This window comes from Dermacentor albipictus, chromosome 2 (genome assembly GCF_038994185.2).
Source record: "Dermacentor albipictus isolate Rhodes 1998 colony chromosome 2, USDA_Dalb.pri_finalv2, whole genome shotgun sequence".
NCBI classification, from domain to species: Eukaryota; Metazoa; Arthropoda; class Arachnida; order Ixodida; family Ixodidae; genus Dermacentor; species Dermacentor albipictus.
Window position 1 is genome coordinate 76,109,944 of NC_091822.1, and position 72,089 is coordinate 76,182,032.

Below are 72,089 nucleotides of genomic sequence, written 5' to 3' on the forward strand. Positions count from 1 at the left end.
GAAATCAAACATTCAGCTGGCAGACTCGTGTGTACGCGCAAGAGGAGGAAAGTGCTCACGTAACACAAGTACTACCGTAGGGGTAGCAGGCATACCGCTCTTTCCTTCGCGCATGTTCCGACTCAGCAGTCCATGACAAACGTCAGCGTCACACAAGTGCTTTGTTATCCGGAATAATTGTGGCGCGGACGGGATATAAGCGCATAGCACTCTTCGTCTTCTAACATCTTAACAAAAATGGGTCTAATTAGAGCGCTACTGCAAACACACTCGTGCTAAGTGCAGACCCCACGGACAACGCGCAGCAGGAGACCACAAAAATATGCAAAATGCGGACCAAGGAAACGTACGAAAAAAAAACAATGTTGGCTGTTTCATTTTTAGAAATATACGGTGTAACACTTTCTAAAGTAACTTCCCTGATTGAAATCCAGCTACCTGTTGCAAAGCTGTAAGCTTTGCACAAAGGTTGAAACAATAAAATACGTTGCTGCGCGAATGAATGCTGGATGCCATGACACAATGCTTAAATATCCAGGGGAATGTAGAGGGTTGGCCTCGCAGATTGCTACGGGTTGTCGGCGCGCCATTTTAATTTCAGAGGCCACAACTAAAGCATGGTGAATGACGAGCATGCGGGCGCTCACATCGGTGACATCGCATGGTACTACAAAGAAAGAAGACGAAAATATAAAAAAAAAACACGCAAATCTCTGACGCTTTTTCCCCACTTTATTTCTTTTCTTTCCCCCTTTTTACGTTCTTTCTTGTCGGGTCTTTTCTTGATTGCTTTGGCCTCTATTTTCGTCTCACGAACTATGAACCACCTGGCTCAGCAGCAAGATGTAACGTATTTATAAATTTCCTGAACTGCTAATTGGTCGTCCTTGTCTTCCTCTTACTATATCATATTATAAAAAGCCAACAAACACTGACACCAAGGACAGCATAGGGGAAATTACTTGTGCTTAATAAATTAAACAAAGAAACGACACATAATGGAAATTAGAGTGGATGAAAAAACAACTTGCCGTAGGTGGGAACCGAACCCACAACCTTCGCATTTCGCGTGCGATGCTCTACCAATTGAGCTACCGCGGTGCTGTTTCCCCATCCACTTTCTTGGGTATTTATGTGTCCTAGTAGAACCCTGGGAGTGTTAGCCAGCGCCACCACTCACAGACCTTGTCGGCGGACGTGGAACGATCTTTTTGCCGCAGGCTTCACGAGAACGTGATCTTTTTGGGTGAAGGCAACTGGTCAATAAACCCACATATGTTACCTGAAGGCGTCAATGTACCCGGATTCGAGACCCTCGTTATGTAATGAACGAGAAGAAAGGGGATTAACCGAGGGGCCCGATTTTTATTAGTCATATCATAAGAAGCCAACGACACTGACGCCAAGGACAACATAGGGAAATTACTTGTGCCTAATAAATGAAATAAAGAAACGATAAATTAATGGAAACTAAAGTGGACGAAAAAAACAACTCGGTTTTTCATTTTCATTTCGTTTATTAAGCACAAGTAATTTCCCCTATGTTGTCCTCGGTGTCAGTGTTTGTTGGCTTCTTATGATATGACTAATAAAAATCGGGCCCCTCGGTTAACCCCCTTTCTTCTCGTTCTTACTATATCAGTCACTGCCCGATGACGCCACATCCAGCACCATGTAGAGAAACAACTGGGCAAGCCCGTATTTTATTTAGGTGGCCTCATTATCCCTAGAACGCTACTTCTTTATTAGCCTGCTGCATCTATTCTACTGCAACATTTTACACAGACTGTCTTGATGCACTGAAGAAACTGAAAGCCACCAAGACATTAAAAAACTGCGAGAAATGGGTAGACTAAAATAGGTCATCACACTTCAGCGCTACATTGTAATGAGTTCAGGGATGCAGTCCAAATCCGTTAATCATCTTGACCGACGAAATGGCTCACTAGTCTCTCTTCCTTATGACCGCCGAGATGTCCTCGAAGTCCATAAGTACGGCATCCAATAGTGAACTTGTGAAGGTATGGTACCGTGCGCCTGGTTCCATCGAATCAAAAAGTAAGTTTGTCTTTGAACGCTCCCGGCTGGCGTGGCCCTGACAAAAGCTGTCATCTGGGCATGCTGACTTGTGACAACCCTTGAACGTAGCGGAACACAAGGGCACGGCTGCTGTTCCTTCGACGGCCATCCATCACCTGTTGTTTTGCACTGGTACTGAGAGTATTGGACGCAAGATCCTCATGGAGGCGAAACTAAACCCTAATGCCACGGGCGACCATAGCCGATCGATAACGGACAAAAAATGTGCTAACTCATTGTTGTATTGCGTCACACAGGGCTGCACGCATTTGTGCGATGGTCCTTTTTATTAATTTTTTTACTACGTATGCCTGGCTGCAAGCAACCCTCCCACGCCCCCCCTTCCACACACAAAAAAATAAAATAAAGAAACAGCCTTTTCCTAAACATCTCAATTCGAACGTCCAACTCAACGGCTCTAGTAGAATATGCGCAACACTACAGAGGCCGGGCTGCATTCTCACGGTGATTACTCATAAATAAGAGTCTGAAAAAATAACAACTAAATTTTCATTCTGTCTCTCCCCTACTGCAAAACTTCCCACGATCATCGCAGAAGCTCTGAATATAACACGAACTAAGGACTGCGCAAAGGCTGCAGGGAATCATTAAGCACAGGTAGAAGTTTGATGCCTATGCAGGATGTTTTAAATTTTTTGTGAGAAATATGCTATGAGCGCAGCGAAAATGGTGCTTTTGCAGCAGATGAGTGCCAAGACGAAGTGGAGAAATTTTGCGTTTAATCACGTGAGTTCCTGGATACCAACAACAATAACTCCTTAACGTTAATTCAGAGCACTGTGGGTAGTGGCCTATATATATATATATATATATATATATATATATATATATATATATATATATATATATATATATATATATATGTATATATATGTATATATATATATATATATATATATATATATATATATATATATATATATATATATATATATATATATATATATATATATATATATATAAATATATAAATATATATATATATATATATATATATATATATATATATATATATATATATATACATATATATATATATATATATATATATAAGTGAATTTTCTTTACCTTCTCTTGTTACTTTCGTAGCACAGAGTGCCTCCAAGCTGGCGTAACCAGCTTACTTGGTAGAGAAAACTTTGCTTCAGCTGTCGCCGTTTCTCCTCTTCCATCAGAGATGGGACGCCATAGACGTTGAACTTGGAGAATAGACTTTATGTACACATTATATACATTGACAGCTATTTACAGTGGGTCCGACGTATCAACTCGACATAGCCGATAGTACATAGCACCGTTCGTACGTCAAGACCCTTGGGTTACACTGGGACCGGCGCCTTAACTCGGCAGAGCCGAAAGTGCAGAGCACCTTTCTTGCGCCCGGAACCCTTGTGAGAGGTCGGGAGCCAGGTTTTAAGCCTTCGGTTACCCCTCCCGAATCCCCTCACGGCAAATCACGACACCCCAGTGACCTGATTGGGTCAACTGGGCTGTCACTCATTGGGTACTCTCTCTCTCACCCTCTCCCTGCGTTCCTCGGAACATTCAGAGAGATAGAGGGAGAGAAAGTAACCACCAAATAACAAATAAACGAATAACATCCCAACCGTTTCGCCTCCGCGACATATATGGAAAAGTCTCCCGACACATTGAAAAACACTTACGGGGAACGGCCATCTGCGTCGCTCCGTCCTCGCGCCTTAACTAATCCCATCGAGCACTGCGTGCCGCAAAGGACACGCCTGCCGACGAGCGCCCACCGATTCGCAATGCCGTCTTGTGCATTGTTCGTCTCGTCCGGCGGGCCCGTAAAGCTAAGTGCACCGATGGATTTGTCTCGGTGGCGCCAGCCTAACCTTCAAGAGACTGCGCGTCGGGTCACCGATCCCTCAGGTTTTAAGCTGCCGCTTTGTACCCCCCCCCCCCCGGCATGACCATTGACGCCCTAACGACGCTTTGCCCGCACGCGTGACAGGTTAAAATGTCCCGACGCGTCGGCGCGGGCTATCTGCCGTCGAAGAGCGTCTCCCGACTCATTACCAAAGCGCCCGGCTGGCTTTACTCTCGGCTAAGCCCGAAAACGGCGACCTCCCCCAATTCTAGGAAGGGAAATGACCTCTCAGCGTCCATGCCGTTTTGCAACATCCTTTACACGTCCTCCCTAAGATTCATGTACGCGCTCAAATGCGGGTACCTGAATACTAACAAAACAAAAAGGATGGTGCAAAGAAAGTAAAGCAAATGTAACACTTTCGGCACTAGGATTTATATGTCCCTGCCCGCGCGGCCTGAACCAGCATCGCTCCCTAACAACCGAGCCCCTCTGCGCTAACACTGAATGCAAGCGCACAATGGTCATACAATAACTCTGCCTGAACGAAAGGCCGTACAGGCATATAAAATGCACAAGCACTAACTAATGAAAAAGAACCAAACAATAACAAACACCGAACATGGTTCATGCCCAGCATCGCGAGTCACGGTGTCACTATAATGACCGCACACACAAAACAAAAAAAAAGACACACAACAGAACAACCAGAACTCCTTGAACGCATGCAATAATGCGACAGGAAAACGCTTATTTCACTGAAGAACACACTTCTTCGCACAGTTCTGTTCCATAGTTCAATAGTTCCGCACGTCACTCTTTTCCGCGCGAGTGTTCACTGCATAATCCTCCCGTATCTTAACTGCCTCGGAAGCACAGCTGCCTTTACCCAAGCATGCCTTCAACTATACATAGCATAAGCATCCTACACCTTAAACTAAGATGAAACATAGGTGGAGTGAAACCCCCCCACAGCTCCTACTTAGCCGCCGGGGTCGAAGGGGTGATCCCCGCAGCGTGTACGGGTTACCTCACAGCGTGCTCTGCGACAAACCGTCTGTCCCGAAACGACGTTTCCATCGCGCCACGACCGCTTCGAAAAACTCATGCTCCCCATCGGCCTGAGTGCACCTGGATTCAATGCTACGATAGAAACCGCCTGACCAGCCCTGCACGCTCGCCCTTTCGGACGCATCGAGAATCGAGCCGACACCTCGGGTGGTTCGCACATGGTGCCCTCGTCTGCTTTTCTCAACACCGCAGCTGTCGCCACGTGAACACTGACGGCGGCGCTTAACTTCAGCACGGCCGTCACTTGTGTCTCGCGAATGGGAGCACAACCCTCGCTTGGTTCCGTTATAAATTCAGGATCTTCGAGCGGGACCACGTTTAGCTCTACACGCCGAGAGCTCGCAGAGATCCCACCGCGTTTCTGGCCACCACGCACCTCACAACGACGCTCCATAACGCCGCCATCAGCGAAAGCCACGTCACCCGTAGTCTTCTCTTCTTTTGGTACATCTGGAACTTTCACCAGAGTGACATCGGCCATTGCCAGAACCTGATCGACCACCGATGAGCCCACGGACGCTGTAGCTGCCGGCTGCTGCTTTTCTGCAACCTCAGTGCATGCTTGCATCGCAACCGCAGCGCCGCTGCACTCTCTGTCAACACAGCTATCAGCCCCGAATTCGGAGACACTCGAACCACCTGGCTCTACCTCCACGATCTCCTGACCGGATTTCTTGTCATCGGCCTGGCCGCTTAGCGACACTTCGGGATTAACCCCGTCACCCTCTCTCGACAACTCAGCCGCACCCGACTGTCGCCGCTGCGCCTCCGCAAGCAAAGCAGAAACGGTAGTCTGCGCGGCTGCGCCGCACTCTTCAGAAAGGCATGCCATTGGCATCTCGCGGTCTACGTCGGAAGCGCACTTCTCGTTTGCCCTCACAGCTCCTGTGTCCGACGGAATGCCCTCAAGTTCTGGCTGGGCGCCGTCTGCCTTTTGCTCTCTGATTTTCACTACCCCCTCGAAACCACGCTCGTCCTTAAGTAACTGCCATGCTTCCTGTGACAGCAGGCAATCGGTCCGTTCCGTGAGCTTGTCCGTTAACGCACACAACACCGGCACCGCCTCTTTTACGTTTGCGAAAACGCCACAATCGCGGGACAATGTTAACGGGACCTCCGCGAGCTTTGCCCTCACCTTATCTCCGAAGGCGGAGGTTAGGCTGATCGTTCCGTGCGCCTGTACGATCGCTTGCGGAACTACGCTCTCGCGCAACACTGTAATTTCTGCTCTCGTGTCCAAAATTGCGTCGATATGCCTATCCTTACATTCTAGAACCACGGGAATGAGGTCGCTGTGCCCGGCTGCGGGCTCTCCTATCGCCACGTACGCCGACAAATTATCGCCCTTAGTACTCGGAACGTTCGATGTTTGCTGCCCCTGACCCAGGGGGCAATTCCATTTCATATGCCCACTAGAGCCGCACGCGAAGCAACCTCTAAACTTTGGTTTTGTCTCCGCGCCTTGACCTGTCCCACCGCCGCAACTACTTTGCGGTGCGCCAGGCTTAACACTCGGGCTTTGCGACTCTGCCGTCTTTTGTTTCAGCTGCTTCCCAGCACTGTTCATGCCTTGCGCCTCCTCGAATGTCCGCAGTAGCGCGGCTAGTTCTGGTGCTTTTAGCCACGTTTTTCCTTCCTGCAGCGTGACGTACCGAAGTGCGTCATCTGACAGGTTTTTCTTCAATTGGTCAGCAACCAGCAGTTTAACGAGCTCCTCGAACGTCGACACACCTCTCGAGTCAAGGTAGAAGTGCAGGTAGCTTTGAAGGCGAGTTGCATAAGGTCTCCATCCTTCATTCCTGCGCTTTCCTGACCCCAAGAACCTTTGAGGTATTCCCCTGCGGAAAGTTTGAGCTCGTCAAGTACTGTTTCCTTGACTTTCCCATACTCCTTATGTTCCGCCGGGCTAAGTCTTGTGGACAAAAACGGAACCTTCTCCGCCACCAACGGGAAAACAATCTGTCCCCAAAACTCCCCGGCACTTCATACGCCGTCAGGGCGCTCTCAACCGACTCAAACCACACCGGAGCCTCGGCCTCTGACAGAAATTTCGGAAGCACCCCAGTGAGACATTTAGCATAGCGTCTGAGCTCACTGCAGCGATCCTGCACACCGAACGCGTGCCCGCTTTCCCGTGAGCTCCCACTTCCGTTCTGCCTAAGTCGCGCAAGCTCCACCTCCAACTCAAGCACCCGGCGCCGATCCGCGAGACTTTTTAGGTCCATTTCCCTCTGGCTCTCTGATGCGACAGACCCCTCTGAGTGGTCCTCGACATTCTCGGCTCCCGATTCACTCATCGTGGGCTGATTTCTCCTGTCGGGGTTCAAGTGAGCAAACCTCGTATTCATAGGCTACAGTACGACCAGGCAGCGGTACCCCCGAGGTGTAAGAACGAGAGGACTCACCACTTGCTGAGATGCTGCTGGTCGCCGCTGCCAAGCCTTGCCCGTTGCGGACTAGGCACCGTCGGTCGCACCAAAGTTCCAATGTCCTCACGGGACCTTGCCCGAAGTGGAGACGGCCAGGAACCGTCGACGCCCTTGGATTGACTGCTTGCTTCGCCTCAGCTGCGGGTTTTCTTGCCCAGGCCGAAGTTCGATGTCGTTGCCGAGTTGCTTCTTGTAGTCTCTGGCGAACTTCCTCGCTGTCTGCGACGCTTCAGTCGGAATGCAGAGCGTTCCTTGTCGTCGACTGTTTCGGTCCTGTCCAGACTGCGCCAGTGAATTTTCTTTACCTTCTCTTGTTACTTTCGTGGCACAGAGTGCCTCCAAGCTGGCGTAACCAGCTTACTTGGTAGAGAAAACTTTGCTTCAGCTGTCGCCGTTTCTCCTCTTCCATCAGAGATGGGACGCCATAGACGTTGAACTTGGAGAATAGACTTTATGTACACATTATATATATTGACAGCTATTTACAGTGGGTCCGACGTATCAACTCGACATAGCCGATAGTACATAGCACCGTTCGTACGTCAAGACCCTTGGGTTACACTGGGACCGGCGCCTTAACTCGGCAGAGCCGAAAGTGCAGAGCACCTTTCTTGCGCCCGGAACCCTTGTGAGAGGTCGGGAGCCAGGTTTTAAACCATCGGTTACCCCTCCCGAATCCCCTCACGGCAAATCACGACACCCCAGTGACCTGATTGGGTCAACTGGGCTGTCACTCATTGGGCACTCTCTCTCTCACCCTCTCCCTGCGTTCCTCGGAACATTCAGAGAGATAGAGGGAGAGAAAGTAACCACCAAACAACAAATAAACGAATAACATCCCAACCGTTTCGCCTCCGCGACATATATGGAAAAGTCTCCCGACACATTGAAAAACACTTACGGGGAACGGCCATCTGCGTCGCTCCGTCCTCGCGCCTTAACTAATCCCATCGAGCACTGCGTGCCGCAAAGGACACGCCTGCCGACGAGCGCCCACCGATTCGCAATGCCGTCTTGTGCATTGTTCGTCTCGTCCGGCGGGCCCGTAAAGCTAAGTGCACCGATGGATTTGTCTCGGTGGCGCCAGCCTACCCTTCAAGAGACTGCGCGTCGGGTCACCGATCCCTCAGGTTTTAAGCTGCCGCTTTGTTACTATCTATCTATCTCTCTATTACTATCTATCTATCTCTCTATTACTATCTATTACTATCTATCTCTCTGCCCGTGCCGATCACGACGTTTGGCTGGCGTAGATCGTTTCCCCTCCGAGACACCGAGTTCTTTGGTTCGTTTCTTTCGCTCAGGCGCACGTTTCGTTGCCGCGGCGAACGCTGCGTTGCTCGACGCTCACCGCGTGATAGGTGGGCGATAAGTCCGATGCGGGGCGCATCGTAAGTGATCGCTGTGCCGTAGCGCATTGTCTTATACCCCTTGGCGGGTCGACGGGAACGCTGTCGCGTCCCACTCTTGAAGGCGAAGCTTAAGCGTCCTCCAATTTTTTCATTTTCAGTGCGCTATCCCGTGCTTCGGGAATACAACGAAGGCTAAACTGTTACTTCTGAAGTTGTGGAAGTGCATTAAGGTCCCTTTGACCTCTGCTCTTTCACATTCCACTCCTGGAGGACGGGACGCCACCAGCCCCGTTCTAATACCTGCCACGCCACCCTCCTGGACTGTAAGCAGCCGCCAGCGCGATCCTAAGATGTTCGTTGGCCTAGGCGGAGATGACGTCGAATGTTGGCTGAAAAAAAAATCTATGGGCACTTTGCTGAGCTAAACTGCAATAAGCGGAAGCCTACCTATGACTGCCTCTGTTGATGTTGTCTGAACTGTTCTGCGAACGGACGAAGCCGTGGTGCTGAGCATGGGTGCAATCACATCAATATGGCTTCAAGGTCTGTCGCCATAGTGCGCGCACCCCCACGCGCATGCCCACGCTCTCCCACGCCCCCACTCGCACAGCGCTACTTGCATGGCGCCTCCTCTCCTTGCTTCCTCGCTGGTGGCGCCTGCTCTCCATGCTGCCCTCGCCGGGGGCCCCTCCTCTCCTTGCTCCCCCTGCCGGTGATCACCGCTTTCCTGCGCTCACCAGGGACTTAGCCCGAACACTCATGAGCCACTAAAGGCTTACGCCTTAATATGCTCGAGTAAATTTCTTCAACCACTGAGGCGAGACATCTAAATTACGGAACGTGCCTTCTACGTCACTGAGGTACCCAAGACATGGTTTACCAGTCACGATCGGCATTTCTGTGATTTGTTATCTTTCAGAGAGCATCTTCGGCGGAGTTGGGACACACTCATGGTTCACTCTGAAGTTTCGAGGAAGCTGTCTGAGCGCGTGCACGCTAATGGCGACTCCTACAAGTCGTATATTGAAAATTTTCTCGACCTTTGTCATCGCGTGGACAACGCGATGCCTGAAACTTACGCAGTAAGTTTCTGGCATTTCTAAGTACACTTACTTACTAAACCATGAAGAGTGAAGAAGCGGTCTTTTGTTTTTTTTTACGTGTTGCGCACTGGAATCTTAAAAAATAGCTCCAACGAAGATTTATGCTGGAGAAGTATTGCGCCCTTGGCAAAAAATGAAGTGCGACATCGATAGGCGGCATCGCATAAATTACCTGGTGGTAATCAAAGCAAAAGAGTACCGATCCGTCATTTTACATCGAAGCTGCATACTTCTACCCTCCAAGGAAATTTTCGTGTCGTTGTAAGCAAAAAACTCCCATGCATGGGCCGATCCCGGAGGTTGTGCAATGCCGGGCCGACCCGCGGGGGAGGTAAAGTAGGGATTAATCACTCCCCATACGTTGGCCGATACCGAAGATAGTGCAATGCAGGGCCGACCCGCCGTGGAGGTGAAGCAGGCGTCAAGCACTCCCCATACGTTGGCCGATCCCGAAGATACTGCAATGCCGGGCCGACCCGCGGCGGAGATGCAGTTCGTCATTAAGGGGCCCACATACACAGCTTCGCTGGTCATCCTTCGTCACAGAGTGGATGAAGACTGAGTTTTTGTTCTGCTAAAATGATGAGATATGACGAAGAACTCGCAGACTGGTGTATGATGTTCTTTTTTTAGCCTGTCGGCGAGGTTCTCCTAAATGTCTTAGCGCTAAGCTAAAGAGACCGGTTAGAGACTACGGCGCACAATAGTTTCGCCATCGCTGTCGATTAGATAGGATATGACGCAAGTCCATCCGAGTAAAAATGGATTGGCGTAAAATGATGATTGGTGCTTCATCAGCGAATCTAGCAATGCCTGAGTCTGCGAGTTAGTAAGTTTATGGCTTATTGCAGAAGCACGGGCGGATGGAGAACAAGATTCATCCAGCCGAGAGAACCAGAGAGAGAGAGCTGGAGAAGCATCAAGGGGGAAATAGAGACTGGTTCAGCTTTCTCACACCAAGTGACACCTTGCCTTGAGGCAGAAGATTAGCATCTGGGGTTGTGTGGAAAGCGGTGATGAACGTACAGCCATCTTTGAAACGCACCAAGCTAGAAGTGAAGACAACGCCACGGGAAAGAAGACGGCCGTAGGCAGTGAGAAACACGTTGCCTCAATAGATAGCGATAGTCTAGAGGGCAATACGTTGGTCGTGACCAGGAGGGAGCAAAGAATCAGCAGCTATTAACAAATGCAATCATCCTTAGTCGACAGCATGCTGTAGAGTGGTCGGTCTCGGTTGATGCCATGAACTTAAAGCGGACGTCGGACGAGAGAAAGCCCAACCTAAAGTGAGTTAGTGGGCGCACGAAATAAAATCTCAAACTGAATGTGGTGACGGATACAGTCAGTTATGGCACTCGCAAAACATTCTGCGTGGGATCAAATATTTGCATCAGCGCCCCGCAGAAAATTTCGAATGTAGGGGTTTTCACTTCTTTCATCCGAGAGCGCAATTCTGCACGCATACGAAAAAGAGTAGCTCCCGTGTCAGCCAAACCCCATAACCGCACACTTTCCACAGACACCAATAACATGTTTGACTGGCGCTCAGGAGGAACTATAACAGTTCGCAAACCTGCAGCTTTACCTCCAAACACTACAGTGGTTAGTTTTCTGGGAGCTGTGAAGCCGGGCGTAGCGGAGCAATGGAGCGTCGGAATGGCTATGGGGAGTGGCTTCTCAAGGAACGTGAACTTGGGGTCATGTTGAAGAAGCCTGCCGGAGATGGAGGTCGGAAACTGGAACGATTATTGGAATATCGGCTGTATGATCAAGGAGAGAGTACATCGCTCTGAAAGACAGCGCAGCCACGTCGTTCGTCTTATTTGCGACGTCTGCAAAACCGGGAAATGTGCCATCGTCTGCCGCAGTAGCATCACATCGGGCGCAATTGAAGCCAGGAAGAGAAGTCAGGCAGATTGGGTGCTCGTGCATGTAAAGGTGCTAGCTGACCTTGAACTGGCTCAGGCGACGTGGGGCATGGAGACACACCTGACTTTTCAGCAATATGGGCGCACGAAGGCGGTGGCAGGCAAGGAGAAATGGCTGGATGATTGGCGGTGTCCAGGGAGGCCAACACCTCTTTAATCGTCCTGCGTATGACGGTGACAGCGGAATGAAAGTAACAGCTTTAGGAAGTTTACAAATCGTGTGCTTGAAGTTTTCACGAACGAGAATTCGGAGCTCAACACTGCTTGTCGGGGGGTTGTTGGACGAGTAGGCTTTGCAAATGGATTTGCTGCCAAGCATCGAGGTACTGACACACAGGGATGACGTCGTGTGCACTCGAGGGATCTTGTGGCGCAAGGGTGTTAAACGCAAAAGATCTGATTGGCTTAAGAAGTTGGCGCGCGCGCAGGTTATGATCAAGGATCCCGTCAATTGCAATGAGTTGTGTTTGAATGTGCAAACTGATGCCTGAATTTGAAGATTGTCTTTACTAGAAGAAGATGCACTATCGCCCTGGCATAAGAGCCGGAGAATCCGTCTAAGGGAGCAAAATACTCACTATCTTCAGCCGTTTCACCAAAGGTAAACCAGAGGTTATACCCTACGCGCACAAGGTGTCACACAACCTTAAAAAGGTTGCCAACCATCATAGTATTCCTCCAGTTTTTTTCAGCGCCCAACAAGCTTTGGAAGCTGTGCCTTCGAATTTGCTGTGAGAGCAGGCGGGGCTGCCGTACGAGGAAAGAAGAGCCCTTTGTTGTGTGCTCCAGAGGGGTTGTATACGCAATTCCCTTGCACCCTTGTGGGAAGCTCTACGTTGGACAAACCGAACGTTGCGTGAATGACCAATTACGGGAATATGCGCAAAAACTAAAGAAAAAGGAAGATAAGGGCGCACATTTGGTCGCTCATGTTAGCACGTGTGGCTGTGATGCTCGATTTTCTGCGACTGCTATTCTCGGCAGGAGCGGCAACGCCTCTTCCAGGTTCTCTCTTGAGGCCTTGTTTAACAAGAAGAATACAGATAGGTGTATAAATGAGCCATCTACCTCATTAATAGATGCCGAGTTTAAATTCTTGCGCAACCGCCTTTGATGTGCATGAGCCTGTTCTCTTCTGCTTGGTACGCGCATACGTGAAAAGAGCATATATATGTACTATCCTTCCTACCATCAAACAGTTGTAAAGTAGCACTTGTCCTTATCCACCTTTCTTGTTTCCGTGCTTTTGTCGCGCTAAGTTACCACTTCAATTATGGATGCCCAAGAATCAACTCAGCGAGAGCTTGGTCATGGTCCAGGCCGCCTTCTCTGAGCTTTGCACGGGAGCGGGAGGCTTGGAGCCGTCGTCGCCGAGCGGTGTCTGAACACCCCGCGGATATCGCCCGGCGAGGTGCTTCACTGACAGGCGTCGCACAGCCGATATCAATGTAGCTGGAGCATTCGTGCCCTGTCGGTTTGTGCTTCGACGCTGCGCATGTTCGCGGCGTCTCATTGCATGTCTAGCACATGCGCCTTCCCTGAGGCACAACAGGCATCGCACCGTCAAACGATGCGTGTCATGTCTCGCCACCGATCAAGGCACAGCCGTCATACCTGGCTTAATGAGGATTGTACACCTAAGTATAATAATTACAGCTAAATCAAAGGTTAGCCAAGTAAAATTTAACCAATACTCAACAAGGCTAAACCAAGTTTTCGTTTTGCATATCCAGGGTTACCTGAGCTTTTTTTTTAACCTCGTTTGTGCTGTCTGAGAAATGGCCATACCGAAGTAAAAAGGAAAATTTTTGCGTGCTTTCAGACAGTCATATTCTGTCGGCAGGCTATATTGTGCAGAAGCTACCGTGCAGTAAATCTGTCTGCTCGGCGGTAAGAAGCTGTTGTGACATTGAGGTGAGCCTGAGGACATTTAAGGAGGTCGTTGTTATCAAGTGTTAGCAATATTGAGCTGCAGCGACCTAAGTTGGATGCTGTGTTCAGTTTACAGCCATTCGGTAAAGAAGCAACAGGCTAATTTGATGTTGCATAAGCTATTCTTAACTAAGGGAAAATTAGACAAGCAACCAATCTAAGCATTTGCTACAAAAGAAACCCAAAGGGTTTCTTTTGTTGCAGTTGCTACGATTGGGCGGATGTCTGATTTTCCCTTAATTAATTACTTCTCTCTACCTTGTGGGCTTCCGCAAAACTATGACGTCTTATTTTTACCTTGTCATATATATGCGCCGAAAACGTGATGATGTTCTGATTACAGATCTATATGTCAGCGCCCAATAACTCACGGAATTCTTGTACTTACCTCTTCTCCTGTGTTTCACGTAGTCACTGAGCGGTAGGGCTTTTCGACAACAGAACCTTATATTCCTGCCTAAATTGAACGCAGTACGTCGCCGCGACCGGTGACTCTGTCAAGAAATTCCGTATTAGTATTCTATTTGAAAACTGTCTAATCCAGAATAATAAAACTTTCTGACATTCCAAAACTTCATTATAGATGATTTTAAAATCGCGTTTGCAGCCAAACGTAAAAGCATTACGTACGAAAAAAATTAGAGTTGCCCTCCCTGCACATGCTCCGAACGATATTAGGTTTCTGTGGTTCAGGTGCGCTATGATAACGTACGGTATTTGGCGAGTTTAGTGTTTGTAATGTTTACGCACGCTAATGGCGCTGCACTACATGGCGGCGCCGTTGCTCTAGCTTCAGCATGAATTGTCGTCATGGCTACGCTCTCACCCTCGTTGATTGCCAATAAGTGTTGAAATAAGATTTCCTTTTATCGAAAATGACCCCTAATGGTTGCGATGAGCGCCACTTATGCTCGAACCCACCCAGACTCTGGCTTCAGACCAGCAGCACCTCATTAAAACTCATATTACTGATGCCCTGCCAACTGTTCCCCAACGTTCACTCATTTCAGCGTCGTTTTCCTACAGTGCCGTCACTGTTCGGCCGGCATCGCTGTTTCTCTGCTATACCCGACATGTGGTGCCACTAAATTTTATGCCGTCGCTCTTGAGTCTAGCTGCGCTTTGCGTCGCTATGTCTTCGGCCCCATTCTCCCACCGCCCAGACGCTGGCGGACACTGGAGAATAATTCGAATCTCTTTGTCTGTGGCATATCGCTGGACACGCTACCTGCCACTGTCGCCGACGCCCACAATCAGCCTTTGACTCCGTCAGGTCGTCTGTTTCCTTGACGTCGCACTCTGCTGCATGTTGAATCGCTGTGTGCCACTTCGTTATCCGTCACTCACCGTCTCTTCGACGGCGCTGCCTGTCGTCATTGCATCGCCGGCCTCCTGCAGAAGAAGAAAACTGATTACGGCTGTTCCGGAGGCAAGAACCGCTTGCGAATAAAAGTTCAAGGCATCTCTCTTCCGCTCAAGACGCTATCAAAGTTACTGTCGAAGGTGCCGCCGTACTGGCGTTTCTATACACAGCGGCCGCTCTATACACAGCTTCTATACACAGCTTCATGAGACGTTCCTACTCTTCCGATTGCACCCAACCATATTTCGGTCGTACGACCATCGTTGCACACTACCCAGGCACCGCTGCCCATGCTCCCTTACGCCAACGAGCACATCGCGTTTCCGCTGCAGAACGGCGCATTATCAACGAGCAAGTGGATGAGATGGTTCAGCGCGGTGTCATTCAACATTTCCAGAGTTCTTGGTCGTTCGTGATCGGCCACGTCCTGTACGGTGGCGACTTCTGTCTGTACAAAATCACCGCTGTTGGACGACGAAATGAGGATGACAAGGAGGAGGCTTGGGTATCGCAAGGCGCGTGTAGCCTACATACTTGGAGTGAAAGAGCTACCAAGACAAATCTTGAGTGTTAGGCGTGCGCGTCAGTTTTCTCCAATCACGTGAAGATTCCCGTTTGCGAGGCAGATCATCAAGTAAGGCACATCTGGTAGGTCTTTCAAATCGGAAGTTGGACTGGTTCGCACTAATAAGCGTCCAAAAAATTAAAAGTGTAGCGGAGAAGCAACCAAAGTCCCTTGCCGTGATTTCTGGGTCACTGGCTACTTACTACAAAAGGAAAGCCGGAAACTAAAATACCTGCGTCGGTACTTCTTGACCATACCTTCGCACTCAACCAGCTCATCACTCGTGGAAACACCATGCAAAGTAATTTGGATAGTTTATGTCTATAGGTATATTTGTCACAGCGTACTTACAGAGAATAATAAAAGTGCTCTTAGAAATAGCTTTACTATATTTATTGTTTCGTTGCTGCAACTACGATCGTTGTTTTGAGAATAACTCCCAAGTCAGTTGTGTAGCCGGTGGCACCTACAGGCAACAAAATTTCCACGAATATGCTTCGCAGCACATACTTCTTTCGCAATAAACAGTGCCCAAAAAGGAAATGATGTCCTCCTTTTTGGGAGGCTTTAGGTATTTAGCGTACACTTGTGCGAAGTCAGAGTGCTGTTTCCTGGAGCCGCGAGCACTTGCACTCCATAAGGTGATATGCTTAGGTTGGAGGTGATGCGTAATAACGTAAGCTCCAGGGGAATGTGGTCCACCTATATTGAAAGCAGGCCGTCGTGACAGCGATAGCGTTGCCTTCGTTCTACTATTCCTTCGACATACAGAATAGTGCTGAACGAACCCGTCCTTGTTAGCAAAAAATCAATATGAGAAGTACACGCTGGAAGTAGCTTTCACACTATGTTCATCTAGTTCTTTTTGAGAATTAGGGCTATTACGCATTAATTAGAAAATTATGATGACATTGAACTAGCTGCTCATTTCCATCTTGTCCCACCCCGTCCTTTCTTCAGTAAGCTTTTATTCAGCTCCACCTTTTACTGAGAGGCGTTACATTTCTGGCGAAAAATAAATTGCTTCACAGTACATAATTCTTTTGGTCTTTATTATCTGTGGTTCAAGCTATCTAAGTTGTACGTGACCCTTCCGAAGACGAATTCAGGAGCATACAGCAGGAAGACGATGAAGCTGACAGAGGGGGGAAAGAGTAAGGTGAATGCAGCAAACGCTCCATCATAGCCCTATTTTACGTCATCACATAAGCGTTATGATGGCGATTGAAAAAAACAATTACCATCACCGTCCTTGCTGGTATACCGGTTGCATGCATTAAATGATGTTTGCCACAATACATCCCATGTTTCAGCGACAGGCCCCTTCCAATGTTAAAAAATGGGATTCGAGTGAAAGTGATAGCTGTCTCACAAAAAGCTTCACAGCTGTTACAGTCATCAATATGTATTCGTTTCTCTGGCTAACTTATGTTCCTTTCGCGGACATTTCGTAGGCATCGGGCGCCTTGTACCTCTTGGAGAAAATTTTACTCAAATGCGCTGTTAGCGAATGTATGTCCCTGTTAACACTTTTCAATAGTTCAGTTTTCTGTAAATTTCAGCGCAGATTTCTAGCACTGGCTTTTTTTTTCTAATCTTGTGCAAATACGCACTGTTCATTTAGGCGGATTTGGTCGGTGCTATTTCTTTTTTCGTGCCGTATGTAAACCCTTTTCAAAACTTAACGAGAAGTGTAATTATCAATTTGAACTGCTTTATTATGACTGCTCGTTTACAGTATTTTTCCTTTGTACATAAGTGCTCAATTGCCTGTGCCATAGTATGGATCGCGCCTGTCTTCCCTTCTATGCTAAAGAATTAATATTTTGTACTTGCGGGACCAATGTGATAAGAATCTGGTTTTGAGGAATTCTAGCGGTGGTCGTCATGTCGTTTATTAACACTGAGAAATGTTTGTGTGGTGGATCCCCTCTCAAGAAGGATCCAGCAGCCTTGATCCTTCGCAATGTGTTAAAACCAGGCTACGAGAAATAAACGATTGATTTAGTGGGTGAATAAACGCATAAATAAATCATTACATAAAGGAATATTGGTAGCCTGATTTCTGCGTTGCTTGGTGGTGGTGCGAAGAGCCTCGTGTGCTGCTTATCTCGGGTTTTTCGCACCGGAGACGCTAGCGTCCCGGTTTTTCCGGACGCTTCGCGAGAGAGGAAGTGGACACAAACACGAAATACACAGTAAAGAGACTCGCTTATCTAACACGTGGCAGCGTGAATGAAGAAAAAAAAAACTACCCTTTTGTACAGCATGTGTGTTTGGCGAACGATGTTGACGGAAAGTGTCGAGGAACAATAACGCACAGAGCGCAATGATTTGAGAAAGAATCCCAAATGAAAGCGAACAAAGCATAAAGGAAGTCAAATGGACGAATGTCTGGGGCAGGTAGTTAAGAGGAAATAAAACGCCGTAGCTGACGCAGATTCAGTCGCTACGGACTTTCCGCCCACAAGACCACTGTTATTGCAGATGTTTTCTCGTCTAGTGCCTGAAGCGACCTTACGACACTGACCTGCCAAGCCCCTCTGTAGGTGTCTTGTTTCGTTGGCTTGCTGAGCTAGGCGAGTGCTTACAGCGGTGACAGAAAGACGGATGGTTGCAGACATGCGAGAAGGTTCTGAGAAAGGGAGCCTGTCCCGGGATATCGGGTCATTGAAATGCATGCGCCCTTTCTTTTCTTTTTGTCGGTCGGCACGTGTCTTCGGCAAACGTCGGACAGTGTGTGGGAATATATGAGAGAGTGCAGTAGTCTGTGTGCGCCCTGAGCAGGTTGCCGGCACAAGCGATATCCGAAATCCGGGCAGCGCATCATATTCGTCACAGCCCCGTCTAGGTAAGTTCTCCAGAAATGGTTATTTTGTTCTTTACCATGAGATGCCTGTTGAAGTTGTACTAGCGTAGCTAAGAGGACTAAAGGCATGGACGTTTAGAAAGCCAAGCCTTAAGGCGCTAATGTCAACAATTGCTTGCTTCAGAGCTGTTGGCGTCAAATATTCCCACTTAATTCTTACTATAAAAGCAAATGCATGCATCTAGCAATGAGTACAAAAAAGGGAACAAGCCAAGATAAACTTATTTGGACCAGGCGACACCAAGAATTAGTACAAAATTGAATATCTGCGCAAGGAAAACGTTGTGATGAATAGGACGATCAGTCTGCTGTTTAAAATTTGCTACATCAGTTCCACACTGCCGCTACCATCTATTAGCTGCTGCCAAGTGTCAGAATCATCATCATCATCATCATCATCATCATCATCATCCTAGTTCGCCCACTGCAGCGCAAAGGCCTCTCCCATACTTCTCCAACTACCCCGGTCCTGCACTAATTGTGGGCATGTTGTCCCTGAAAACTTCTTAGTCTCACCCGCCCACCTAACTTTCTGCAGCCCTCTGCTTCGCTTCCCTTCTCTTGGAATCCATTCCGTAACTCAATGACCATCGGTTATCTTCCCTCCTCATTACGTGTCCTGCCCATGTCCATTTCTTTTTCTTGATTTCAACTAAGATATCATTAAGTCGCGTTTGTTCCCTCACCCAATCTGCCTTTTCTTATCCCTTAACGTTACACCTATCATTCTTCTTTCCATAGCTTGTTCCGTCGTCCTCAATTTAAGTAGAACCCTTTTCGTAAGCCTCCAGATTTCTGCCCCATACGAGAGTACTGGTAAGACACAGCTGTTATAAACTTTTCTCTTGAGGGATAATGGCAATCTGCTGTTCAACGATCTGAGAATGCCTGCCAAGCGCACCCCAGCCCATTCTTATTCTTCTGATTTTTCATTCTCATGATCCGGATCCTCAGTCACTACCTGTCCTAAGTAGATGTATTCCCTTACCACTTCCAGTGCCTCACTACATATCGTAAACTGCTGTTCTCTTCCGAGACTGTTAAACATTACTTTAGTTTTCTGCAGATTAATTTTTAAACCCACCCTACGGCTTTACCTCTCCAGGTCAGTGAGCATGCATTGCAGTGGCCCCCTGAGTTACTAAGCAAGGCAATATCATCAGTGAATCGCAAGTTACTAAGGTATTCTCCATTAACTCTTATCCGCAATTCTTCCCAATCCAGATCTCTTAATACCTCCTGTAAACACGATGTGAATAGCATTGGAGAGATCGTATCTCCTTGCCTGACGCCTTTCTTTATTGGGATTTTGTTGCTTTCTTTGTAGAGGACCACGGTGGCTGTGGAGCCGCTATAGATATCTTTCAGTATTTTTCCATACGGCTCGTCTACACCCTGATTCCGCAATGCCCCCATGACTGCTGAGGTTTCGACTGAATCGAAAAGCTTTCTCGCAATAAATGAAAGCTATATATAAAGGTTGGTTATATTCCGCACATTTTTCTATCACCTGATTGATAGTGTGAATATGATGTATTGTTGAGTAGCGTTTACAGAATCCTGCCTGGTCCTTTGGTTGACGGGTCTAAGGTGTTCCTGATTCTATTTGCAAATACGTTAGTAAATACTTTGTAGGCAACGGACGGTAAGCTGATCGGTCTATAATTTTTCAAGTCTTTGGCGTCCCCTTTCTTATGGATTAGGATTATGTTAGCGTTTTTCCAAGATTCCGGTACGCTCAAAGTCATGAGGCATTGCGTATACAGGGTGGCAAGTTTCTCTAGAACAATCTGCCCAGCATCCTTCAACAAATCTGCTGTACCTGATCCTTCCCAGCTGCCTTCCCCCTTTGCAAAGCTTCCAAGGCTTTCTTTACCTCTTCCGGCGTTACCTGTGGAATTTCGAATTCCTCTAGACTATTCTCTCTTCCATTATCGTCGTTGGTGCCACTGGTACTGTATAAATCTCTATAGAGCTCCTCAGCCACTTGAACTATCTCATCCATATTAGTAATGATATTGCCGGCTTTGTCTCTTAACACATACATCTGATTCTTGCCAATTCCTAGTTTCTTCTTCACTGCTTTTAGGTTTCGTCCGTTCCTGAGAGCATGTTCAATTCTATCCATATTATACTCCCTATGTCAGCTGTCTAACGCTTGTTGATTACCTTCGATAGTTCTGCCAGTTCTATTCTAGCTGTAGGGTTAGGGGCTTTCATATATTGGCGTTTCTTGATCAGATCTTTCGTTTCCTGCGATAGCTTACTGGTATCCTGTCTAACGGAGTTACCACCTACTTCTATTCCACACCCCTTAATTATGCCCACAAGATTGTCGTTCATTGCTTCTACAGTAAGGCCTTCTTCCTGAGTTAAAGCGGAATACCTGTTCTGAAGCTTTATCTGCCAAGTTTACAGGATGCCAAGTGTACAGAAGCACGTACAGAAGCCCTTACGCACCTTCGCGAAATCACTGTTCTTTCTGAAAGGTGCTGGCAAATTCCTTGAAATGCGTAGGGAAGAACCCATCACCGGTTGTGTCCACTGTAATGTCATCTTAAAGAATTTAGATTTAACTAGGTGCAAATATATTTATGCTGATGTGAAGCTATACATTTACTACAGGTTGATAGTGTTGTAAGGAGCAGATTTACTTTGTTTTCAATCTAGTACAATAGAAAAGTAGTGACATGACTTTCAATGCCGTACTGTCAGCTCTTCAATATACGTGTTTTATGAATAGTCCGGTGCATTTTACATGTTTGGAAAACTCTTAGTGGACGTTTTATATGAGGTATGTAACTGAGAAGAGACGGCACAACCGAACTCATGTGGAAGAAATATGAAGCACGTAGAAACGACTTATATTCAGCCTTTTTTGACTAGTGTTGCATACACGCAACACACCAGCAAGAAAGTTCTTGCGGGGTTTCGATATTAAGTACGAAGTTTCTGGCTAAATGTCTTGGGCCCACCCTGAATCACTGGCAGGAAGCGTCAGTTGTTGGTTTGTAGCAGAAACACGGATGACGAAGAACAAGTTTGGCATGCAACTCGATTTTTTTTAAAGCGTTGTCAGGGGAGCCGCACCAGTGTCGGATCTCCGGCTCTAGTGGTGATGCAAATGTAAAGCAAATGAAATGTACACCCATGGTTCACATATAATGAGAGCTGCCCGCATAAATTCCTAATGAAGCGTTTGGTGTCTTCGGCTTAAGCCCACTTCCACTTCTTTGCCTGGGATTTTTTCCGTATTGCTGAAAAAAATTTCCTCAAGATATTTTTATTCTTGTTGATTATGATTATACGTGATGTGCTTTGTGCAGTTAGATAGAAAATAAATATATTTCCTTGGTATTTATATGTCTCCTCCTTAACAGGTTAAAATGAGTACACATGAGTACACTGTAAATTGCTCTCCATAATTTACACACACTTGAGAGCGCCAAAGCTATGCCAGAGATACTTCTAAATAACTATGTCCGCTCCTCATGATATCTGAGAAGAAAAGAAGGGGCTAAACATTTTTCGGAAGGAGATCAGAAACCTAGTACTGCGTTGTGGCTCTTACCGGCTTCTTTGCCTGCGTTGCGGGTTAGAAAAAAAAAAGTGACGAGGGAAAGGCGGAGCGGTTACCTGGAAGAAAAACATCAAGTTTGGTTCCCTAGAATGGCGAAGGAGTAAAGAGGCGATTATGAAAATTAAAATACGCACAATGGTTGCACTATACGCGATACACTGGTGTGCAACTGTGGCAGAAACCCATAAAATGCAAGAGATGATTGCCCACCCCTATCGGACAGAAAGATGACCACTGAAAGAACGTTTAGCTGTCAGCGAAATCAGCAATCATTACCAGTTTTCTCGTAGGTATTTGTCTTGCGGCCTAATTTACAAGGTACAGGTCTCAGTGCGTTTTCGAACAATACATGTAGAGATGAATTCTGCAGAAGACTGTAAGAAAACAAGAGATTTCTTTTGCTCTTGAGCAAAGGAAACTCAAGGTAAATTGACAGCATGGTGAGTGAATTGAGGTGAATTGACAGTACGGCACCCATGCCGTAAAGTATTATTTGCAGTACATAGGTTACGAAATGTTTGAAAACTGTATTTCATGGGTTCTAAAGACATCGAAAACGAGAAAAACAGCAAGAACACATTATTTTTATGAGTGCAGGGGACATTTATTTTGGTCGCGAAGGCGAGCTCATGATCGACCAGCGAACCTGTTCATGTTGATATCTTCATCTCCAAGGTTTAAGGCTTTCGCTACAGACGAATTTTTATATGTACAAAAAGGGAGGACGTGCATAGGCTAGAGATAAAAGAATATAACCGATTGTCTCGTGTTTGGTGGTGGTGAGCGCATAATTGATAAAATTTAGGTAGAGGCCAACTCATAACAACTGCTTACAGATATGAGTTTAATGTTTACTCACTTAGCGGCACAACACATTGGCACTATCTAAGCGAGTTAAATATGACGCATGAACTACAACGGGACTTTTCTTTCGCGTTTCCCTAAGAACACTCGCTGCCATCTAGCGCCACCGCCGCGAAGCCTGGGGTGTCGTACAAAATTTATGGCGCACCGGTGCATGCGAACGCTGAGAAATCCGTCATAGGCAATATGGCTTCTGTCTCACGCTTCTTTCTGCACACACGTGCCCCCGAGTGCAGAGGCGTGGCGCGCTTGTGCCGGACAACACTAAGAATTGTTCCCTCGTTTTCCACACACTCAGTGGCACATATTCGGTGACCCACGTTAGCAAGAGATTCATTGAAAAGTGGAAAATAACCAGTGAATTCATCGCACAGTTCACAAATGCGTTGGCGAGAAATGCGTTCATTGAAAATTGGCACACACCCATTGCAATTGTGTCGCAGCGTGCTAATGTGTAAGGTTGTTCTCCGTGAGGAAACTTTGTGACGTACGTTATTTCCGCTCAGCACCGGAGAAATTTAAGGGATCCTTTCTTCATCGTAGAGCGGCCCATTCGCTGTGGCCCATGCCTAGTTACCCAAGTTGGCATCAAAGACGCTCCTTAAAGAGTGGCACAACTGGCTCAAAGTCAGTGGCTCAAGTCGCATCTACGAGATTAATTCAAGACCAACACAGGCCGAGTGTGGCACAGACCCGCAGCTTCAAGCTGGCGACAAAAGCGTCAAAGAGTTTCTTCGAACAGTGGTATCTACACTGTCGCACACATACAGTGACCTATGTCGGCGTGAAAGAGGCTCGGTGTAGTGTGGCACGAATGTATACATTGCACATACTCAGTAACCCAAGTTAGTCCAACGGCTGGTTTCAAACCGGTTTTCCTAAGCACAGCAGCGCGATGCTCTACATATCCGACCATGAACCTTCCAGTGGCCCGAACTGGCGGGAAAATGTGGACATACATACATACATGCATGCATGCATGCATGCATACATACATACATACATACATACATACATACATACATACATACATACATACATACATACATACATACATACATACATACATACATACATACATACATACATACATACATTCTTACACATGCGCTGTGAACCGGCGTACGCAGCGGCTAATAATGCCGTGAGGTAGCCATTGCCGGAAGATCACAAATTTTCGCAGGTGGTCGCAATTGCAGAGGGGTTGGCCATAGCATTGCAGCATCGCGTTAAGTAATCAACGCAACCGGGTATTTAATGGTTGCCCTTGCCTGACTTGGGACAAAGACGCATGAGTTCAGCTGTTGAAAAGGCGTGCTTGGAGGAGGCATCAGCTGCAAGAGACCAGGTGGCGTAGTAGTTTAACCTTTGTGACCAGAACAATATTATACAAATGACGCCTTATGATTCCGCAGACTGTACCCTTTATACCCAATAACATTGTTCTTGGGTACGCTAAAGCATCAGCGCACAACCTGAATGCCCAGATGTAGGGTCGTCATGCATGCACACAGACTCGCTGTTCGAAGGCTTTCCGACACCACTACGAGAAAACAGGCACTAATGTTGGGATTGTTCTTTTTTTTCAAAGGTCAGTCTCGTGCATAAAATGGCTTGGTGTGGTAGACTCGGGCAGAGTACGTGGTAAGGAGTGGCGTCAAACTGGCGTCCTTGTGCTGTTAGGTGTGGAAACCATTGATATCCGACATATTCGACAGTGCAGAAACTACAAGGTGATTGAACTTGTGTGCGTCAGAGTTCATTGAGTGGAGAAGCATACGCGATAGACAATCTAAGTTTGCGTGTCGTTGGCCGCTCCGATATGAAACAGTGAAGATGTGTTCTTGTAGCCGGAGGGCCCAAGGCCCAAGGCGGCCTCGCGGGATACAAATGATGACAAGACAACACAGAGTGGGGTAGTGGGTTACAACTTTGCAAGAATACAGGCATGGTTGAAACCACTGAACAGCATATTCCGTTGAGACATTCTCATTCTGAGACTGTAATTCTGATAGGGCCTGCTTACTGAGCGACTTTAATAGGCAATCACGTGTTCGCGGTTAGTGTGGTGATAACCAGGAAGGCACCGATGTTGATGCAACTGCATCTGTGTGAAGTTCTGTCGGTGCTGTATGCGCAAAGTGACAAAGAACACGTGGTGACCTCAGCAGGAACTTTAACTGATGGAAAGAACACTAGCGTTTGGGGGTCCACACGTGTGCGGCAAATTACGGCCATCAAACGGTCGCAAACACCTGGCCACGGCTACTAAATTCTTATATAGAAGCCGGCATTGACATCTATGCCTTGACACCATCGGAGCTCATCTGTCTGGCGAAAACTACGATTTACATCACCATGGTATAGTGAAACCACGTGCATTCACAGTGAAAGAAATCTAACTACTCCCTTTAATTGATGTAACCCACTGTTATTTCTTTTACAATTCTGAGAGTGTTCTTCGCCACCGGTCTGCCAATATGTAAAGGGGGCCAGGGACCACTCAAGCAGCCAATAAGCAGCTATTACCTTGGCCCCCTCCATTTGCTTGTAAATTAGCCAAAAAAAAATGAAATGGTGGAAGCAGTCAGAGGACACGCCACGTAAGAAAAGTCATCAATAAAGCGATGGTCCCGGAAACTATGGGACTCCTTCGGAGAACAATGCGCACTGAACGCATTAATGGCTGCTACCTTTTGGGGCGGATGCCATCCTTGTTAACAAGATGGCTCAACAGAAGAGTTATGACAACAGCTAAACGGCATTTTTTGGAGTTTTTAGACAAGGCATGTGGATTTGATGCAGTTCTGCACAATATCCAGACGAGTGGCGCTTGCTGAATGTGCGTTTAAAGACAATGTACTCGAGGTAGCACATGCTGATGATGTTTAAGTTGAAGGAAGGCAGAATGGCGTCCATGAATCGTCCAAACGTTGCGAGAGCATTTTGCATTCCATATAGAAGCCCATTAAATTTGAAGATCCCGTCTGTGGTTACATAGGTTGTCTCCTTTTTTCTTGGTCTTCCAGGTGCACTGAAATTTGCTAATAGTCGGAGTGTAGGTCTACATAATAAGGATTAGAGGCCGATTCAAGGCAGTCTATGACATCACCAATGCGTGGGAGTTGGTAAACGTCCTTTTTACTCAAAGCATTCCTTCAGTGGTAGTCCATGCAAAATCTCCAAGTACCACGTTTCTTCTTTACAAGAATGACGAGCTGCCTAGCGACTTGGTGAATTTTGTAATAACTTCTTTTGCATCATTTCTCGCAGTTGTTCGTCGATCATTTTACACTCCGTAGATGAAATGTTATTTGGTTTTTCTCTAATCGGACTCACCGACCTCATGTTGATTGTATGGCGTGTTCAATACGCTGATATGGCGAGCATTTTGTTGTTTTGTGCAAAGTGTAATACTTAGGTGCGCTTCCAAAGCAGGCGCCCCATCGTTCGGTTTTCACATGTGTTTAGCGTTTTCTAAATTGTAATGAAAAGGGTCGTTTTCTAACAAGACACACCATCCCTTTCCAAAGACGCATCCTTAAGTACAGCCACTGGTGAGCACGTGTGCCCCATGAAGTAGGCGAGCTTCTAGCTGTCTTTAGATGGCTAGTTTCAAGCGGCCGAGCAGGTTACACTCGTTAAGCCAGCACGCCCTCGGGTGATTCACCCAACACAGTACCCAACTAAGAGGTTCTTCTTTAAACAGTTAATGCACATCGGTTAAAGGACAGTATCGAAACTGTAGAAGGCGTTGCACAACAGACAACTTAAGCACAAAGCGCAGGTGATGGAGATATAACAGTGTCCACACAAACAGAAAATAGAATTTCGTTGTCTAACGCATTCTCCACGAGTCCCGAAGGGACTCGGTTACCTTGGAACTGCTTTACTGTGCAGCAATCGAGCGTTACACCACAATTCCTAAAGGAGCCCACGTCCAAAATGACATCGTTGATTGATCCAGGAAAAATAGCAGACTCCATCGCAGAAGCACGCCTTTCAAAAACCCGTCAGCAGTAGACACGAAAACGTCACCACGGCTTATCTCTCACTCCGCATAACGTCGATTTCTGCCACCTAAATACAACTTTTAGCCTTAAGATGCTTTGAAAGTGGCACTCATAACTGAAACTGCTGCCCTATTATCCCCTACAGTATTCACAGACATAGGGTCAAAAATGGCATGCACTCTGTTTGTAGGCATGAACTTGGGTGGCATTTCTATTGGTAGAAAATATTCAGTGACCTCGCCTCCATCGGTCGCGCTAGGAAGTCTTGCAGCGTCGAAGGAATCGTGTGCAACGCTGCGTTGGAGATAAGGGGGTGGTTTCAAACTCCTGTCAGATCCCGGATGGCGGTTCCGCAAGCTCATCGTCTAATAATTCCCGCTGGACAGAAAGCGTGCTGGACCTCATGATGCCGTAGGGCATTTGATAGGGTCGAGTAAAATGTCATTGTCGGTCATACCGGAGGTGGTTGCATGGTGATTGCGAAACCATGATATATTACCTGTGGCAAATTAGGAGTAACACACCCGAGAGAGGCCGTAATGTTGATTGCTCCTCAATAGAACCAGCAGTGTCATTGTGAATCGTGTAGTGAATAGGCTAGTCGACGGTATCATAACAAGAGATTGGGCATCGAAAGGAACGTACGAGGCTTGCGCTTTGGTGACAACTCAAAGACGGATAGCATGTCCTCATTCTTCAATGTGGGGCTGCACTGGTCACTGCGGCCACTTCGCTAACTGTTCGTTGCCAGGAAGATTGAAAGTGGCGTTGCCTCGTGCGGCGTCTGCACACTGGGGTTATCAGGTACGCAGCTGAACGTCTCTGCATGGCGAGTAAGTTCCTCACGGATAATCTGACGGATGGTCGAAAGTAGGTCGAAGATAAAAGAGCGCGTGTCTACACACTAGCAATCGCCGACACGTTCGCCAACTAGTAAGCTCTGTCGAAATCCGGCGCAACGTTAGTGTATAGAATATTATGGAATGCCGAATGACGTCAAAGAACGAACTCAAGTGTTTTTATCCTGTGAAAAAAATGTTTACGCCTCTTCAGACACACCACTCAACAGATGTCCAACTTTTGTGTTGTTCCGAAATCCGATCATTGCCCACATTTCGCAGCCCCAATACTTCCAGAGTAGATGTAGTGCATGTCTCATCCGGTGGTTAGGCCTGTTGCGAGAGCGTCAGTTTGGCGCATATTATTTTTTTTACTGAGTGAGTCCCTGAAACACGCCCTCAACTCTTTCACAATACGTTGCCACGTTGTAAGCGCGTGCTCATGGTTATCGTACCAGTCGAGTGCAGTATTGATGAGGGAGAAGAGCAGGGTGGATACCTTTGTGGCTGAATGCTACCCGTTATATATTCTTACTAGTTTCTAGTGGGTAAGCTTATCTTCAGCATCTTCTACGACCTGTTTCCAGAAAGAGGTGCGGTTTCCGATAATATTTCAGTGGAATGGTAGGCGTTATCCTTATAGGAGCTGCCTGCGGAGCGACTTCCTCATCTGGTATGTCGCAGACGTCGACATATTCTATAAGGACAGATGGCCGAAGGGTGGCAAGTCGGCGGCATCGACGAAGCTGCAGTGGTGGTGGTTCCGTCATTGTGAGTGCTTAACCAGCTCCTCCAGTGCTCTTGAATTAGTGCAGGTCACCTTTATTTTAGTGGCTAAGTCGAGCTCAAGAGCTTCCGACAGAAGCTGTCAATATTCACATTGTCATCGTCTACTTCCTTTCGTTCGCAGCAATACGTTGTCTTCTTCCCTACGCATTGATCGTAACTATATCAAGAGAGAGAGCGAAAATTGAAAAGGCAGAAACAGGGAGGCTGACTAGGTTAAGCCCAGTTGATCACACTGCGCTACGAAACGGGGAAAGTGGACTCAACGACAAGAAGGAGATTTTGCAGTAGAGACGCACCGACGCCGATTGAAGCGTTCATCGCTAAGTTCTTCACAAGTGGCATTATAGGCTATTGCATCCCATGAAACGCATAAACGTTTTTGTTGGTTTCCACATTGCAGACGCAATAAGCCACGGTGCCTCAATCTTTCCCTATTTTTCTTAATGCTGTCCGAACGGTAAGCGTCTCATTTTTCCGTGATGGACAATCGCACGATCGCTAGAGTTTCTTCTGTGCTCATAATGACGTAATTTCGCTTTGTTTCTAGAGCTTGTCCTCCTCACCATTTCAACAACAGTAAATAATTTAAAGTAGGCCCGGATGACAGGCAGTAAGAAAGAGGCTGTTTTATTTTTTTGGGTGGCGCAACACTATCTCGTGGTCTTTTTGCAAACAATTTCTTAGTTTTCACTGAGAAGAAAAGCGGTAATTACGTGGTTTATCTTCTACATGAGGTATATTTCATAAACATATCTCAGTTAGTGCATTTTTAGCTGTAGTGCACACTGTTTTATTAAATCAAGCAAAATGGTCTCATTTTAATAATTTTTTCGCCAAATATTCTGCTCAAGAAATTTGGTAGATGATGTGGAGTGCAAGTTCTACGAGGAACTTTTTCGAAGAGTAAGAAGAACGTCAGCTGGTCATGTATACAATGAGCATCAATTTCGCGTCGCTAGTGGACAAATGTTTCGTATTCGAAGCATAAGAGGTCAGGCCCAGCCAGCTTTAGGCAAGTACGCGTGAATAGAAGAGTTTCGGATACCAGGTACGTGCACTCGAATAAAAGGTGTTTTCCTTGTGCCATCAGAACAATGAAGCTGTGTCATTGTGATGGCGTACATGCCATTAGAGCATGGCGGCAAAATGAATACCCTGTACTAAAAGCTAACCAGGCACTTCGAATGCCAATGACACGAGAACACTGCAGATTACAAAGATTTAAGCCAATTATTACAGGCCACACCTTGAGGTCATTTTGATTCTGCTAATCGAAGAAATGTTTATTCAGGCTTTATACTTACCGGCCCTCGTGAAACCACGTCCCTTACCTGATGAGAAGTAACAAACAATGAAGCCAGAGGAATCAGAAATGGTAATTGTTCTATTGTTTTTATGCTTTGATGTAACATGGCAATTACCTGTCGCTGTGTGTTCTCTGGAGTCATTCCTATTTCGTATATAGTTGTGACAAATAAGCAGTCGAGCCCCTCGTGCATCCCCATTCTTGTCGCTCTCATCATTTAACAAGAAATTAACAGGACACCTGGCTCCACTCAAGTGGTTCGCCGAATGGATCACGCAATTTGAATTCTTTTCAGGCGACAAGTTTCTCCCACGTTTAAGCAGCGCCTTGGACCTGGCCCGCACTGGTCACGAAATGGCAGGCTACATAACTTTCATCTGTGCCACCGTCGCCGTTGCAGTCACAACGGTGCAGTCGGCAGCACTCACAGGACCCGCCATTGAACAGGCCGAGGAGCGTGTGCGGGAACTGGCACAGTTACTCGGTGACATAAAATGTACGTTGTTCTCCTTTGGTACCGTGAAATACGGAGAAGCACTTTGCTCCCGTAGATAGATCAACGCTCGTAGGGCTGCCATCTTACCGCAAGAAAAGGAGAATATGAACGCTCGTGTAGGCCCGTGAGCAAAATGATAGAGGTGATTGCGCGGGATAATTGTAATTAGGCTCGAAAATAGTATTTTAATATGTAGTTAAATATTTGCCCCAGGCGTAAATGTGGTGAATAAGCTGAAACATTCAGCACAGAAAAATAAGCATCGCGTCTCAGAATAAAATCGCTTGATCGCGCCTAATTATTTTCTGAAAACAAATGTAGCTTTTCGCGGCATATTTGATGTGGTCGTCGGCTATATGGATGATGCACTTCTTTTTCTTGTCCTATAGCCGCAATTCAGCCTCGCCACTGCACCGATCTCTTACACGCTGGTCAGCGCTCCAGTGGAGTCTACAGCGTGTTCCACATGGCTGCTGGACCGCTGGGTCAGAGCGTCTACTGTGATATGGAGACAGATGGCGGAGGCTGGACGGTAAGTACAATGGATGAACTGAGCCAACATTGTAATAGTAAGGGCGGGCATGATTCACATTTTTTATGTAGAAGGTAGCCGCAGCATAAAATGTACCAAACACACGAAAATGTTTTCATTTATTATATTAGCTTTGCATGTGTTGGTCTCACTTTACTTATACCAGGGCATCCTTCTCACGAGGAACGGCACCAAACGTGCTAAGGTTGAGCACGTAATATTCTCTTTCTCTCTTTTTTTCTACTTTTTCCTTGCTCAAATACCCCTTCAGAACGCAGGCTAGTAAACTAAAAAAGAAAAGTTTGTCTGGTTTACTATTGCGTCTTTCCTTCCCCTTTTTTTCTCTCTTTAAGTGTAAAATTTTCGTTACTTCAAATAGTCTTAGGTATCGTGAGGCGTCATCATGCAATAAATGATATTGCATGGGCGGATTATAGGATACATATTAAAAAAGCTCTGCTACAAAGCTCTTGGCGATAACACTGCAGCCTATAGGCGTCATTCTCATCAGCTGCCGCGTTTGCACGTGTCAAACTCGGAGCGTAAGAGTCTTGCTGACAATTAGTGGAGGAAAAAATGAGGACGCACAATGGTGAGCACGTGATGGAATGCGCTTTAGCCCGTAGCCACTCTTTTCGCACAAAGCTGACACAAACATATCGATGACACCAATTTATCAGCATCAGTTTGATAGCGTCGTAGAGAATTAAACACTCATTTTTATTACTGTAGAGTGGCGCATACCCCGCGCCACTTGCTTAGTTATGATAGTTAACGTCGCGGAAGTTAATTAAAAAAGGGCACGTACTTACTGGCACATAGTCAGTGGCCAGCTCTGGTGTCTGGAAGGTTCACAGTAGAGTTCCACAGACGGAGTGGAACAAGCCCACTGCTCCAACGCATCGTCGAAGAGGTTCATTGAAAAGCGGTACATACCCATTGCTACATGACCAGTGGCGCATCCCTAGTGGTCAATGCAAGCGTCAAATTAGGTTCGTTGTAGGGTGACTCGGAGGTACTCAGTTTCGAAGCCTATTTCCACAGCACAGCAGCACAATCGGCAACCCAGTCTAACACGGGCGACCCAGTGGCGCTGGTTAGTGGCAATCGGAGACAGATAGGTAGACAGCCTCCAGTAATTGCATCTAATATCTTGGAGGTACTTATCGCAGTAACATACCTTGTTAATATATTAAGAAAATGATGTGAAAGTACTGGGCTCCCTGTGTATTGTTGTATTTTCATTTTTCAATTTATTCGCAGGTTATTCAGAGAAGAGGCCAGTTCGGCAACAGCGTGTATCACTTCTACCGAAACTGGACGGAGTACGCGGATGGATTTGGAAATGCGAGCGAGGAGTATTGGATCGGTAATATGGCTTCACGCAAGTTCCGCAAAATGTGGTGACGAATTATAGTGCGCTTGAAATTTCTACGAAATAGTTATATGGAGATTCAGACATAACGATGAGGCTAAGGCTGAATAGCGGCAAAGATGAAAGAGGCAAGACAGCCTATGAGGGCATACATGCCTTTTTTCCAATTTTTGTCTGTTAAATATATATCCCTAGTAGTTTAATTTAGGCTCGACTAATAAGTTCCTATCTCACCCGGTTCTTGGCCAATCTCAGATAGTCGGTATCATCCGCTCGTAGAGAAAAACTAACCCACTAGCCAACCTAAAATAAGAATATAAAGAGAAGAGAGTCAAGGCAACTTGATAAGAAGTATTGAAAGTACGCAAGTTTTCTAAAGATTTTTGATATTTTAGTATTTTAGCTCACCCTGAAATCTCATGCTCCTCCTGCCACCGCTTAGCTGTCTCAACAACGGTCAAGATCACGCGTAAGAGAAATCGGTAGAAAGGCATGCCTCAGCAGAAAGCTGCTTGCCTCTCAGTCTGCCTCTCACTGCACCCGGACAAACTTTTTGGGATTTAGTGCTACTTAGCAGCTACAGAAATCTCAATACGCAAGCGCTAAGCAGCCCATGTAGCACGAAATCTGGTGTCGGCATCGGACGTCCTTTCAACGAAAAGATTTTCGAACCAGCCGTACCCACGCCCGACATGTGACGAAAGGAATTTGCTCAACAAATTAAATTTCTCAAGCTAAAATACTTGGAAAAACCGTAAACTACGACATACACACAACCTACAGTCATGATAGCTCTCGGATTCTAATTCGACTGTACGAGAGAGCGTAATTCTGCTGCGCGAAAATTCAAAGAAATGCCTGTTCCAGAATTTCTACAATTCACAGACCGGCCGCGTGGCGTCCGCCTTTTGCGCGCGCTGGTGCGCGGTTGGGTGTCTTGGGGGCCACGGAGCGGTGCGCTCAGTTCCTTGCAGTACCTCCAGCTTTCGCTCGGCTCCGCCGCATCGCGGCGCACGCGAGTGGTCACGTTTTTACCACATAGCACGCCTTCGTGCATAGCGTTCGCGGCCAGCGTTTCCCGGTAAACATTATGGTTACATACGCTCCAGTTGCTGGGAACCGTGAGAAGCAGTCAGATATTTTTGAATGCTATCGCGTTGTACTCTTAAAGGCGAAGCTTAAGCCTACTCCAAACGTTCACGCTATTTCAGTGTGACTTTCCTACTCGGGAGCACAGTGTTTTAGCCGGTTTGGTGCTGCACTGGGCGAAACACGAATATCTTTGAGGAAGGAAAGAATAAAAAAATAATGGGGCAATGACTTTAGGCAGCGATGCTCGGCAAACCAATATCCCCTGACAGCAACTGTCCCTTTTTTAGGGGCCTAACCAAAAGTAGGCTCTAGGGTCATAAGCCCTCCATGGTTATTGTGACTTTCAAGGCATTGTTTGGTTCGTGAGTAGCTTTTGGTGACACCCTTGTGACAACCGGAGGAGGCCATCCATGCTCTACTCTCTCCAGTACCCTATACGTGATCGGCGGCAACCAATTACCGTTTACCTGTCATATGGCGAAAATCTACCCAGTCTTTCCCATGAGTCTTTCCTTTAAGTATGTCATGACTAAGCTTCAAAACTGTCCTCGTCCATTTCCCTCCCCTCGTTATGCAAATAAAGAGTACCGATGGTTGGTGCTTGCGGTTCCATAAGTACGAACTGAAAGAAAAATATTGCCGATTTACTTGTTTTGTATAGGTTAAGATTTAGCGCAGGACTCCATATGTAATACAAACAGGAGGCGCAGACAGGCCCAATAAATTAACGAAAACAGGCCTCAGTGTTCAAGTGAACAGCATGCATAATGGCGCCGTTTCTACATTGAAACAGACGCCTGTTCAGAAAATCAGCATATGGTGTTCTAATTTTTCTGAAAACCGTTTGCACGTTTGTTTATTAATGACGAACGTTTGGTGTTCTTTTCGGGATAAGTAGCAAGCTTTCCGTAATCCCTCGTAAAAGAACGCTACTATCCTACATTCGCGACTACCATAAAACTATGCTTTTATGGTACTGAGTCGAAGCGAAAGAATGTGTAGAATGCTTTGTTTCGATTGATTGGATAAACATTTTTTCCGCTTACTAAATCAGGCAATGTGATTAATTGTCGTTGAAGGTTACGAGCTTTAATGAATGACTATTCCAGTTGCGATTAATGCTCAGCATTATTTGCCTAGGTGGCCGGGGTCATTTTCTTTCTCTCTCTGTTCGTGGTTCTGTTTCGTTTCCCAAAAACATGTAGCGTCATCTAGGCTTGAGAGAGTAATTTATGCCAAAGCACAAATTCCTGGAGGCTTACCGCTAGCTACTTATGGGAGCAGGAGCCTCCGACAGGCTCACGCACAAAGCCCAAACCATAGAGTTTCATACAATGGTTTCATACAATTTCTTCATGCATTGTTTTTATATAAAGTTGAGTGAAGGCCACGCGGAAGTGATGGTTAGTACATACACTTGCCATAGCTTCTTTCTTCTGGCTTCACACGGCTTCGTGAAATGTTGTAAACTCATAATTTTCAACAAAGTAATATATATAAGCAATTACGCACCCCATTAAAGCTGTGTAGCACGATGTGTAGTTCATGAGCATGGTATTGAAACCATTAGGCCAGGGACGCATGCATCGTCAAGCAGCCATAGCTTTGGAATATTACCTCTATGCAAGACATCCTCATGAATTTCTCAACAACATCCTCATGAATTTCTCGTCCGCAAGCGAGTGCGTCGAGATGGTTGGTGCGTATCGATTTGCCATTACTGTTAATGATGATGAAGAGCAGTTAGCACGCAGGTAGAGCTTCCGGTGGCGGAAAACGGAAGCAACGGGACAATTGCGCCTGCAAGAACAGAGAGAAGCTCCTCACGATGATGATTTAGAATGAAAGCAAATGCGTGGGCGGGTAAATTATGTGAGAAAAAGGCATTACCACAGTATTTGTTGTAACAACTTTACTGAGAAGACTATCATAATGTGCGAGGTATTATAGTAGGTTTTGTCCTTAAATACTGTAGTTTTGAATAAAAGGCTTGCATAAAAACTTCATAATTAATAATTACAAAGAATGCTACATACTATATAACTATTCCGCAATGGGGAGTTTCAACCCTAATTTTTTCTCTAATATTGAAAAGCTTCCGCATCGTTTCATGAACCTCATCTCGCTGTCTTCGAAAACGTTATCATTGAAACTGCTAAGCAACTCTTGTGATCTTGAATATACCATGGGTTTGCCATGCTGTCGATCATTGCAGAAAATATTCCATTAACAAAAGTATGTGTGCCGTACTACATGCATTTCGTTCACTTTCGGGAAAATGTTACCGGAAGAAGCATAACCAAAAAGAAAGGTCATGAACCATCCCACTCTGTGAATGACCAGCGAAGGTGTTTAGCAAGTAACCCCGATGTGACATAAAATTAGTAGTGGCTTAGCTCGGCTATGCTAGGATATACGTAGCGAAAGCTATAGTACAGCATGGTTAGCCTTGGTTCTTCCTGATTGCTTGATTGCTTGCTTGGTTGTGCACCTATGTTACGACCTAGCTAGTCGTTTGGTGCGATGTTCGTCTGTTTTCTGGGTGATTCGTTTCCTCCTCATCTGGTTCCGATGTCGATTCCAGGTCTCCCCCTGCTTATCAGAGTTGTCATTGTCCATACTGCCGCCTCAACTGTGGTTGCGGCGCACACGAGCTCTCCTTTTCAGTCCTCCGACATGTTATCAAGCATGAAACGCTGCTGGCGATGCGAGCGGAGGCGAGCGCAACGACGAGGAATATGATGTGATGAGGAACGCGTGTGACGTCATGTTCCTCATCGGAGCACGGCCATGTCGAAATCGCAAGTTCGCGACCAGTAAAGCTTTCGCTGTAAGAAATATTGAACAAAGTACAATCATATGTATTGTTGTGATGAGTGGTCGTCGTGAGGATAGGTATGTATACACACATTCTCATATCACCTGGGTTATTAGAGCATTTTAGCCCAGCGGGTTTACGGCCAGCGGAACAGAGCGAACGAGCGGAGACGCGACTGCGCATGTGCACAACGCTGAGGCGGCCAGCAGTTTTACGGAGCAGAGTTTACGCCCGCTGGAAAGCCCTCCCCAGTGGACGGTATACGCAGCGCGCGAGCGTGCGTGAGCACGTGCGGGCGTGTATGGGAAATGCAAGATGGCAGCCGCGAACATGAACACCGGCAGTTCTGCATCGACGACGGCGACTGTGGTGCTGAGCCGTCTGCGAGCAAAAAAGGCCCGAAGGTGTTTTACGATCGACAAGACCTCTCTGCTGCGTGAAGTCGCTGCGACAAGGCCATTTGGCGGTGATCTTAAATGGATTTCAGTTATCGCGACCGTCCAGCAAGCGGTGGGCCGCGAGCTCACGCTGCGCGGCGCGAGAGATCGTATGGATCTCCTAATAGGGTAGTGGCGACAACAGGACGCCAAGAACCTTAAAAAGCGAATATTTTGCTTTCTGATACAACCACAATGCTGCGCGTGCTTCTGCCCTTGTGAACGTGACGTGCACTATTTTTTGCCTTTATTCAAGTCTGGCACCAAGGAGCAATATGCTGAGAAAGAGCAGATCCTGCAAGTTCTCTCCGACTATGCCCGGGCGATTAACTACGAACCGCGCATAATTCCACGAAGTGGAGGAGCTGTCGTGACAGTCGTGACAGGAGTAGCGGGTCCTGTAGTATGCTCTTCGGCATCGTGCACAGTAGGTAACCGCGGCAATTTGTGAAAACGGACGATGAAAGGGTTTGCTCGACGGTTGCGGCTTGACCGCGCAGGCGCAGTAGCTACCATATTTTGTAATACAACGTCGTCACTATTAAATAGGAAACACCACTATTAACAAATAATGTACTCAGAACATCTAATATATCTTTATTCAACATCTCTGAACATAAAACATAACATAAACAACATAAAAACATAACATTCAACATAAAAACAAGCGTAATTCAAATTAATTTCTTAGTAACTCCTATTCTGACCACTTGGTGGGCAGTAGAGCGCTCCGCTCGCGAGGGTGAGTGATCCGCCGGGCTACAACTTTTTTTCGCGCTCCACTCCGTTGGCGCAACGGTGGAAACCGCGAGCGGAGCGAAACGTAAACTCGCTGAGCTAAAAGTCTCCATGATATGCGTCCTTCACGTAAGACAAGCTCATACCCCCAAGCAGGGGTTCATACCACCGTAAATAATTTAAAAAATGAATGCGGACTCCCCATTACGACGACAGAAGAAAAGTGAAATTCCCTGCTGGAATGATGAGCGGCAACGAAGCCACCTGCGGAAGAAGACGGCGATGACCGCGCAAGCATAGGCACGAGCGTGTACGAGCGGTTGCGCTGAGGGGCTCAAACGAGTACGCTGTGGAAGTTGACGACAATGCCCCAGCCGTTGCTGATGATGATATCGGCTGTTGTTGATGATGATGATGACGATAGTTTCCTCTTGTCAACGAATGGCTCATACCCGCTTTAGCAGTGAGCGGCAACGTAGTCAGCTGCAGGAGACAGCGAGGAACGTGTGAGCAGTGGCACGATCGCCTTCGCCCTGTTGCGCCGAGGAGCGCCAAGGAGCTAGTTCGCGGGTTTTCGTGTACGACGGAAGTGCCATAGCCATATACAGCTTGGCTGTAAAAAGCATAATTGAGGTCGCTTATGCAATGGAGCGGCTGTGAAATTCGGTACGACTAAGCGCAATTGTGAGATGGCATGTTGTATTCCTAGCTTGCTCGACCGTCAATACACAACGTTTAGTTCTGATGGACCTGGTGGAGTCATTCTTTCTTAGACATATGATGCAAGGTGATAGCCCTTAATTATTATATTTAGTGAGATATTATTAGTGAGAGGTCGTTTTCGAGTATTATTGTTATTATATTATAATTATAATATTATAATTATAGAGTAATATTAGTGAGAGGTCGTTATCGAACCATAGTCTGTTACAGACGTTGCAGGTAGAGCCGTAATGATGGTCAAGGATGTCTCTTTGGAACTTCCTGTTCACACCCTTGATCTCATCCACGTGGACTCCTTAACGCAAAAGGCGCTTCGTGCCATTCTCTACCTCACGGTTCCAGTGACGTGTACGCGTTAAAGATGCATTATAATCCGAACAAAACTGAATTTTTTTCTGAATAGCCGCAGGCTGCCCCATTCCGAAAGGAATAAAATATGGCTGCCGCCGATCACTCAGGCACAGGCTACTCGCATCTGCCGGAGGGCATCAATTTATTTCCGTATAATAAAGCTTTTTGCGTGGCTGTGTAACGTCTTCGAGCACTTTCGGCACGTTTATGACCTTGTGCTACCAACTCCTCTTTGCTGACGATCAGTTTTAGTGTCATTCTTAAGCTTCCGTTGCATTCCGCCGCGATTTTCGACCTGCCACTGCAAGCTAAATAAGGGAAAGCGAACCAATCGCAGATGCCGGCACCACCCTCTACATCCAGTTATCGATTTTCAGTGCACTTGTTCGGTCCCATCTAATCCCTCTTCACTTGGCCGTGCTCCTCGCCTCTTGTCAGCCAATTAGGTAAAACAAGCCACTCAGTGTAGGCTATGTTATTCGTTTTTCAAGCAAACAAAGTGACCTCCTATGAACGAGGAAGGCGTTTGGTTGGTCTCTTCAGACAACTTTGAGGGTGACCGCCCTACCCTTGCGTCGGTGCTTACGCAAATTTGACGTCAGGAGATTGGAATAACAACATTGGAATAGTTTTGCGTTATAGGAACCCAGCTGTGGAAGAAGACGACGACGACGAACGCGCGAGAAGTGGCGTGGGTGCGTTCGCGTGGCTGCGCCGAAGGTCACCAACGAACAACACGACAACGTTCGAGCCATGGCTGATGATGATAATTTTTGCTTGCAGAAGCGACGAAACCCCAGATGTGAGCCTTATTCAGCATCGCTATACATCTTAGCTCTAATATATATATATATATATATATATATATATATATATATATATATATATATATATATATATATATATATATATATATATATATATATATATATATATATATATATATTGTCACTCAGTGGATTACCGAGCAGGTGGTCTTTGTGCGGGCCCCATCGGTCGGCGTGTTTGATGGCGGAGAAGGTGTAAGCTACCGGGTATTTGTGCTTTTGATGTTTAGTTTGGTGGCATAGGGATAAAAAGAGGGAAGAAGTGGCACTCTTTGCTGCGGTTCATTTTTCGGCTGACCTGGCGATTCTCATAGCTGCTAGTTTTACCTTCAATATGTCCAACAACGCAAATGACTGTTGAAGAGTAGGGAAAAGACAGCGCTTTCGGTCCTGTCCGTTTCATTTCTCCCGTAGAAGGCGCTGTTCGATGTGCTGAATGTCTCGCGCATTGAAGAATTACGGGAAAAAATTTAATAATTCTACGATGACGTACGTACGGCAGTATGAAATTACTGGCGGGGCGATATAATCTCGTTGCAAGAAGTTGAAATAAGTTCCAGCGTTAGGTAAGAATGTCTAAACGCATCTGGCATAAGCAATATTATATTATCTTCAAAAGTCTTGCTACAGCTTGAACGTCCTATATATATACCGTAAACGCACTCATGCCTTATAGGGCCTTCTTAGAATACAGCTTTTCAGTCGTAATATGGAGGACGCCTTAGTCACCTGCGGCGCCAAACTGTCCTGTTTTCATGTTGCAAAGTGTTTGATTATGATGGCTTTAAGCACTACCTTCCATTTAAAGCAACAACAAGACAGGGTTAAGAAAAAATTCCCCGAAACATATTTCACTGAGCTCAAGCTATTTCTTTTAGGCAAGTGGGGATAATATATCGCCGATGTATTTGAACACATATCCTTACTCGACTCCATCCTCTCCCTGCAGGGAACAAGGCGCTGCACGCACTTACGTCAGACGACGAGGCAATTGCCCTGCGTGTCGTGCTGAGCAACAGGACTGGAGATAGCGTGTTCGTGGACTACGAGAGCATTCGTGTTGAGAACGAAGAGAACCTCTTCAAGATGCGACTCGGAAAGCTGCTGGGGCCAGAAGGTGATATCTTCGTGCTTCTACAGTGGGAATGCCAGCCGAATTCCTTTTTTTTCGACGCGATAGCTTTTGTCGTGACGTTCTCTGTCGGGGTTGCCATGTAAGCCATCTTTATCGACCGAAATATTGTTTCGTGCCATTTGAAGGAGCCTGTCAAGCCTTGTGTAAAAGGAATTTAATGTACCTGGTATTATAAGGGATCTTCTTACGAATCTTTGGAATTCATCAATTTAAAGTAGGTCTTGATTTTGCGGTCTTATCGTGTTATCAAATTCTTTCATTCGACGCTCACTTTTTTTTTCGGGGGGGTGGAAGGGGGAAGGGGGTTTTATGAGCCAAATCCACCATCTGATTATGCGCCATGTCGTAGTGGGGGACTCCGAATTACTTTTGGCTGTCTGGGGTTCTTTAACGCGCATCGTACACTGTCTTCGTATTTCCCACTGCGCACAATGCTGCCTGTAGGTCGCTACTGGTACAACGTCCATTATGATGTGCCCAGTATCTAGTTTACATGCAATGCATATTCTGACGAACTTTTGAACGTTGCGCACGACGTCTCATCGCGGCCTCCATCCCGTTACTAATAGCATCGGCAAAATGTCATCATTTTTCGCCATAAGATGGTGCCACTGCCCCCTTATTAAACATAATTAATCGATTCCAATCATACGGAGGTACAGTATTAGCTACCGATTTAAAATATATGGCATCGTGCATGCTATGGTGCAACAATCAGCGAATAAAATAAAGAAAAAAGACAAAGACAGGAACATGGCTTTCACATAGTGGAATAGAGGAAGCGACAGCTTCTCGAATGAAATCGTGAGATACTATTCCAAAATATTATTATTATACATGGATCAGATGACTAAATTACTTCTCGGAACAAAAAGTATTATTGTAGCAGCTGTTTCGCGAAAGCACAGTGATCGTCTCTCTTAGTTGAGAAGAAACTGAGAAGGCTGAAAAGAGCCAAATACTGGACGTAGGGAGGTGTTTGTGTAATATGCAGGGGGACGTGTAAGCCATTAAATTATTTTTGAGCTCACTGATTGTTATGCATTGTTTATGATGTAATTTGCGTAACTTACGCGCTTGCGGTGGGATCGCTCGATGGAGTGCTAAGAAAACGATATTTTGCTCTGTGTCACCTGCAAAGGCTGTAAAAAAATTGCGCGAGGTTGCGTAGAAGTCGATCCTTAGGTTACAATTTCAGTAGGTGAGAAGTGGTTCTTGAGGGGAAGAAGAAAAGGCTAGCGCTATTTTCTGCAACCCAAGCGGGAGCACGGCTCAGCGCCAGCAGGGTGGAGGGGATGGGGTTAAAAGAGAGAGAGGGTAGGAGTGAGAAAGGTAGAGGGTCTTAGAGATGGTAGCGAAGTAGTGGCCGATCAGGAAGCCCGAGGTGGTGGGATGGCCATTTGGCCATCCTTCTTTGTAGTAATGTCCTATAGTCTCACCGAGAGCCCCGACGAGTCGAGGTACTCGACGACACTTAGGAAGGCTGGTAGCTGATTACGACAGGGGAGGAGGATTTCTTCCTGCCGTGAACATGGGAGCTTCAGTAGGTGAATGCATACAAATAGTAAGGCGGCATTGCAATGCAGCTCTTTAGTACGCCTCGACATTCATGATGTGAGGTTCTGTGTTCAAGAAAGTACCCTCAGTGTATTTAACTCTGAGTTTCTTCAGCCACTTGGCATTCCCGGGACAGATTTCGTTATACTCTCTATGATCAAAATCACTAGGCGTACTAATCTGTAAATGTGCCACATTCCGTGGAAACTATTCCACTGACCTGCTTTGCTTGAAGGTCCAACAATTTTAGAGCGCAGCTCTTATGCGCCCGTTCCTGCTTTGAGCGTCGGCGTCCCTCGGCATAACCGAGCAAACAAGTATAGCGAAGGATGGAAGAGCGAGTGTAAAGGGCAGCGGGGAATGAAAGACGACGACAGTCAAACGAGCTCGACGAGGGAAGCAGAGGAGGAAGGCACTGCAAAAGCGTGAGAAGAAAAGCGTAGCGGCACGCCATACGTGTTTTGCGGCAACAGTCGCTACGAGATGGCACCAGAGTGGCGCGCCTCGTCTGTTCGCCGATGTTGCTATCGATAAGGCGTGCGGCCAGCTCATCCGCCGATACCGTATATGGAAACAAAGTGCTGAATGAGAAAATTTCTGTCTGCGGTGGCTGCTGCCAATCGCACCCACGCGCGAGCGCTCGCAATCTTCCAATAAGCGAGGAAGTCGCGCCACATTTCGCTCCGTGTGCGACATGCCGCACGAGACGGATTGCGTGCCCCAGCCCAACATATCGCGAAATCGAAACGCGTACACAGCTTTGCTCAAAGTTCGCATTAGGGAGTATTGTAATTGTCGGTGAATTTCTTTCGCGTTCATGAAGAAAAACAGCAGTGGGAAAAGCATCTTGAGAGCATCCCAGGGAATTTGACGTTGCTTATTTGAAGAAAAACAGCGCTATGGGGACGAGGACGAATAGAAGAACATGTACAACGGAGAGGCGGTTACACAACTCGACTGTCAAACATATACACTTGGATGTCTCCGCCCCGTATTTTTACGAAGAACGTAGGGCATGGTAGCTGGGACAGCCTTTTATGCAGTACACCGTTCCCTACCTTGGTCAAAATACAAAGATCAGTTCATGCGAATGCACACTCCGAGACATTGAGGTAGTGATCTCGATGCGATGTTTGATGTTTTTAGGCCGGACAATGGCAAAAATAGGTGCATGCAGAGGGAAGTACAACGAGAATGAATAAGGTTGACAATTGTGGCCCCGCTTTACTCCTGCGTTTGTCGAACAATAACTGCATGTGCTATGCGCCAAAACGCCCGCGTCTGTCATGACAAAAAGCTTATTGTTGATGCGTATGATGTATGCGCGCGATGGATGCCTAATTCTGCACATGCCTTTCGTGTGCAAAAGACAAGCGAACAAGAAAAAAAATGTTTATGTTTTGATGGTTAGACAATCGGGCTGTTCCGAGACCGGATTTCCGTCGCAGCATCGAGCACTTAATTATCTTATTCTTTGTGTGGCAAAACCTTCGGCTAGACAACAGCAAGAACCACTGCTAGCAATTATTGCGAGGGTTCCCAGAGGAAGCTTCCCTTTAATAGACTACCCGGCACGGCGGCGGCCATCGGTTGCCGAGCTGGCTGCACGTATTGTGACTGCTGAGGCGATAAAATGTATAATGATTATTTCCAACACTAAAGGCAGACGTATTTATTCTGACAGTGCGCTGCTTCCATGTTTCAGGCTGGGATGCACTGGCGAACGGCAATGGTCAGAATTTCTCCACCTTCGAAAGGGACAACGACGCGGCGCCGTCTGAAAATTGCGCTGTCCGGTACCGTGGTGGCTGGTGGTACAACAGGTGCCACCTCGCCAACCTGAATGGCCTGAACCTGAACGGACCGCACGACAGCTTCGCTGACGGCATTGAGTGGAGCGTTCGGGGATACCCCACCCGCCTTTACCATTACTCGTTCCCCAGTGTGCGCATGATGATACGACCAGCTGGATCGCTGTTAGACCGCCGAAGCAAGCTGGATGCTCCAACTCCTGTGTGAAGACAGGAGCAATAGCAAGGAAAAAATGGCAATTAGGTTTCAAGAACGTCAAGGAAGAAAGGAAGCTAGTAGCAGCGAGTGAAACCTGAGCAAATTGTGAGGACTGCATTGTTTTCGGTGCCGGCTCTGGAGGTGGCGGAGTTCACTGCAGCGTCCGTGGTGCCTCATGCTCACTTGACCCGACAGTGGAAAGCTCTGCGGCTGCCGCGTTTTTCTGTTCGTGCAAAATTAAACTGCAACATCCACGCCCCCCCCCCCCCCCCCCCCAAGACAGTTCGATTAAAACCGTCTGTGTTGCTATGCCAGGGGCCTACGGCTACACTATAATTCTGCAGGAAAGATACATTGGTTTTTGCTGAAATAGAACACAAATCTTCAGGATACGCCTTTAAGGTAGTAAGGATTTTCTCAGACAGGTTTAAAAGACAAAAGAAATCAATGCCTTATTTTATGGGAACTGTAAATTCACCTTGAAATAGAACATCCTTGCTTTAAGCGGTTCTTACCCGCCGTGACAGTTCGGTGGCTATTCCAAGGCCGAGGATGAGGTTGCGGGTCTGATGAACTGTGGTGGAGGCAGTATTATGACCGGGTCGGAATGCAGAACATTCCTGTACATAGTTGTCGGTCCAACTAGAGAACCCCAACATGCCAAAATGTCATCCCGAGTGGCCCATTGTGGCATGCGCCATAGATTGTGTGTTAATTGCTTCTGGACCTTGAACGTCATGATTTATTTGAGTCCGGAGATACTTTGCTACAGTGAATCTATAACAGAACTACGTGCTTGTGCCTAGTTTGCAGCCTTAAACTCTAAAATAACCCGGCATTTGTACTCTGGTACAGGCTAGAAAAATAATTCCAGCATTTAATATTTTCTCACTATAGCGTAATTTTTCATCAGGCTTCGGTTGCACTGCTCAGAATAATATTTCAAGTTTACTTCAAAGCTGAATACAACGGCAGGGATACTCTTAAGCACATCTCTCATTTATTTTCCACACGGATAGATGGATGGATGGGCACAGGAGCAATGTTCCACTGGCCACAGCACCCTTTTCTCATCATGATGTGGAATAGTGTTGAATCACGGTCGGTAGACAAACTTACTCTACACTGCACCGTTGTGGAGGACGAGGACAACGCTGCCCGCATCTAGAGTGACCGTCTGTGCCAGCGACAACGCTTTTCCAGGCTACGTCCTCAGTGCCAAAAGTTCAGAAGTCGTTGTTAGGCAATGCTTCTCAGACATCTGTAGCTAAGATACCAAAGCTTGCCATGTCCCTCGTTGTGGAACACCTGCGACGGCACGGAGGAAACTCTGGGCAGTGACCACTGCATACTTGCCACCACATTGAACGTTACGCATGCACGCCACCCGATAAAAAAGACAACACTCACAGATTGGACAGCTTTTCGCAAAGCGCGAGTGGATGACTCCTCAATGGGTATTACGGATCTCGAGCAGTGGGTACGAGAGCTCCATCAAGACGTAGCAGACATTAAAAACAGATCACACTCACCACAGACACACCGGCCGTGGTACCGCACCTTCTTCACCTCTGGGAAGCACGTCGAGTACTTGTTAGGAGATGGAAGCGCCAAAAACATAATCGTAAATTGAAGCTACGTATAGCGAAACTCACGGCAACCGCGGAACTTTATGCTGGGGAGCTCACCCGTCACAACTGGCGACAACTATGCAACAAGTTGCAGGGTAATCTTAGCACGGCCAAAACCTGGTCGCTGCTACGCCATCTTCTTGACCCCACACAAAGCAAGGCAATTAGCCAGCAAACAATCCAACGTATCCTACACAACCATCCGGGTTCTCATGACGAAATCCTTGAAGAGTTGCGGGCGCGGTACATAGGCGATTTCGAACCCGCACAAGGACAACAGCCAACCTACTGCGGGAGCGACAATTACGACCACGACAAGCCGATCACTATCACTGAGGTGCAGCAAGCACTCCTTGCACTCACACGAAACACCACCCCAGGCAAGGACAAAATAAATAACAAGCTCCTGCGCAATCTGGATGATGGTACCATTGAATCTCTTAATGACCTCTTTAATCATCACTGGGAAGCGGGTACACTACCAGAAGACTCGAAGCACGCGGACATCATACTCATTCCGAAGCGAGGCAAACTCTCCAGCTTAGAAAATATGAGACCAATCTCACTGACTTCATGCCTAGGCAAGCTTCTGGAACATGTTATTCTGAACCGGCTTCAACCTTAGCTAGAATCAAGCGACCTCTTTCCTGAAACAATGTTCGGATTCCGGCCCCACCTTTCTACCCACGACATCCTTCTTCAGCTGAAGGAACAAGTCCTTGAACACATCTCACCGCACAACACCGGAGCGATTTTAGCACTCGATCTCAAAGGCGCTTTCGACAATGTGCCTCACCATACCATCCTTACAAACCTAAGCCTCACGAACTGTGGTCGTAATACTTACAATTATGTACGCGCCTTTCTAAGCAACTGCATGGCCACAATAGGCATTGGCTCACTCAGAACCCCGACGTTACCTACCCGCTACACGGGAACCCCACAAGGTGCTGTTCTATCACCCACCCTGTTCAATATTGCTATGATGAAATCACCTGACAAACTCAACGCAATACCAGGAATCAGGCATGCAGTATACGCCGATGGCATGATTATCTGGACTACCGCTGGTTCCGAAGTAGAGAAACAAGACACCCTTCAACAAGCGACCGACGTCGTCCAGCAATATGCAAAAACAAGTGCTCTACGGGGCTCCTCCGAGAAGTCATAACTATTAGTCGTTCGACAGAAATCCCGAAGAAAACTCAATGAACTGCCAAACGTCACACTCACCCTCGACGACAAAGAAATACCCACAGTAAACCGCGTCCGCATTCTCCGACTCCACATACAACAAGACGGCGGAGGCGCATACACCATCCAACGTCTCAAGCAGACCGCTTTCCAGATCATGCGAATGGTCAGCCTTATCACCACCAAACAATACGGACTGAAAGAAGACGACATAATACAGCTCGTCCAGGCCCTGATAACCATCCGCATTGCCTACGCTGCCCCGTACTTGCCCCTCACTCCCAAGGAAAGCCTACACGCAAGGGCTCGGCCTAGCCCCGGGAACAGCGACACTCAAGCTTGAAGACCTAGGAGTCCATAATACTATAACAGAAATTATAGACACCCACCTCACAAGCCAACGAGAACGACTAGCCCTCACACCGACAGGAAGAACAGGCCTAGCGCGCCTAGGCGACCCCACACACAGCAAAGGCCATGAACAAGCAATCCATCTGGCCCCCAACTTCCGTGAGCACATCAAGGTAGCCCCTATCCCCAGAAGCATGCACCGGGAACATCATGCCGACCGTCGCCAAGCTCGCGCAAAAACTCTACAGACAAGATATGGCAGTCTCCCCACCCCACTATACACAGAAGCCGCGCAGTACCCCCAAGAAGCAGCCATGACGGCCAGCCTCGTCGACTATAACCTACAAGAGGTGGTCTCGATAACGGTCCGCACTGCCAGCAGCCTCGTAGCGGAGGAGACAGCCATCGCCTTGGCCATCACCTCTAGTCTGACCAACGAGTACATCACAATTATTACCGACTCCCAGGCTGCATGCCGTACCTACGCGAGAGGTCGAATATCGTCAATCGCCCACCGACTCCTCAAACACGCCTCCGAATTCCCGGACGTTGAAATAGTGTGGGCTCCAGGGCAAGAGTCCCTCCATGGAAATCAGCGTGCGCACACTGTAGCCCGAGCTCGTACCTCCCGGGCGCCACAAGAGAGGGATACGGACGCATCCATGGAGCCGTACCTTTACATTACAAGGTCATACTACAACACCACAGATTGAACAGACGACAATACCCACCTCCACCCAAAACCCTCTCACGTGAAGACGCCGTAACATGGAGACAACTACCAACCAATGCATAGGCACATTTAGGCAGACTACGCGCAATCCACCCACACTATATTCATACAAATGCCCCCTTTGTAATGATTACGCCTCTCTTTATCACACCACATGGGCGTGCCCCAACGTGAACGCGGCCCCGCAAATGCCTAACCCTACACTCGAGCAGTGGGAGGCCGTGCTGACTAGTTCGGACCCTCGTAACCAGCAGCAACTGGTGCGGCGGGCCCGGGAGACAGCAAGAGCCGCAGGAGGCCTGGAGTAAGGGCGCCTCTCGCCCAAGCAGAAATACACCTGCTTGTCCTTTCTTTTATTTAAATAAATGTTTCTCCTCCTCCTCGTCCTTTGCGATGGTATAAACGCAAACCAAGCTGTCGCAAAGCAAGCCTCACAGTGGCGGCCATGTTGAACTACCTGAAGTTATTCCTGAGTTCGACGATTCATCGAAACACCATGTGCAAAGCTCTGGATACAATAAATTCATGGGCCGACGTGCTGAACAGTAGTGTACAAGATAGCGATAATTTTGTCCACACATTTCGGGAACTCAATAACACAGAGGTATCGGTCACCGTTAACAGTGAGAGCAAGCTAAGCTCGGAATTGCAGCACGCGAGCAAAGCCTTTATACTTAGAGACGGAAGGAACAACATTTATTTAAAGGAAGATGGTGAGTTCTCAAATAAGAAATGAGGAGCCCGAAGACTTTGGATGCTTCGTTTTGACCTTCCAGGCCTTCTAGAGGCTTTTGATATCATTACACAGGAGAATCTGCGAAATGGGCATCCGGATATCGTTGAACAACAACCGCTAGACTTTGGAAAAGTTTACTACTTGCGACAGAAAGCTTGCAGAAAGAAATCGCCCTAAACAGGGCAGTCATGATCATATTTATGCGTCTTTCTAAGCCAGAGGCCGAAAGTTAACAAATGAGTTCCTTGGAATGCGTGATAACCTCTTCCACGGTCTGGTTAGAGAGAGAGAGACCGATAGAAGAAAGGGAAAAACACGGAGGTTCACGAGAGGGGAAGATTCGGCTTGTTACCCTAGGCTTGAGAGACAGGGAAAAGGGTGAAACAGGCATTGTGAAAGAAATGTAGAGAGAGAGCGGAAAAGAAAGGTAGCACAGATAAACAATCACAGTCGGTCACTATCACCGCATGCTATCAGCGCACAGTATTGTAGCACGTGTAGCGATCAGTTCAGGCTACATCCACACGCCCAAGTCTGTTGTTCTTAAAAACTGCAACAGTGCCTTCGTTGGTCTCCGATACGATGGCTTGCGATGTTGGTATTCTAAAATGATTTCCTCTATTAAAGGTCTTTCATCAAAGCGCGCTATCGCGACTGCGAGTTATCACCTCTGTAAATTGTAGGAAGCACAGTCGCAGAGAACGTGTTGAAGAGTCTCCTCGCGACCACAGTCATCACATCAGGCGTTGTGGGCTTATCCCACGCAGAATGCAAAAGAATTCGTAAACGCCACTCCAAGTTATATTCGACAAAGTAGGCTAGTATCCCGTCCCCAGAGTCCAGCTGGGATGCGAAGGTGGATAGGAGAGTCTTGGAGGTGTAGCGGGTTGCCTTGTAAACTTCAGGTATTACAGAATGAAAACGTGATATCCCGTGCGAGAATTCGGATTTATCCAGCGGCATCTGTCCTTGATAACACTATCGACTCCGCTTTGGCGCCTTGAAGACCCGACCTAGCAGCGTTATCGGCGTGTTCATCACCTATGGTGCCAGAGTGACTTTGAAGCCACTGAAAAGTCACGTGCTGGCTTTTCTAGGCCAGGATTTGCATTAGTTCTTTAATTTCGAATACCAGTTTTTCGTGAAGTTTGCGCCGCAGTGCTAATAGTAGAGAGTGCAGTGCTGCCTTCGAGACATTGTATATTGACCACCTTCGAGATTGTTCGTGGCTGACGAGACGATGTGCATCATGAAAAGCTCCAATTTCCGCAGCCGTCGATGTCGTTCGGTCACACGTCTTGAAACCTATGCCGGTGGCTCTCGCTGAGAAATCCACGGCACTAGAAGAAGGGCGGGGACTTGCTGTTTGATCGGTGTATAAATATGTACATGGTCGGCATACCTCCAGTTCAGAATAGACACAGTTTTCAAGAGCAAGTGATGACAGCAATTTTTTTCCAATTCCCGGGGCGATGAGGTGCACAGCAGGTTGAGCCAAACATCACGAAGGAATCAATAGCGAATTGCAGGGGTGTAGCCTGATGGAAGGTGGTTGCAATATTCCGAAATCGTAACTCAACATGACGCCTGCAGGCTTTCTGACCGTGGTGTTTACGTTGGTCTGGATGGTTGCAATAGTCGCCCGTGTCGATGAGCGTTCTGGAACACCAAGGCTATCTCTGAGAGCCGGAGCTTAGTGTGCAGAGCTCTAAGATTTGTCCTGTAAGCGTTGGTCAGTACGGACAAACTATGTCTCAAAAAGCCCCCAAAAAGCGCGCAGTAGGCTTTGAACACTGTATGTACTGACATTGCCCAAGTATTTCCGCCCAGAAATTCGAAAAGCTGGGAGATTGCTGTCAGGCACTGTTTCAAGTAGATCAGGTGGGAACTCCATGAGAGAGCTCTATCAATCATTATGCACAGAAATCTGTGATTCTTCTCATAAAAGAGAATTTAACCATTTATACAGATGGCGTTAGGTGTCATTCATTCGCGAGCGAATGCCACCAGTGCATATTTGCTCCATCTATGTGCATGGATTGTCCAGAACCTTACAATGACCGCAGAGCTTCTGACACCTGGTGCTTCCAACTGTATGACGTGTCATGGATGTGATTGGCTATCCAAGGTGGTAGAAGAAAAATGATCATTACTGCCAGTATTTGCCAGAACGAATGACACGATAGTCAGTGAGATGAATGCTTTTCACTTAAGGACATCCTGTGAAAAGCAGTCGTCCTCGAATCTAGTCATTAGAAGCTGTATATATCGAAAATGGGAAAGAGAAAGAGAAAATAAAAAGAGAATGCAGAGACATGAACCAGGAAGGCGTCTTTTTGGCTACCCTGCGCTTGGGGAAGGAAAAAGGGGTATAGAAAAAATACAGACAGGAAGGTGGCGAATCTGCGTCATGGTGCGGATTGCACCAGGCTGTCGAAAGCGTTCGCCCGAGCCAATCATGTTCAAAAAGCGCAAAAATGACTTCAATGCCCACTGGGCCGTGATCTGTGGGGAAGACGTTCCAGTAGGGCCAGTACAGGCAGGTAACAATAATGTAGCCCCCGTAGTTTATTGGACATTGATCGTGTTTGTATGTAAAATCAAGGACTGTGGCATGGGGCAGAATAAGAGTTTTATGTTCTCCTGGTCACAGATATAACATGCAGCTCTGCCGCATACTCTAGTAAGTAGTTGATAAGGTCTCCCGAGTGCAGCTCTCCACCACAAGTGGCCGAGAAACAATATCTTGCGTCGCTACAGCCCGGGCAGAGATCTACGTTTGTGAGAAAGGTTCAGTTTATGCTATCTCGTGCGCTTTACATGCGTTATATTCCACTGGGATACCGACAGTGTGCTTACTAGAAAGCGAAGCTATCTGATAGCGTCTGTCCTAAGGAGTGGAAACGGACGTAGTAGTCTCGCTTGTGGGATATTCGGGCAGCCTGTGTGCATCATTATTTAGAGTGATTCTGCAATGATCGGGTACCCAGTGAAAAAACATCTCGTGAAAATATCTCTTGTTCATTTCCGTGCTGGTTAGGTGACCGGATTTCCCATGTCACTCGTTCATGACTTCCACGTCCTAAGAGCGATTAGATACGTTGAAATGCAACTTTTTTGTAGCAAAGGACAACTAATTTTCAAGACCATCCGTGTGGACCATCTGAAACAAACCGCGGAGAACGGCGAGTTCTGCTGCGGTAGACGTTTTGGCATGCAAAGCCTTCAAGCGCTGGTTTACTCCTCTCGTCGGTACAGCTTACTGTGTAAGGGAACTACTCGGTGTAGTTCAGTCATAACTGTAGACAGGTATTCAGTGAATATGTTTCTCGTGCAAGGGAAGAAAACTGATGCGCTTGAGCAAAGACGATGGTAATTCAGACTTGCGCTACTTGAACCTTCTGGCATTTCACTTAAATAAAGATGCGTTCTAGACATCATGAAGCAACGGCTTCGGCCCGGCCAACATCTTCACTCCAGAGCTTCAAGCAGTGGATTGAAAGCGTCGTGCACGGGTACGTGGCCGAAGCTTTGATGCTTTCGAGCAGGACGCTCATGATCTCCATTAGAGGCTGCAAAACAATAATCACCTGGTGAGCAGGTCGGTTTTGCATCAGCAGTTGAGGAAGGTGTCGAGGCCGGCTTAATTCGAGGTGAAGACGCTACAGCTTATGCACTCGGAAGCAAACCCCACTGTTCAGGGCGGGTGGCTCTTTCCTTTGTCTCTTTGTGTGTTTTCATTGCATCCACCTTGGTGGTGCTCAACACTGACTCGACAACTGCTCAAACGGAAGATGATGTGCCGGGATCAGGTTTTTAGTAAAGCTTTGCGGTGATTACGCTATCACCACCAAAGTGTTAGGATGAACCAATACTACGCGGCGACCCAAGGCGATCTATTTTTCGGCGGCACAGAATGCCGCCAAAAAGTGGGGGCAGCCTGCCTGTGCTTTAAGTGGGCCCACAGCATTCCTTCGAAAACCGCAAATTTCTCCCCCCAACGTGGGCAAACGTTCCACAAGGCTTTGGGAGCAACACTGCAGTCAGAGCTGGTAGGGCGCTTTAGAACACTTGCGCAGCAGGTGTCTTCTAAAGCGGATCCACTGTACCGCAGGTACAATTACACTGTTCGGGAAAACACGTGCACCACTAAAGTGATCGATCATGAAGCTCGTTTAACCCTGGAAGGTCTAATATTGCGGGGACAACTTGGACACCCATCGCCGCTAGAGGAATTCCGGATAAAGCCACAGAACTGGTATTCTGCTTTAACTCAGGCAGAGGACCTTAGTGTTGAAGCAACTAATGACAATCTCATGCGCATTATTAAGGAGTGTGCAACAGAAGACGGTGGCAATTCCGTTAGAGGGGATAACAGTAAGCTATCACAGGAGACGAAAGATCTGATCAAGAAACGTTAGTGTATGAAAGCCTCTATCCCTACAGCTAGAATAGAACTGGCAGAACTTTCGAAGTTAATCAACAAGCGTAAGACAGCTGACATAAGGAACTATAATATGGATAGAATTGAACATGTTCTAAGGAACAGAGGAAGCCTAAAAGAAGTGAAGAAGAAACTAGGAATAGGCAAGAATCAGATTTATGCGTTAAGAGGCCAAGCCGGCAATATCATTGTAAATATGGATAATTCAAGTCGCAGAGGAGTTCTATAGAGACTTATACAGTACCAGTGGCACCCACGACGATAATGAAAGATGGAATAGTCTAGACTAGAGGAAGTTGAAATCCCACAAGTAACGCCGGAAGAAGTAAATAAAGTCTTGGGAGCTATGCAAAGGGGGAAGGCCGCTGGAGAGTATCAGGTAACAGCAGATTTGTTGAAGGATGGTGGGCAGATTGTTCTAGAAAAACTGGCAACGCTGTATACGCCATGCCTCATGACCTCGAGCGTGCCGGAACCTTGGTGCGCTGCTCAATAATAGACAATATTCACACTATCAAGCAGGTGATTGAGAAATGTGCCGAATGTGGGCGTCTTGCGCTGGAGTTTGAGGTATAGTAGCAGGGCTTGGTGGCGGCGCGCGACACGCTATGTGGGTAGTACCGGCTTGGGTAGTATTGAGCCCTGGCTGTGCCGAATCACGTTTCTCGCCCAAGTTTTGCGTCGATTCCCACTTTTTTCTGCCCTGTTGCGAGTGCGAAAAGGCTCGTCACTTCTCACAGACCACGCCGACCACGCTGCGAGCTAGCCGCAGCCTATATAGTTTAACGAAAACGGATTCTACGTGAGACGTAATGCTGGAAGCAGAAGGAATCAACCACGCCGATCCGGAGAGACCTAGCTCAGCTTCGAAAAAGCACCACCGTTGTAACTTCTGCTTTGTGGGCTCCCATGAACAAGAAGGCCTGAATCCCAACATCAGATTCTACCGTTTTCCTTCAAGGCCTCACGAAGCGGACCGTCGGGTGCGCTGGATAGCCGCAGGTCGTCGCGCTGAGCAAGCGAAACTTCGCCCCATGTTGACTGCTTCGCCTGTCTTGAAGCTTACTTGATTATCTGCGTTCCAAAATTTGACCTTTTGCATCTGCATTCCCTACGGCAGACCGACATAGGTGTAGGCATGGCTGGTGATTCATGATTCCAGACCTGGCCACAGCGACAATTAACAATTCGACTGGTGCGAAGTGGTGAAGTGACCAGGTGTGTGCACAAGTGACACAAATGACCACAAATGGTCGGGCTTAATCTGTGACAGTTCACTACACCAATATACGAGCAGCACAGGCTAGAGAAGTAAATGTGCCCATCCTTGGCCGAAAGCCAGCACGTTGAGGCAGCGCAGCAAGGTAGTATTGATTACAGCACATTAATGTTTGAGCGCTGTCATTAAAAGCTACATCAAGCGAGCAGCGCACGAGCTCGCGCTGCAGCGCAATTCGCACGTACGTTACTGCGAGTTCATGTACAATGCACAAATTATTTACCAGTTGCTAAAGGGACAGATGACCGCTATTTCAGCGCAGGGATACCTACTTGTCTAGCGGCATGCAGTCAACAAATATAGGAGGAGACCCGCCGTTTCGCGACATGTCGAAAGACCGCTTCCGTCGCAGTGTGTACGAACCTGCGCTCGAGCAGCACGTACATCGCGGCATGCTCAAGACCGCTGCCATCGCGGCGTATACCGTCGTGGGCTAAAGCAGCTCCGTACACATGTCTGCTTATCGCTGCTGTGAATTCATTCATAGCAAGCATTTCCTCGCGTTTGCGCGCCTGAATCTAGCAGCGTGCAAACCTTACCTCAAGTTCAACTTCGTGCGCGACTCGCTTCACTTGCGATTGACACCGCGCTAAAATTTCGCCGCTTATGTCTTGAACGGCGTAAACGTATTCGGCGTTGCATAATTTATTGCCTTTGTGCAGCATGCCACCACTGAAAAAATATTCGTCCCTCGATATTCGCTGCAAGCCATGGTACAACAAAACGGAAAGTGGTGGGTCCACATTGTAAACGTGCTTTCCGCAGCAGACGACTGAACATGGTGCTACCCAGGTCAGGACAGAGGGTGCTTTTTAACACCATTTTAACAGCGCCCCCTGCGCATTGAAGATCCCCATAACCAACTCTTATATATTGCTTTCATTGATTACGAGAAACCATTCAGTCGAAACATCAGCCGTCATGGAGGCATTGCGGAATCAGGGTGTAGACGAGCCATATGTAAATATACTGAAAGATATCTAGAGCGACTCCACAGCCACCATAGTCCTTCATAAATAGAGCAACAACATCCCAATAAAGAAAGGCGTCAGGCAGAGAGATACGCTCTCTCCAATGCTATTCACAACGTGTTTACAGGAGATATTCAGAGACCTGGATTCTTTATAACATCATCGTAATGTCGACGCAGTAGGTTCATTTACCTCCCCACTTCCGTCATGCCGTCATCATCATACACTCATCATGCAATGTTTGACACACTCTGTCGCGATGGCATTGGGGTGATCCCACCATCGCCCTTCCAGATTCTCCATTCTATTCTATACATGCCGTCATCATCACACCATCATGGTCATGGAGGATTCTTGATAGAATAGTCGTCATGCCATAGTCCTCATGCATGCGTCGCCGTATTATTGTCCTCACACCGTTGCCTTGCGATTGTCGTCATGATGTCATTGTCCCACATTTGTTGAGAGTGAGTGAGTGAATAAACTTTATTGTATGTCCGGCGAGGACGCGAACTCGTCGTTCACCCGGCTAGTCCCACGTCGGGACTGGCAGGTCTAGCCCACCGGCCCGGTCGCGGGCACGCCGGACGGCCAGGATTTGCTTTTCGAGAGCGGTGCTACGCAAAAGCGAGTCCCACTCCTCCTTGATGAACTTGGGGTATGTCGACCCGCACTCCCCGAGCATGTGAGGTAGAGTGGAGGTCTGGCCGCAGGACGGGCAGGCGTCGTCGCGATACACGTCGGGGTAAGCCTCGTGGAGAGCGGACAGACACGGATATGTGCTGGTCTGTAGGAGCCTAAGCGAAATGGCTTGCGCCCTATTCAACTTGGGGTGAGGGGGTGGAAACACCCTTCTGGACATGTAGAAATATTTAATAATCTCGTTGGGAGTAGCGGGAGCCTCCCTGTGACCGTAGAGAGGAGGGGAGTCAGTGCTCCTTATAGAGGAAGCGCGGTTGGTGAGGTCACGCGCAGCCTGGTGGCCAGACTCATTGAGGTTCGGGGGCGCACACTCGACCGATCCTACGTGAGCGGGAAACCAGTGAATTGAATGGTTTGTGAGAGCATGTGGACTCGAGCCGCTAAGAAGGCGAGCAGCTTGCTTGGCGAAGCAACCCTTTTGAAAAGCCCTAACTGCCGTTTTGGAATCACTATATATTTCGGACCCACGACCGTCTAGCAGGGCGAGGGCGATGGCGACTTGCTCGGTGACTCCGGCGTCTGAAGTGCGAATCGAGGCGCTATTGGAAATGTTTCCACTCGAGTCCACCACAACGACGGCAAAGGTCTTCCCGTCACTGTACTCCACAGCGCCGACGAAGCTTGCACTAATGTCGTGTCGCTTGATCTGCTATAGGATGGCTGCTGCTCTGGCCTTGCGTCTGCCCTCGTTGTGGACGGGATGGACGTTTCGGGGCACAGGGGCCACTACGAACTTGTCTCGAATGCACCTAGGGACCGGGGTACTGACCATCGAGAATTCAGCGGGGTGGTAACCCAGCTCTTCGAGGATGCGTTTACCTGCCGCTGTGGTGGCCAGGCGACTGAGTTGCGTGCGTTCTTGGGCTTCGACAATCTCCTCGGCGGTGTTATGTACCCCCAGCTTCAAGAGACCCTCGGTATGGGTCCTGATGGGTAGCCCGAGAGCCCTATTGACTATATTGCGGATAAGAACGTTGAGCTTGTCTCGCTCCGCTCTGTGCCAGTTGTGCATAGAAATCGTGTACGTGTGGTGGCAGAGTACGAAGGCATTGATCAGCCTGAGAAGATTGCTTTCCTTCATGCCTCGATGCCGGTTTGCCATTCTGCGAACGATGGGGAAAGCATTGTCCGTCTTTGCGATAATCTTGCGAAGAGCAGTTCCGTTTGCCCCGTTGAATTCGACAAACATGCCCAGGGCCCGAATAACGTCGATCCTAACGATCACCCCCCATCACAAGTGCGAAGTCTGATGCTGCTTTCAGAGACTGGCTTCCAATCTTTGGGTCTGCCTCCCTTCTCTTTTCTGTAAAGTAGCAGCTGCGACTGGGCGGGGAGCATCGACGTCCGGTGGGGCGGAGATACTCCTCGATCACGTCAATCGCCTCCTGCATGGCTTCTTCCACTCTGCCCTCGCAGCCGCGGGAGCACCATATGCTGATGTCATCGGCGTAAATGGTGTGCTTGACATCCTCGACGCGCGCCAACCTCTCGGAAAGACCAATCATACAGATGTTAAACAATGTTGGGGAGATGACGGCGCCCTGAGGAGTGCCCCGCCCTCCAAGGGGCACATCTTCGGAGCGGAAGTCTCCAATGCGAAGCTTGGCCTTCCTGTCAGTTAGAAAAGAGCTGACGTAGTTGTGGAATCTCAAACCGAGACCCAGGTCTGAAATGGTATTGACGATAAAGGTGTGGAGCACGTTGTCGAAAGCCTTCTCGGGGTCCAGACTGAGCAGAGCCTTGACGTCTCTGGAACGGCCATCCACAATCTGATGCTCGATTAGTTTCATGGCATCCTACATTAAGAGTCCGGTGCGGAAGCCGATCATGTTGTACGTGTAAACCTCGTTGTCTTCGAGGTACCCGTTAAGCCTGTTGAGGACGACGTGCTCCATGACCTTGCGGACGCAGGAGGTCACTGAAATCGGCCTCAAGTTTTCGATGTTCGGGGCCTTGCCGGGCTTGGGATTGAGCACCGTGCCGGCCGTCTTCCATTCTGCAGGTACAATGCCGCTCTTCCAGGACTCGTTTATCTTGTCGGTCAGAAAGACAATCGACGTGTCGTCGAGGTTTCTCAACATTCTGTTGGTGACTCCGTCCGGACCCGGCGCTGACTTGCGGTTGAGCGCGAAGATGGCCTGTCTCACCTCGGCAATGGAGAAGTCTTCATCCAGTTCGGGGCGTGGAGGGCCTCGGTAGTCCGGGAGTTGGGTCGACGGATCTCCGTCGCGACGGGCAGGCAGGTACTTCTGTATGACTTTTGCGACGAGTTTATCGACCGTGTTAGACCTGGTGGCTTCGTGAAGGGCCCGGGCCAACGTATGCCTTTGATTTGACTTCGAGCCGCTTTCATCGAGAAGGTGCTTCAGCATACCTCAGGATTTGCCGTCGCGCATCTGTCCGACGATGGATTCGCAGAGCTCGTCCCACTGCTGTTGGCATAGCGCCTCGCAGTGGTCTTCCATGACCTTGTTGAGCTCCGAAATCTTCTTTCAGAGTAAGCGATTGAGCCTTTGAGCCTTCCATCGGCGGAGCATGGTGGTTTTGGCCTCGATCAGGTGGGCGAGTCTGCTGTCCATCCACTCGACGTCGAGGTCTGTTTCCACTTTCTTGGCAGCCGCGGAAGCGTCGTTCCGGATACCTTCACACCATTCTTCCAGAGTGGCGGGTGCCCTTGCTCTCCCGGGTTCGTCACGAATCTTGCGAAATGGTCCCAATCGATGAACGTGAATTCCCTGACCTTACTCCGAGACACCTTGAAGTTGGTCTCGAGAATGTAGTGGTCGCTGCTGAACTCCATGGCGGTGTTCTCCCAACCCACACCCTCGACGTTCCTCACGAAGGCGAAGTCGGGTGTCGAGTCCCGAGTGATGGAGTTGCCAATGCGCGTAGGAAAATTCTTGCCAGTGACTAGAGTGAGGTCCATCTCGTTGGCGTCTTGCCACAGGTTTCGCGCCTTGGTAGTGTCGTAGACGTAACCCCAGATGTCGTATGGTGCGTTGAAGTCGCCGACGACGACGAAGAGTCGAAAGTCGGCCAAGTCGGTCGCCTTCTTGAGAATGGTCTTGAACTGCTGGCGCGAGTCTCTGGGGTTGCTATATACATTGAAAACGAACACGCTGTTTCTGCGCTGATTCCGCTGCGGAACACCGAGCAGGATCTCAACCATGACAAATCCCATTCTACACCTCGCCAGCTTGAGGTCGTGGGTGATATGAGTTAGCCGTTTGTCGATCAAGGTGCAAATCCCTCGCCCCCCGGGCCGGCTCGACACAGCCCTCTATCCCTGGAGCGAGGCGGCGGAGATTAATGTTTCCAGGAGAATAATGACCTGAGGTTTCGCAGAGAAAGGCCTGAAAAACTGCTGCAGAAGGGCTTTTTTGTTAGAATACCCTCTGCAGTTCCATTGCCAAATGCGAAAACTCTCTTTGAATCGATCCATTATGACTGACCTGACGGACTACCACCTAACGGGGATGTTAGGCCTGTGCAAAGAATGGGTCCTCCTGTCGGCGCGCTGGTGGGATAATGAAGTGTAGCTTCCCTTAGTGTGGCGGGAACGGTTAGTGGTTGTACGACGGAGACGGATGAAGCCGTTCGCACCTCAATGGCGTCGATGCGATCTGAGAGAGCTCCGAGGCCCCCCCGAGCGCAACCTGAATTTGGCGAACGTTATCACTGAGGCAAGAGACGCTAGCGGTGACCTATTTGAGGCCGTCTGCCAGCGCAATGAGACTTTCCTTAATCTCGCTGACTTCTGCAGAGAACGCTCCCGATTCACATGTTTGTTTGAGTACTGCCTAGCGTTTGGAGGACGTCGAAGTACCGTCTACCGGAGCTAGGATTGGAGTCTCGGTGGCCGTGACTGACGCACCGTTACCCGACACATTCGAAAGGAGTTTCCTGATCTCTGCCACTTCGGTAACTAGTGTCTTGACCGTATTCTTAATGTAGTCGTTTTCTTTGCGTAAGCGAATTACTTCCGCGTCGTCTCTAGCTTGCTCTGTGGGCGGGTTGCTACGAGATGTCGGAGCAGCCTGGGCATTGGCGCCGGGCTTGGGTCGTACCAGATCGGCCCGAAGAAGGGTCGGTTGCTTTCTGCAACGCGTGGAGGCTGGCTGATGCCCGGATGCTGGCTGGGTTCTGGAACCTGGGAGGCCCCTGGAACCGGCTCTGGACCTGGATCTGGATCGAAACAGAGATCTTGACCTCGACCTGGCCCTGGAGACGGAGCGGCTCCTGGTGCGACCGCAGGAGCAGCCACGAGACCTGGATCTCCCCCTGGACCGGCAGCGGCTGCGAACGTATTAGGGTTCAGGCGATGCTCGCCGGCCTTGATTCGCGCTCTCCATGGGCGGCAAATGTTCGGGGTTGAGGGCGCGGGAGCGTTGCCGCCGTCTGCGCCTGACGAGATATGGCGTCTGAAACCGTCGCTTGCACTCCTTGGCGGCGGTAAGGTGGTCGCCCCCGCACAGCTTGCATTTCGTATCGCACCTATGCTGAGCGTCGGGGTTTGCTTCTCCGCATCCTCTGCAGATGGCGTCGTTGGGCGACGTCAGAACGGTGCCCGAGTCTCCCGCAGCTGTAACACACGTCCATTTGCTTGCGAAATAAAGTGCACCTGAGGAGAGTGCCGCCGTAGGAGATAAAATTTGGCACCTGGTACCCCTCGAACAGGACCACCATGGTGCCGGTGTTCTTGATTCTTTTGGCGCCCAGCGCCGTGGGATTACTCGCGTTGACGAGTTTTTTGTCGATCGCCGCGGGCCCGTCGGTAACGGAGACGCCTCGGATGACACCCTTGCACGTGTAGGGGGGGGGGGCGGCCCCATATGGCGTCGGCGACTTCGGTAGGTCCACACCTGCTGATACACAGGCCTCCCTTGGGCCGCATGACGATCTTTCCCTCTTCCTTGGGCATCGGAGGTAACCTAGCCCCTCGAATGATCTTGCTTTTAATGCCCGCGTGGTCGCCGCTACGCCGAGCGTTGAAACTGGTGTTATGCGGAACGTCGGCCGCACTGGCATTGGCCGCGTTTCTCTTGCTCATTGAAGAACATCTGGCGGCAACGAGCTGCGAACCGGAGTCTTTAGTGAAGTCCTCGGGGGATAAAAACTCCCCTTCCACGTCACACTCCATTACAAAGTCCGTGGAAAAGCGTACGACGAGAAGAGGTGGGCGAGCGATGCCTCGCCTCGCGAACCCTAACACGGTTAGGCACAGCACGTGGTCACGGCGTAGTCGAAAGAAAAACGGCAAGAAATGTCACAAAAGTCCACCCACCCACAAAAGTCTGGTATCGGCGTGTTCCTCTTGACTTGCCGGATCCGAAAATGTGGAAAGTTTAGGGGTACACACTAGAAAAACATCCGCAAATGTTGGCAAAAAGCGGGAGCGGAGCGAACCACGTCAGATGTGGCTGAAACCCACTGCGGCCACATTTGTTGAGATACCGTAGCTTTCATGGCACCGTTGCCATTTTATCTTCTTCATTCGACTGTCGTTATGCGACGACAATCGTTATGACGACGATTGTCGTCATACAATATTGGTGATTCACTCATTAAACACTCGCACTCATCAAATTGCCCTGATACTGTTCGCATTCCATTATCCTCAATGCGTCGTTGGTATGCATTTGTTGCCACACCCTCGTCTTGCTGCCGTCGTGGTAGTTCCATCGTCGTCTTTCTAACTTAGTGATCCGATTCGCCTCATGCCGTCTTCTTCAAGCATTCGTCTATGTTGTAGTATCGTCATTCTATCATTTTACCAACGTCATCACTTCAAAAACGTCACCATGCCACCGACCTCATGCGAATTTTGTCGTTTCTTCGACGTCAATCCTTCTTCGCCATTATAGCGTAATTATGATTTCTTCATTCAAGTTTGATAATGCCACCGCTGTCATGTCATCGTTGTCATTGTGTCGTAAGAAAACGACTACTCTCATTCGTTGTCATACCGTTGTCCGCATGCCATTGTCATCGAGCCATCATCTTCATTCTAGCTTTGTCTTCTGGTTGTGATATTGCCGTCGTCGCACCATCAGCGTCAGACACCTCTTGTTTAGCGCTGTTTTACTGCTCGTAGTCATGCACTCGTCGTCACCCATGATCCTCACGTGATTATCGTCACGATGTCGTCCTTATAACTTGATCATGAATTAAGATTCAGCCTCTTATTGCCGTCATGACATATTCATTATACCTCCGCTGCCCTTTCACCGAGGTTATTCCTTCTTTGTCATTCCATCATCACCATCGTTTCGACGTCATACAGTCATCGTCATGTCGCTACTCTGGACGATGATGAAGTCAGGCGACACCGGAGTATGTCAGAAATAACCGGAGCAAGGAAAGTATCAAAATTAGCGCTAAAGATGTTGAATACGCGTGTCTTCAGAAATACGGTGTCTAGCTACATTGCTCGATTGCTAATCGCATTATCAACAGCAGTCAATATGAGATGACTTCAGCTATAATTCTTTCTACCACTTTCATAAGCTTGTACCTTTGAAGCACTGAATCTGTAGTTGTATATTATGCCGGATTTATTATTGTGATTAGCATTCTTTGCCTACCTACTTCAGCATTTAGATCTATCTATCTATCTATCTATCTATCTATCTATCTATCTATCTATCTATCTATCTATCTATCTATCTATCTATCTATCTATCTATCTATCTATCTATCTATCTATCTATTATGTGTGTCTGTCTGTCTGTCTGTCTGTCTGTCTGTCTGTCTGTCTGTCTGTCTGTCTGTCTGTCTGTCTGTCTGTCTCTCTGTCTGTCTTTCTGCCTGCCTGCCTGCCTGCCTGCCTGTCTGTCTGTCTGTCTGTCTGTCTGTCTGTCTGTCTGTCTGTCTGTCTGTCTGTCTGTCTGTCTGTCTGTCTGTCTGTCTGTCTATCTATCTATCTATCTATCTATCTATCTATCTATCTATCTATCTATCTATCTGTCTGTCTGTCTGTCTGTCTGTCTGTCTGTCTGTCTCCATAGTCGCCATACTATCTTCGTCATGCCAATTTCATTATAGCATCGTCGTCACGCCATCACTGTCATATACTCGTCTTCATGTCATTGTTTTCATGTCATCATCGCCACGACGCCGTTTGGCAATCGTCATCATCATCAGCATCAGCAGCAGCCTGGTTACGCCCACTGCAGGGCAAAGGCCTATACCACAATTCTCCAACTACCCCGATATTGTACTAATTGGGGCCACGCTGTGCCTTAAAACTTAATCTCATCCGCCCACCTAACTTTCTGCCGCCGCCTGCTACGCTTCCATTCTCTTGGAATCCAGTCCGTAACCCTCATTGACCATCGGTTATCTTCCCTTCTCATTACATGTCCTGCCCATGCCCATTTCTTTTTCTTGATTTCAACTAAGATGTCATTATAACCGTTAGTTCGCTCACCGAATCTGCCCTTTTCTTATCCCTTAACCTCATTCATATCACATCATTCTTGATATCACATCATTCTTCTTTCCATATCTCGTTGCGTCGTCCTCAATTTATGTAGAACCCTTTTCGTAAGCATCCAGGTTTCTTCCCCGTACGTGAGTACTGGTAAGACACAGCTGTTATACACTTTTCGCTTGAGTGATAATGTCAACCTGCAGTTCATGACCTTAGACGGCCTGCCAAACGCACCCCAGTCCATTTTTATTGTTCTGATTATTTCAGTCTCATGATCCGGATCCGCAGTCACTACCTGTCCTTAGTAGATGTATTTCCTTACCACTTCCAGTGCCTCGCTACCTATCGTACACTGCTGTTCTATTCCGAGAGTGTTAAACATTACTTTAGTTTTCTGTAGATTAATTTTTAGACCAATGTTGTGCTTTGCCTCTCCAGGTCAGTGAGCTTGCATTTCAGTTGGTCAACTGAGTTACTAAGCAAGGCAATATCATCAGCGAATCGCAAGTTACTAAGGCATTTTCCATTAACTCTTATCCCCATTTCTTCCCCGTCCAGGTCTGCGAATACCTCCTGTAAACATGCTGTGAATAGCATTGGAGAGATCGTATCTGCCTGCCTGACGCCTTTCTTTATTGGGATTTTGCTGCTTTCTTTAAGGTGGCTCTGGATCCGCTACATATATCTTTCAGTATTTTTACCTACGGCTCGTCAACACCCTGATTCCGTAATGCCTCCATGACTGCTGAGGTTTAGGCTCAATCAAACGCTTTCTCGTAATCGGTCAAAGCTATATATTAGGGTTGGTTATATTCAGCAGATTTCCCTATCACCTAATTGATAGTGTGAATGTGGTGTATTGTTGAGTATCCTTTACGGAATCCTGCCTGGTGCTTTGGCTGACGGAAGTCGAAGGTGTTCCTGATTCTATTTGCAATTACTTTAGTAAATACTTTGTAAGCAACGGACAGTAAGCTATGGATTATGAATTGATTATGGATTAGGATAATGATGCCCCATAAGACTGTAGTTAGTTGCTTCAACACTAAGGTCATCTTCCTGAGTTAAAGCCGAATACCTGCTCTGTAGCTTGATCCGGAATTCCTATATTTTCCCTCTTACCGCTAACTGATTGATCGGCTTCTTATGTACCAGTTTCATTCGTTCCCTCCTCAAGTCTCGGCTAATTCGAGTTCTTACCATCCCATGGTCACTGCAGTGCACCTTGCTGAGCACGTCCACATCTTGTATGATGTCAGGGTTAGCACAGAGTATAAGATCTTTTTCATTTCTGGTCTCGCCATTCTGGCTCCTCCACGTCCACTTTCGGCTCTCCCGCTTGCGGAAGAAAGTATTCATTATTCGCATATTATTCTGTTCTGCAAACTCTACTAATAACTCTACCCTGCTATTCCTAGAACCTATGCCATATTAACTCACTGACTTGTCTCAAGCCTGCTTCTTGACTACCCTGGCAATGAAGCAGCCCATGAGCATGGTGTATTTTGTTTTGGCTTTACCCAACGCCGATTCCACGTCTTCATAGAATCTTTCGACTTCCTGGTCATCATGACTAGATATAGGGGTGTCGGCCCTTACGGCCTTGAATTTGTACCTCTTATTAAGTTACACAACTCGACCTCACACCCTCTCTTTAATGCTATACAATTCGTGTATGTTACCAGGTATATCCTTATTATTCAGGAGTATTACTCCTAGTTCTTGTTTCTCCGCTAAGCCCCGGTAGCACAGGACGTGCCCGTTTTTCAGCACTGAATATGCTGGTTGCGTCCTCCTAACTTCACTGAGCCATATTATATCCCATATACTGCCCTCTAATTCCTCCAATAGCACTGCTAGACCCGCTTCACTAGATAACGTTCTAGCGTTACACGTTCGCAGGTTCAGATTGCCATGGTGGCCTGTGCAATGGCGGCCTATCGGCATCACTCCCGTAAAATTGTATAATTGTCGTTACACCATCGCCGTCATACTCCCCTCTGCGCTCCACCGACGTTATTAGTTTTTGGTCACATGATGTTAAGCACGCTGTCCTCGTTTAAAGGTGACCAGGCCGCCGTTTTCATGCCGCTGCCGCCATTGTGACGTTGTCAGAAAGCCCTAGTATCCGTTGTCATGGCGTCTTGGCGGCGTCATTGTCATTATTCCAGCTTTGCAGAATGACACATTCACTGGTCATACACTCGTATTACACTTCGCTATACACACGTCGCCGTAATAATTTCTCGAAGACATCATTGGCACGCTGTCGTCACTACAATATCGTGATCACTTCCGAATTGTCATCCCTCCGTCGTCATACCACTTTTGTCGTCTCATTGACACCATTCCTCCTTCGTCATTCCTTTATGGTCATGGGTGATCCTGGCAAGCGAGCGTTATACCAATGTAAGCTGATGTTAGAGACACTCATTTTCTGATGTAGCCTAAGCAACGAAAATCTCAGAATGGCTTCTACAGAATTTAAGTGAACTTCTGTTCAGCAGTACGGTTTGTCAGTACACTGCTTGAATAATAATCGCATTACCGTCGATAGACATGATGAGATGGACCCTTCCGTTGTAGCTTTGGGTACGGAGAAATTTATTATTGAGGCAGCATTATTAGATATTGTTTCTTTACGCGGTAGCTTTCCATGAATCGCTGTGGATTTAGAATGAAGAAATTCTAAGCAGCTACTTCGTAAGAAAATTTTGATTTCAGAACAAACTCTTTGCTGTCCGCACATGCCCTCCTCAAGAACTCATAAGCTCAAGAATGCATGATTCATTTTGTTTATTGAACAACCACAAAGCCAAACCCTACAAGCAGGCAAGAAACCGTTACGCCATTCTAGTACTCCGTGCTTCTTCATTCGCTGCACCTACTGGAGCAATGTAAAACAAGATAAAAGAAGCTTCTTCTGCTTTGCAACATCACCCGTGGACTCTGGTTATAAAGATGCGGGTGTCCTTTAAGCCCAGCAGGCCACACATTGGTGGCCACCTATCATGAGCGTCTTGGTCGGATCATCATTCGAACGTTTGGATAAGAATAGGGGTACATAGCTTCTGTTGTGCCCCAGTCAATGCCTTCGCCATACCTAACATGGGGCCCATTCAAATTGACCCCGTTTAGGTTGCCACCTAGACAATGACCGTACCACCATCCGCCACGGTAGCGGGCAGCGCAATTACCAGTGGAACTGTCATTGTCACGGTCGAAGGTTGAGAATTTCTGGCCTGAAACTGGTCCAATGGCGTCCCAACCTAGAAGAGAGAATTGTTAAAAGTATTAGGTTCAATTGGAATGCACATTTGAGTGCAAATGGCCTGAATCGTTATACAAATTGTCGTTCGCAGCGTTCACCCGATTGGCTCTACTGCTACAATGCACAAAGAAAGGACGCAGAGAAAGGCCGGGAAAAACAACCATAGCTTGTTCCGTTTCGCTATCCAAAACGGGAGGGGGGGAGGGGGAAGAGAGATTGAAAGAGAAAAAGTGCAAAAGAAGAAGGGTAGAGATGGAGGCGAGCACAAATCAACCGCGTACCTTATATTGCGATAGCGGTTGGCGTTCTGAACACCTACCATGATGGCTCACACGCTGCGTAAACCTTAGTATTGAGAATAAAGCCTTCTCCGCGGAGTTTCTTTAGAGAACTGGACAAGAACGTTTAGTTGTGCTAGTGGACTAATGTTTAATTGGAGAATTTCACATAGTACGATCAACACTTGCGCTCTTAAAGTTTCGCTCATTAAACTTGCGCAGTAGTAAGCTTACTGTTTGAACATTTTTATTTTACCCATCTGCAATTGAATAAAATAATAATGCTGGCACTGAAGCAAAAATTTATTACATTGGTGCGCTCACGTGCTTCTGTTGTGGCTTCACTTCCTTTAAAGACAGTTTGACAACGTATCGTCACATAATAATAGACTAGCTGTCGATTGCTCAATGCTGCGCTAACATCACACAGGCCAAGTGTAGGTGAGTGAAGAGGCAAGAGCGGGCGAAATTTCCGTGCAGCTCACTGCTCGCTAATGTCTTTTGTCTAATATCTTACGCTGCATATCAAACCGCTCCGTATTGCTCCAGCCCTAACAGCATTAACGCTCGCTCACTATTTTTTTTCGCTATTTTTATCCAGCGACGTTTAGCACTGACTTCATTGAAGGCGCAAATCTATGGACACATAATGAAGGGCAGTGCAGATCTTGTCACTGGCTATATACAATCGACATTTCGTTTAACTTGCTTTTATTTTTTTTTCAAGCGTGAATATTTGCGGACCTGAAGTAAGCAAGGTAAACGAATAAACTAGCCGGCAACGTCCAGGCAATAATGCAAACGTGCAGTGATTAGCGGAGAAAACCAAACTACTCGTTTATGTGTGGCCCGTATCCGTACGCATCATTGCTTACCACACCAAGCAACGTTAAATGACTCATGCTGCGCATAAGTCTATGGAAGCCGTCACTGTAGTAATAAAACTGTGCAATGCTCTCAAAAGGACTCTCAGTAGACCAACCTTAGGTGGATAATACGTAGAACGACACGCGCTTTGCCATTTGTATTATCTTCATTGACGACACCGCACAGTACGCACACGAGCATAATCACATGCGCGCACGCAGCTCGCGGCTCTGATAGATAGGACACAGGCAAGACAGACACCAGTTGGAATCATGAGGGCTTCAGTTTCTTTTGGAGGAGGCCACAACACCTTCGCTTGAGTCAAAATACAGCATAGTATTTCGTTCATGACTCTATATTACAAGCACGCAGTACCAGCGACGTAAAAAGAGCCATGCGCAATGTACGTCTCCCCTTCAAACACCTACTTTGTTTTACATGCGACTGTTAGAAATAGCACCTGCTTCTGCCTCGCATTTAGATTGGTTTGAAAGCGGTGAGATTGTTTGGGTGGCAAAAGGCTTTGTTAAATCGATCGCCGCCTGTGGCGTGACATTACTGCGAAGCGGTAAATGACTTGGATCACAGGATTCCTTCATCTCCGCCGAAAGAACTGACGACAAAAAGCAATGACACAAATCGAAGGAAAAAGTACCTATCTCGATTGGAATTACGCATACAAGCACATCTCAGTATTCGTCTCTACAAGGAAACAGACAAAAGAAATCTCAAAACACCATGATAGCCGATATAAGGCAGGTCAGGCCAACGTGAAGCACATAGCGTTCGCCGTATGCATTTCCCAGTTGAGATTGTGGCCGCATAAGCTACAGTTATAGCAAAGCAGCAACTGTAGCATACCAAGCAGGTCGTGATGTCACTACTTTTTCATATGTAAAAGAAGAGCTCACCAGGCAACTGGGTTTAATTGTGTTCGCGTAGGGCAAAGGGAAGCTCAAGCTTAGTTAGTACTCCCGAAGAGCAGCGCGAGTGCGATGAGCGACGAAGGGAACAGTAAAGTCATTATACAGAACGTCGTTGTTTTCGTACAGTACGCCTAATTATCTTGCTGTCAGTAATTTCATAGAGTGTATTGCTCAATCGTTGTCTATCGGATCAAGTGAGAGCACAGCTTCGCTTGCCGTTCACCTTCACAACGGGGGCTGAAGCCCATTCTTTTAGACCCCGTTTGTCACTTTTCCAACATTTATCTCCAGGTATAGTAACTCAGAGGATTACCTACACTAGAGCGGAAATACGCGACAGTAGGTGGTTCCCAGTTCTCTATTGCCATTAAATGGTACATCGACGATGCCAGCGTAAACTAAAAAAATGTATGGGGATTTACATGCCAAAACCACTTACTGATTATGTTTCAATTAGGGGGTTTAACTTGCCAAAACCACTTTCTGATTATGAGGCACGCCGTAGTGTGGGACTCCGGAAATTTCGACCACCTGGGGTTCTTTAACGTGAGCCTAAATCTAAGCACACGGGTGTTTTCGCATTTCGCCCCCATCGAAATGCGGCCGCCATGGCCGGGATTCGATCCCGCGACCTCGTGCTCAGCAGCCCAACACCATAGCCACTGAGCAACCACGGCGGGTGAATGCGGAGAACTATGACTGTCAAACGTGTGTGCGCAATAAAAACATTCTTCGTTCAAATTATGGTGGCGGCCGTAAAGCCTGTTAGAGCAATTGTCCTAGAGCATTAAGGGGGCTTCGCGTGAAACAATGGGTGGTTTGGGTCCAAGGACTCCATTGCACAGGAAACAAGCCATCTTCAAGAAGATGAAGGCCATATATAGGTACAGGAAGAGACGCCGCTCTGCACCATTAGAATAATGGTGCATTGGCCCCCTTGTACTTTTCTCGCAAGTTACGCGACACTAAAGGCCCGTTTATAGTCCGACGTTATCGGCGCGCGGGCGAGCGTCGTTCACGGTCAGTCACGCTACGTCGGTTGCGCTGCGCCAGCCGAGATGCCATCCCCTCTATACTTCAACGCGCGCGCCGTAGGCTGCTATCTTCGGAGCATGCGCAGAAGGTTCGCCAAGTCGCGCGCCGTCCGCAAAAGCCGTCTGCGGAGTTGTGTTTGCGCCTTTTTCTTCGCGCGCAATGCATTGTGGTGCGAGAGTTCCGCCGACTTAGACGCGCGAATGGCTCCGGAGCCAAATCGGCGCCGGGCCCGTCGGGGCGCGTTGGAAGCCGCCGGTTACGTTAGCTGCGCCGGTGCGCCCGACTATAGAGGTGTCGTTTTCGCCGACGTGGCGTAGCGTGCGCGCGCGCGCGCGTGCGCGTGCGTTACGTCGGACTATAAACGGCCCTTAAACGACATACAGTACATTCGAAAGGAAGCTCCTCACGGCCTACCCAACAGTGAAGCATTTCAAGTACTTCCTCGAAGGGCGACAATTTATATTTCTTATAGATCACAAACCACCTATTTTGGCTTTACGTTCCTGGAGCGCCACCCATACTCCTAAGAGCTCCGGTATCTTACTTTTTTGCCGCATTCCCGACTTACATGCGCTACGTCAATGGCAGCCTAAACAGGTCATCGGACGCTCTCAGTTTTATTACCATCAACGCCCCGAAAAGCTCTGTCCACCTTTCCTTGTTTTCACTGGCGGTGGCTCAAGCATCCAACGATGAACTTCCAATACTCCGATTTTCTACATGCCTCAGCAGGGAGCAAGTAAACTTTCCCGGCCACGACGTCGCACTCTGGTGCGGCGGTTCACCTAATGCGCTCACATTTATGTTCGGAGAAGCGATGTTGCGTATCTGCACTGAAGAGACCTCAGGAGCGTCAAGACGAAACACACCCGGAGGACTGCGATTAGGCCCTGCGTACCCTCTTTATGGCTCTGCCACAACACATTTAGTGAATGCTGGCGACATCCAGGAAGGTCATGCTGGAAGCAGTGATCGCTCTGGAGGAAGTGATCCTAAGCTCCAGTCCTTACTGCGCGTATCACAATGGATGTGTTCAAGAGAGCAGTCCGTCCGTCTCGTCCAAAACGTGTCGCTGTGGGATTGAGTGAGAATGGTCATTTACATCTATCTATCTATCTATCTATCTATCTATCTATCTATCTATCTATCTATCTATCTATCTATCTATCTATCTATCTATCTATCTATCTATCTATCTATCTATCTATCTATCTATCTATCTATCTATCTATCTATCTATCTATCTATCTATCTATCTATCTATCTATCTATGCATTCGTTTTCCAGTCTACATAGGTCACTGGGTTGTCCGTGGTCGATTGGGTAGCGCTTCAAGCTGCTGGGCTGAGGGAACAGGGTTTCAAACCAACAATCGGCTAATCTTGGGTCATTCGCTATGGGGTAATGAGTGCACGCATTTCAACGAAGCGTTTTACATTGACAGGCGCCAGTGTAGACGCGGGACTTGGCAGGTACCATTGTTCTGAGGTAACAAGTTATGGGCCAATGCGACTGTGTCGCTGCACAATGATAAAAACCGGCAGAGGGCTAGTCGTGCATCTCGTGTTTAGCATTTAACCAATATGGCACCGCAACGTATTGCATCGTCAGAACGAGTTGTGTAACAGCTGTCTACTGCAGCGGGACTCATCTTACGCGCTGCCCTTAGCATAAGCAGTCTATATGCAACAGCGCTTGGATGCAGACGCACATGCCTAGTACAAAATTAGGCCCCATCTAGTGCCGCCACAGCGAAGCCTGCCTCTAGCCACCGAAAAGCATGGCACGTCGGTGGGTGCGAATGGTGAGAAATACGTAATGCGGCATCAGCGCTCCTCTCTCGCGCTTCTTGCTAGACACGCTGTGCCATGTGGTATTATCAGAAAGAAACAAAAATTAGCAAAGCAATGGTGGAGACTGCTGCCTGTATACCTTCGGGGTAGACAGTGCATCAATGCAGTGGATGAGACCTACGGTCCGGACAGTGTAGTCGTACATACAGAACTAAAGACGTTTCCGTGCGTTGTTGAATAGGGCCCACTGATGCCTACCACAGCCGCAACAATTATAATAGAGATCGTCAGGGTGTCATTGAATCAGGTCACTGACCAAATTAAGAACCGCTTTCCTATTACAACAATGTGCAATCTACTCAGAATTGCTCAGACTGTTCAGAATTCTTCCGTCGCTTGCCTTAAGCCCAGTGGCACA

The 72,089-nt window shown here is 47.6% G+C and overlaps 2 protein-coding genes across 2 annotated transcripts in view; one reads left to right on the plus strand and one right to left on the minus strand.

Annotated features, from left to right (window-relative positions):
- Nucleotides 1-18,390: 18,390 nt before the first annotated feature.
- On the plus strand, nucleotides 18,391-48,480 carry LOC135913108 (techylectin-5A-like). The gene is made up of 6 exons (XM_065445776.2): nucleotides 18,391-18,528; nucleotides 30,233-30,433; nucleotides 30,823-30,965; nucleotides 32,229-32,334; nucleotides 40,276-40,443; nucleotides 43,724-48,480. Exons 2-6 carry the CDS (start codon nucleotides 30,292-30,294, stop codon nucleotides 44,035-44,037), a joined length of 873 nt encoding a protein of 290 aa, XP_065301848.1. The 5' UTR covers nucleotides 18,391-18,528; nucleotides 30,233-30,291; the 3' UTR covers nucleotides 44,038-48,480.
- Nucleotides 48,481-66,324: 17,844 nt separating this feature from the next.
- Nucleotides 66,325-72,089, minus strand: part of LOC135913080 (techylectin-5A-like) — a 40,876-nt gene continuing 35,111 nt past the window's right edge. Inside the window, exon 6 of the mRNA XM_065445747.1 lies at nucleotides 66,325-66,770. Coding sequence (XP_065301819.1) covers nucleotides 66,511-66,770 — 260 coding nt within the window. The 3' untranslated portion in view covers nucleotides 66,325-66,510. The remainder of the gene's footprint in view (nucleotides 66,771-72,089) is intronic.

Excerpts from the sequence above, each read along its gene's own strand:
- LOC135913108 (XM_065445776.2), top strand. The coding sequence starts at position 30,292 with ATGGCAGGCTACATAACTTTCATCTGTGCCACCGTCGCCGTTGCAGTC. Across the intron at positions 30,434-30,822 it reads GTTACTCGGTGACATAAAAT|CCGCAATTCAGCCTCGCCAC; the intron begins GTACGTTGTTCT and ends CTTGTCCTATAG. Across the intron at positions 32,335-40,275 it reads GAGCGAGGAGTATTGGATCG|GGAACAAGGCGCTGCACGCA; the intron begins GTAATATGGCTT and ends CTCTCCCTGCAG.